A 72,089-nucleotide genomic window follows, 5' to 3' on the forward strand; every position below is an offset into this window, starting at 1 on the left:
CTTCATCCAAAATGTTTTGAGGAATAAGAAAATGACAAAATTACAGTAAAAATGTTTGTAAATAAGTAAAATATAAATAAGAACTTGGAACTGGATTTCCATACCACCAAAGACTGTGCAGGAGGCAAAACTCAATTTCAAGCACTTCTTGCTAACTTGACCTTCATCATAAATGTCCCCTCTTCTTGTAAAGGGCAGTTTTTAAAGACCCCATCTCCTACAGGTTTTCAAAGCAGGCCCCACCATGTGACACAGATGTGGATTAATAGCATCCTATCTAGAGAACTCATAGTGAATACTATTTGGTGTCAAAGTAGTAATTAAATACAGCAAAAAAGCAAATCAGGTCCTCTGAATGTTAATCTCATTATCGCCCTCTCAGAACTACTTGCCAAAAAGTTAACAGCCATTCAAGCTCTGCTGTTCAGCCAATCAGAATATTAAATTAATCAGTGTGGCCCTGACATAAATATTGCCAAGGAAGCTAATCCTTTGCTTTGAGCATATCAACAAGGACACAAGAAGGCTCTGGGGAAAATTGCAATATATTTTTTACTATTTAATTTTTTGTGTCTTTTTAGAAGTAAGATAATATGCCTCCATTCTTATTCCTTACTTTACTTCTTGACTCAAAAATAATTGACAAGTTCCTTTTTTAAAAAAAATTATATTTTTATTCATAAAAGGAGATATTATTACATAGATTTTGATATAAAGTGGAAAAAAATAAGGGTTAGAATCTTAAAGTGAAACAAGTGTCCACCTTCAGGAAATGTCCCATTCTTGCAAATAGGATTCATGGTGAATAAACATAATCTTTGAAAATAATGAATGCTAACCAAATTTCCTCTCTTTTCAAACTTCTGTATTTGATTTTATAGTCATCTATAACTACATTGTGTACCTGAGCAAGATGGAATAATGTCGGCATCTTCTAGCTCTTTGCTAATGAAACTCATTGTATTCTTGGAAAAAAAAAATATGCCCAAGTGAACAAAATATTCTTTGGCAGAGTCCCTCGCCCCACCTCTGCTATGATAGTCACAGCTATTTCATGGTCTTGTCAACAAGAATCACACCTGAAGGATAAGACCTGGATGCTCACTCTGCTTCGCACCCACGTGCTTAGTTCCATTTATTTAATCTACATTGACTCAATGTTGATTAGAATAGAATAGTTTTCAGTCTAGCAAGCCATGGAACCCTAAAATGAATGAATATTTTGCCTTCACGGAGTCTCTTTTCTGTGAGACTTGTACATGACTGCCCACAAGCCAGCATTTTAAGAATACCATATGGACAAATAATTGCTGCTTCCAGTCTGTAGTAAAAGCCTGAAAAAAAAAAAAACTGAAATAAAACCAGACCCATAACTCTTTGAGTCTATTACTATTCGTTGGCTAAATGTGCACATTTCTGTTAATTGTGATTCTGACGATAGAGAGGGCTTCTTTGAGGTGACAGACAAACAGCAGGGTATCATGAATATGTATGGTGCATCTGAGAAAATAAATGAACAGGGGCCAGCTACTCTGGTGACCCACTTAGATTGTCAGCGATGAGTGTGACAGTGAGGGTCTGTATTGCATGAATTTGCATGACAGAATTTCCTACCTATCAACTCATTTACTTCATGCATTTGGATTATTTTAAGCACTAAATTGTAGTGAGATAATTAATCACTAATTCACCAATACTGACATTAAAGAACAAGAGACACGTTATTGCTGATTACCACTTAAAACTAAAGCTCACAGGGTTACACCTCAGAAGGTGCGAAAGGAGTGTGTTTAACATGTGAATTCTCTTGGTTCCCATTGATCTGGGTGTTTTTCTGAAAACGATGAGATGAGTTGGTGCAATATCTTTCCTCAGCCTTCACCATTTTGCTTCAGTTCAGAACCTTATTTAATTTTTAAAAATGTCTGTTCATTTATAAATGAGACATATTAACTAAGTTTGAACCAACAGATAGAAATTGTCCTGATGGCTAAGATGAAAACATAGTTGGTAATTACCTAGTTATTTTAATTACTTAATTATTTTGGGTTAACATGGTTTGGGGCCTGAAGAATCGGCTTAATTTGTGTATATATTTCCAAGTATAGTATTTCTAGGGTTTAGTAATGCAAATTATTTTGTCACTAGATTTCTAGAACAATAATAATGAATATCTTATTTATTAATACATTTTCTATTTATAACTTTCTCTGACTATTAGTCAGCAGCTGTTGATCTGTAAAAACTGTGTCTTTTCTGATCTCTATCTGGCATCTGGCACCACTCCTGGAATATAGTAAGCATTCAACAAATATTGGTTCTCTCAACTGTATCGAGTTAAGAGAATTGGAATACAATATATTATTCAAACCAAACACCATCTATTTTTCTACAAAGAGTATGGATACAGAAGTAAAAGTTCGCATAGATATTGACTTTAGACAGTTTCATGATCACAGCCCCCAAGCAAATTACTTAATTTCTTGAAGCTTAATTTTTCTTATCTTCCAAATCTCTGAGATCTCTTCTCATCTATAGCATAATGAGACTAATATTTGCCCCAAAGGACAAATAATATATTAATAGTAAAATGCTGGCATAGTGATTGGCACACATTAAGTAATGACTACATAGTAGCTATTATTAGGAGATCAAGGTGTTGAAAAAACAAAAGAATTTGAAAAACATGTATGAGAGAAAAATGCTTGTCTTATGAAGTATAAGGAATGCAAGACAGGACAGCATCAACAATGACTTGATATCAAAGGTGCAGTGTAACACCAGAAAAATAGTGACTTTGCCAACCAAGGTGATGAGGAAAGGAAGAAGTTCTTGTAAAAGATGACGATATTTAGTTTGAGGTGGATATAATTCGTGGTGTTTAAAAAGAATGCAATTGGCAATGCCCATTAGACCGTTGGATGTATATGTGCAGTGTGAGAAAGAGTTCAAACCTAAAGATGCATATTTGAGAGACAGAAATAAAGGGAGAGCAGCTAGTTTAAAAGGTTAAACGAGAAGACTGGTGAGAAACGTGAGTCAGATTGAGGGAAAGCAGCAAGGATTTATAGGCGCTACCTTTGTGAACAGAATTGTATAGATTTTCTTTGGCTTCAGAGCAAGCCAGAGCAAAGAGAGGCAAGGAACTGAGTTTCTGTCTTTGAAAAATGCTTTATATCTATTTTAGCTAAGGCTACAATTTTAACTAAAACAAATGAAATGTGACATAGTGCACATGTCATAGCAATAAATATATGAGAATCTGAGGCTATATCGTATGGCTTAATAAATGTAATTCTTACGGAAGTGGTTTATAGCTGCAGCCAAGAAAATCCATGAAAACCTGTGCAGATACTATTTTTGGTAGATTGGATTAGTGTTCCCAGTCATCACTCCTTCTCTGCTCTGTGACCTTGTATTACACTACACTGGTGAAGTCTATTTCTCCATGCCGTTGATGTGGGTTTGTGGCTTATGCAGTATTAGCAGATGTTTTCTTGAATAGAAGCTTTAAAGATGCTTGATTGTTTTGGCTTGACCTCCCTAACACCTGCGGTCAGGCATTGGATGAGGATGCCCATGTAGCTGCTGGACCAAGAAAAACACAGGCATATGTAGCAGATTGAACCTAACACATAGCCTGGGACCAAGACCAGCCCACCTCAGGCAAGACCAGAAAAGCAACAGTAGAGCCACAGAGGCAGAGCAAGACAATGAACATTTGTTATGGTAAATCACAACGATTTTGAGGTTTGATACTATGCTGCAAAAAGTATTAATACAGTGTTAATTACATCAAGATAAAATGGGCAGTGTAATGATTGACTAAATGCTATGGAGAGGAGATACCTAAATTGCACTTCCATAAGCAACTTGGCAAATCAGGTTGCGACAACAAAATTACTGATGGGAAATACAGATTGTGCTGCTCCATTGTTAATGCAAGACATAATTTATATGTTATCTTAAAGAAAGTAAGAGACAATAACTTATATGCACAAATATTCTTCCTTTTCTTGGCTGTTTATGTCTTTTTTACATAAAAATCAAATACCCTGAAACGTTTCAAGGGAAGATATCAATTCTGCAGTTTACTTAGCCCATTTTTCGTTTTTGCCCCAAACTTTTCACAGTGCTCATTTTTTCAATATTGTTATTTGATTTTTCAGAATTTTTGTAAATTTCCTTTATCCAGAAAACTTTCCCACTTAGGTGTTCTTTCTGTGATAAAAAAGGAGAAGAAAGAGTTTTTAATTGTTATTATTATTTATTTTTAAAGAGATTCTCATGTTAGTTTTCTTTTATCTCCTATAGATAAAATTTATTTTCTGAAAGTTGTTGGTTGCCCCTCACTCTAGTTGTATGATGCAGTGACGTTCATTTAGGTCCAGTCAAATGGATCAAATATATTTCATGCCATTCTTCTTTCACTATAATAATAAAAGAAAAAATTCCATGCAAACATTGAAGGTAAAAAGAGAGAAAAACCTTGCACTTCAAGGCTGAAGATCAATTCTGTTTAAATTTAAAAGTGATGTTAAAAGTGTTTATCATGCTCTGATTCCTTTGCTGGAAATATCTTTCTTCCTCCCTCTCCCACCGCAACACACACACACAGTGACTCACTAATTGGCTGTCTGGTTAAATCTTATTCTTTAAAATTCCAACTTAAAATTCCAGCTAATGAGCGCTCCTGGACTACCTCCCACTCACACCTCTACTGAGTTGTATCTGTCCTGGTCTTTCCCTAGGAAAGAGTACATACCTCCACTTCATACTAATCATAATATATTAAAATGATGACTTATTCACATATTTCTTTGAAAGGAGCATTAAGTCAAAATTCAGAGATTACCCATCTTCAGGACATAGTGTCTAGAGTGTGCTTGAGTCCCAAAAATAGCCAACTCAACCCAATATTTAGGAATAAGGTGGCAGGCATATTGGTCTTGGCTCTACCATCAACTCACTGAAGGATACAGCAAATCCCTCCCTCCCATCTCTAAACGTTATTTTTTCTAATTTATTCTGTGAAACTTTAGAGGGCACCTTTTTGAGCAATGGGATTCAGTGTTCCAGTACAACATTCTGAGGCTGGCTAATCTAACCAAAAAATTATATTTTTATTTAAAAAACATAAAAACAAGACTTTCTTTTAAAGTATTGGGAGGAGCCCATATATGTATATATGTATGTGTGTGTATATATATATATATAAACATATGTGTGTGTGTGTGTGTGTGTATGTATGTATAAAGTTAAAGCCAGAGTAGAGCAGAAAAGCTTAAATGAAAACCAAGGCAGAAGATCCACATCCCTTCTAACTTGCCAGTGAGTGGTACTTCCATCGACTAGCAAGTCTTTTTGAAGTGCAGTATAAATGTGCTGTGATAAACTGCTGTTTACCTTCCAAATACGTTCTCCCTCCCATGCTACATATTTGTATACTGGTACTGTCCTTCCAGAGAGAAAACGTTTTAACACAAAGAAATGACCAGATACCAAGGATAGTTTACAGAGGTAATATAGGCAAAAATAATGGGCCATGAACAACCTAAGAAGATGCCATGACAGAGGAGGATTCAAGGGAACTGGGATGTGAACATACCAAAGACCACGTGAGAAAAGAAGACAGTTCTGTGAGGATGCCCAGTGACCACTTTTATCTGGAATGAGATATGCGGTGGATTTAAACTAAAAGGGGCCTCTTGCAGTGGTTCATGCCTGCAACCCCAGCACTTTGGGAGGCTGAGGGAGGCGGATCACTTTAGATCAGGAGTTCAAAACCAGGCTGGCCAACATGGTGAAACCCTGTCTCTATTAAAAATATAGACACCTGTAATCCCAGCTACTCAGGAGGCTGAGGCAGGAAAATCGCTCGAACCCTGGGAGGCAGAGGGTGCAGTGAGCTGAGATGGGTCCCCTGCACTCCAGCCTGGGCAACAGAGTGAGACTCCGTCTCAATAAATAAATAAATAAACTAATAGAGTAAGAGCAGTATCTATCAGAATGCCTACTTCTCAATATCTGAGACAGCCATTTCACACAGAAATATGTTCCATTCAATATTTCCCCTTTTTAGCTAAATTCTGGTCACAATGATGTCATACTTACCTGAAAGGTGAAACTTACCAAGCTGAACGCTCCTCTCTGCGCAATGCTGTGGGGTTGGAGAAGAAGTCAACTGGTTTAGGGAGGATCTCTTTTTATTGTCTTATGATTCCATATGCTTCTAATTTACTAAAGTAAAATATCTGATAACACTTGGAAAGCCATTGCAGAATCCACTGAGCCCCAGTGAGATGAAGGCTTTCTAAAGAGATGAAAGCATCCATCAGTATATCTCCATTTCATTAACCGTGACTGCGGGTGGTCTTGGAATGTTGTCAAGCTCTAGAAAACTGGCCAAGTTCAGGAAGAGTCCAGGAACAGTCATCAGAACAGAGAGTGCACGAGCTCTCCTCCTGTTCCTGACCCAGCAACTTCTTCCTTGGGGAATACAAGCCACAGATGGCCATGAGTCCACACATCCATGTGGAGGAGCACAGGGGAGTGCCTCGCTCCCATTTACAAATGGTGCTTTAAAAATCCTACTTGCTGTATTAAAAATTTATTTCAATTTTTTGGGGGTACGTGTGGTTTTTGGTTACATGGTAGAGTTCTTTAGTGGTGATATCTGAGATTTTGATGCACTTATCACCACAGCAGTATATGCTGCCCCCAATATGTACTCTTTTATCCCTCACCTCCCTCCCACACTTCCCCCCAAGTCCCCAAAGTCCATTGTATCATTTTTATGCCTTTGCATCCTCATAGCTTAGCTCCCACTTATATTTGGTTTTCCATTCCTGAGAGACTTCACTTAGAATAATGGCTTCCAGCTCCATCGAATCCATCCAAGTTGCTGCAAAGGCCATTATTTCATTTTGTTTTATGGCTGAGTAGTATCCCATAGTGTGTGTGTGTGTATATATATATATGACATATGTGTGTGTATGATATATATGTATCATATCATAAAATATATATAAATATATATATATATCACATGTTATTTATCCACTCAGTTGATGGGCATTTAGGTTGGTTCCATATTTTTCCAATTATGAATTTTGCTGCAATAAACATGTGTGCGCATGTGTCTTTATTCTAACAATACTTGAGTAGAGTATTTCTGGTCAAATACATTCTGTGGTGTGGAGTTTGAGGTAGGAGCTCTGTGAGACTGGCTTTTCCACACTGTGAGGCTGGCTTTTCCACACTGTGAGGCTGGCTTTTCCACACTGTGAGGCTGGCTCTTGCTCAGGGCACACTTCCCCCTCCCCTGAGGGCTGTCAAAGCACATGGGCTTCCTTCCCCCGCTGGGTGGTGATGAAAAATACCCCTCGTGTCAAAGGCACTTATAAAGCAAGTAATTAAGGTCATCTGCTCAAATCTCACCCACAATTTGTGTTCATAGAGAAATAAAAAATTTCTACCTAATATCAGCTGATTCACTTATATGTTTCATGACTAACAGCATCATGAAACATTAGAATTGGTAAGGTTCTAAGAAGCCATTCAGTTTAGGCTCCTCTCATGTAATACCGAAATCCTTTCTACAATATCACCAAGTGTTTTCCAGTCTCTGCCAGAATGCTTGCCCTCTTCCAAGACAGTTTCAGAAAAGCCCATCCTCATGTTTAAACACAAACGTTTCCCAGTGTTCGCGACCATTTCCACAGTCCTTAGGCTCATTCACAACAATTACTTAAAGAAGATAATGATGCATTCTGGGGTCTGCTTTTTCATAAGCTGAACATCCTCAAAGTTCTATGTTGTTCATATGGCATGTTGATTTTTCAAGGCACGTGGTTTTTAATCCCTATTTTTAATATCCTGTAATACTTTTTCAGATCTTCAACTTATTATGCCATCTATATTTGTGTGGGGGTGATTCAAGAGTTCACCATATGTTCTAAGGAACTTAAATAAACTATTGAGTCTATTGAACGTGGGTGTTTCTGTTAAGTTAAAGGGGAGGAAGTTGCAGCTGTTTCTACTCTGCACACTTTTCCTTGCTTTGAATTAGGATTGTAGAAACAGAAGTAGTATCATATCTTCTAATTTTTAGGTTTGGTTTTCCTCACCCTGTGATGTACAGAATTATTTTAAAGATTCTTTACGCACAATTTTAGGGCTTCTTTTTGTCTTGACCTGGTAACCCACTCCTCTCCAGGTGATGGTTATGGTATTACAGGCTTGGAAGAGATCTTAAAAGCTGGTCCAGCTGCCCTTTTCCAGACGAAATTGGTATGAAACATATACCTTAGTTGCTTTTAGAGTAGCCACAGCAAAATGGCTTCAAAAAATAGTTTCCTGGCATGTTATCTGTAGACTCAATCAACAAATTTCTCAAAAAATATATGATGCGCTGGAGGCAGGTCCTGTCAATTTGGGAGACCAGCTTGTCGATGTTAATTTTTAACTACTCGGAAATTTTGTAAGCCAGTTCATAAATAGTTGGTAGGTTGAAATCAGACATGATGGGAGCATTTATACCACAGAAAGCAGCAGATGCAACCGCTCAGGGCCTTTTTTCCTCCAGTGGGGAGCCAGGCTACCAACTCACCACTAGTCCTTGACATACCTTTCAGTAATTAGAAACATCATCTCTCTCCACTAAAAAATTCATTCGCCTACCCTGAGATATCCTTTGTAAGTAATGAATTCATATATTTCCGGGTACTAGATATTCTTTTCTATATATCGTCTTTGGGAAAATTAAGATAGTGATCATTTAAGTTGTGTTTTGTAGGGTTCAATTCTTTCCCAGAACCCTAGTTAAGCAAGGCTGATGGGTAGGTAGAACAGAGACAAGAAGCCAGTAGTGCTCAACATTGGTGCACATTAAACCATCTGGGGAACTAAAACAAACAAATAAACAAACAAAAAACAGACACCTATAAACCAATAAAATTATTTCTGGGGGTGGCTGTGGACATCCAAATTCCCTGGTAATTTGGAGGACGTCTGCCAAAAGCACTTTGGAAGTGACGGCAAACCTCGATATTTCCCCAAAAGATAAAGTGGGTGGGATGGATGTTGATTCAACACATGTTGAGCAAGCATTTGCCGTGTAGTCAGCATTACTGACCAATTTCTGCCACAGTTCTTTGCAGGAGATATGTCACTATTCCTATTTTATAGATGAGAAGCATGAGATTTGTGATAGTTAAATGATTTCTAAAAGGAAACATAGTAAATAATAGATCCTAGATGTGAGATCAAGCTGGGACTTAAAAAACTCTAAGGTCACTCTGGCGTTTATTATTTGTGGTCTCTCAATAGGATTGAAACTTCTCCCAAGATTTTGGAAATTTCATATAGGTTTGATCTTTCCAAGTGAAAAGCCCAGACTCCGTTAAGTATAGGGTGTAATCGAATGACACAGAAGCTATCACTCACGCCCTCCTGCGTGAGCCCAGAGTACATAGAAGCCACACGAGAAAAAACTGGTTCTGTGAAGTCCTCACAGAGGCTGTCAGTTTTCCAGGGGTGCCATGCTGAGCTTATGACATCCAGTCCTAACTGGCATGTGCCAAGAAGCTGGGGAAGGGGTGTCTCCAGGAGAGGAACCCCTCTGTTGTAGTGGACATTGTTTGTGAATTCAGATTCTGGCTGTCCTGGAGATTCCAAGTACTAACTTATATTGTTTAATAAACTTTTTTTTTTTTTTTTGCTTTAACTAGCTAAAGTGAATCATGTTCTTTCCAATTGAGTATTCTAAATAAAATATCAATAGTAATTCCTAAATATCATGTTTTTTCTCTCCCTCAACAATTTCTGAATAACTTTTTTCTTTTTTACCACCATAATTATGGTTTGCTTTTGTTTTTACCTAAAACTTTTTTTTTTTTTCAGACGGGGTCTTGCTCTGTCACCAGGTTGGAGTGCACTGGTGCAATCTCGGCTCACTGCAAGCTCCACCTCCCAGGTTCAAGTGATTCTCCTGCCTCGGCCTCCCGAGTCGCTGGGACTACAGGCGCCTGCCACCATGCCCGGCTAATTTTTTTGTACTTTTAGTAGAGACGGGGTTTCACCATGTTGGCCAGGCTGGCCTTGATGCCTTGACCTCGTGATCCACCCGCCTCGGCCTCCCAAAGTGCTGAGATTACAGGCGTGAGCCACTGCGTCCGGCCCCTAAAACCATTTTTAACCTCATGTTGCTTCACAGTAAGTTGAGAATACACTGTAAAATTTACTTTAGGATTTCTACAGTCCAGACAGGATTAGGGAAAGCAACATTTTTGGCCCTTAAACTTTTATTATTTTTTATCACAAGGTAGGGTAGTCTAAGACATAAGCCCTCTCTTTGTAAAACTGTGATGTAATCTTTTCATCCCTCTTTAACAGCTTATCATACAATGCTTTTAATTATTCATACAACTTATTCAACAAGAAGTTACCAAGAACCAGTTCCACTATGGACCCTGTGACAGATGTTCAGGTACAAAGAAGAGTCAAGGCAGCCCTCGTCTCCCTCACAACACAGCTCAGGTAAGGGTAAGAATTGCTCACGTCACAATGCCATGTGATCAGCATGTGTTAAGAAAGTGCTGTGGGCAACTGAAAGACATGGGAAGAAGTGAAATTTCTAAGGGAGAGTGAGAAGAAAGCAAAAGATAGGACCCCAGGCATAGCAAATATGTTGTGAGTAATAACAAGATGGTTGATGTTGAAGACAACATCAGAATAATGGGAGTGGCACGTTTTCTTCACCATCCTTTTATCTCTTTATCTGCATGAAGCCTCTGGTATGAACAGCATGCCTGGAGAACACCTAGTTCCCCCTGCTTTCTTGGCCATTTTGTTACACATCTGGTTATATGAAAGATACCTGTTCGCATCTTCAGCCTACCAGTATCTCAGGGTAATATCTCTTCCCTGCAATGTCTTTATTCTTATTTGTCTGATACTTCCCCAGTCATAATGACATTCCTCTATTTCTTGCCAAAGCTCATTTATACATCATAAAGTTTACTAGGTAAATTAGTTATATAAAATACCAAATGAAATCATACTTATTATTACAAGTTATTGTACAATTTTACAATTTTATAGTAGAATTGTCTTTGTTCAGTAATCTGATTTCTTTTTTTCCATAAGTTATTGGGTACAGGTGGTGTTTGATTACATGAGTAGGCTCTTTAGTGGTGATTTGTGAGATTTTGGTGCACCCATCACCCGAGCAGTATACACTGCACCATATTTATAGGTTTTACCCCTTGCACCCCCTCAAGCTTTCCCCACAGTCCCCAAAGTCCATTGTATCATTCTTATGCCTTTGCATCCCCATAGCTTAGCTCCCACGTATCAGTGAGAACATACAGTGTTTGGGTTTCCATTCCTGAGTTACTTCACTTAGAATAATAGTCTCCAATCTCATCCAGGTCATGGCAAATGCCATTAATTCATCCCTTTTTATGGCTGAGTAGTATTCCAATGTGAGTGTATGTGTGTGTATGCATATATATATATGTGTATATATATGTGTATATATATGTGTATATATGTATATATATATGTGTGTGTGTATATATATGTATGTGTATATATATATATATTACAGTTTCTTTATCCACTCATTGATTGATGGGCATTTTGGTTGATTCCACTATTTTGCAACTGCGAATTGTGCTGCTGTAAACATGTATGTGCAAGTATCTAGTAGTTCTACTACTAAGTATATAGTAGTTATACTTTTAGTTCTTTAGGGAATCTCCACACTGTTTTTCATAGTGCTGTACTAGCTTACATTCCCACCAGCAGTGTAGAAGTGCTCCCTGATCACTGCATCCATGCCAACATCTACTGTTTTTTGATTTTTTGATTATGCCCGTTCTTGCAGGAGTAAGGTGGTATTTCACTGTGGTTTTGATTTGCACTTCCCTGATCATTAGTGATGTTGAGCATTTTTTCATGTGTCTGTTGGCCATGTGTATATCTTTTTTTGAGAATTGTCTATTCATGTATTTAGCCCAATTTTTGACACGATTGTTTGTTTTTTTTCTTACTGATTTGTTTGCGTTCGTTGTAGATTCTGGATATTAGTCCTTTGTTAGATATATAGACTGTGAAGATTTTCTCCCACTCTGTGGGTTGTCTGTTTACTCTGCTGACTGTTCCTTTTGCTGTGTAAAAGCTCTTTAGTTTAATTAGGCCCCAGCTATTTGTCTTTGTTTTTATTGCATTTGCTTTTGGGTTCTTGGTCATAAAAATCCTTGCCTAAGCCAATGTCTAGAAGGGTTTTTCCATTGTTATCTTCTAGAATTTGTATAGGTTCAGGTTTTAGGTTTAAGTCCTTAATCCAGCTTTGAGTTGACTTGAGCTGAGAGATGAGGATCCTGTTCCATTCTCCTTGTAATCTAATTTCACAAAAGAGGAGCTGAAGCCCTTATTGGTAGAACTGATGTTGCATTTCAAAGTCAGCCTGAGTAGCTATCTAAATATCTTTTGCCTACATATCCTGCAGGATCGTTAGAATGAAGATGTGTAAAATGGAAGCTTCCACTTACTTACTATTAACTTGCACCTTTTCTTATTTTCCTAGCTTACTGCACCACATCCCATTCACTCAATCTTCCAGTTCAGAAACCTATAGTTTTCTGTGCATCTATTTCCATCCGTGTCCATGGACAATCATGGTGATGAATTTGTTTCTTCAACATCTTTTCAATAGGACCTTACCTATCCATTCCCCACCATTAGTGACTGTATTGGTCAGAGCTCTCAAGAGAGATAGAACCAATGAAAGATATAGATAGATAGATAGATAGATAGATAGATAGATAGATAGATAGACAGACAGACAGATAAATACATACATACATACATAGATGATGGATGGATAGCTAGATGATAGATAGCTAACTAGATAGATAGATAGATAGATAGATAGATAGATAGATAGATAATAAAAATTTGGCTCACATGATTAGGAGGACTGACAAGTCCCAAGAGCTACAGGGTGATTCAGTGAGCCGGGAGAGCTAATGTTGTAAGCTCCATTCCAAAGGCCAGCAGGCTCCAGACCTGGAAAAGCTGACTTTTCAGTTGGAGTCTGAGGCAGGAGAAAGCTGATGTCCCAGTTCAAAGCAGGATAGGAGGACTTCTTTCTTACTTGGGGGAGGATTGGCATTTTTGTCTTATTCAGGTCTTCAAATGACTAGATGTTTTCCACCCACATTAGAGAGCCAATCCGTTTTACATAATCTATCAAGTCAAATATTCACCTCACTCAAAAAAACTCTCACAGAAACACCCAGAATAATGTTTGTTTAAATGTCTGGGAAACCCATGACCCAGTGGAGTTGACACATGAAATTAACCACCAAAGTGACTTATTTTAGCCTCATTGTTTCTCACCTTATTATTGCAGTCAAACCTTAATTGGCCTCTCTGACATGCCCTTTCTTCCATTCTATCTAGACATAACCTGAGTAATCTTCCTGCATCACAGATTTGATCATGCACCTGTCCTGCTTGGCATCATTCAGTGGCTTCCCATGGCATTCTGTACGCAATAATTAGGAACTTAGCATGACATAAAACATTTCATGACTTGATCCTTCACTTCTTCCCCAGCTTCTTTTTCCTCATATCCTGAAGCATGCTACATTGCAACAGGGCAATGGCACTCACTAACTCGTCCATTCATTCTCCCAATTGTACATTGATCACTGTCTTGCATCACATATGTTTAATTTCTTGGGGAAAAGAATTTCTGCCTTGTGGGGTTGTGGGCTAATAAGAAAGGCAGCTGAGGAAGTAGATACTTAGGACAGAAATAGGTTTCCATGACAGAGCTCAGGATTCAGTAAGGTGCCTTTACAGTCCACAGGCAGGGCACCTAACACCATCTGCGAATGCAGAGAGTCTCAGCAGAGATGCCGTCCAAGCCAAAATTCAAGGATGGGCTTGATTTATGTGGTCAGTAGGGGATAATTCTAACACACATAAGTTCTATGGCTTTGAATAATTACCTACTTGATACAGTTTGAAAGTTTGTCCCCTCCAAATCTCATGTGGATATGTAATCCCAGTGTTGGAGGTGGAGCCTGGTGAGGGGTATTTGGGTCATAGGGGCAAATTCTTCATGAAGGGTTTGTTGCCCTCCCTGTAGTAATGAGTTCACACTGCATCTGGTTATTTAAAAGAGTCTGTCACCTCTGCCTCTCTCTGTTGCTCCCTCTCTCACCCTGTGATGCACTGACTTCCCTTAGTCTACTGTCATGATTGGAAGCTCCCTGAGGTCTCACCAGACACAGATTCCAGCGCCACGCTTCTTGTACAATCTGCAGAACCACGAGCAAAACAAACAAACAAACAAACAAAAACCAAAAAAAAAAAAAAAAAAAAAACCTGCTTTTCTTATAAATTACCCAGCCTTGGGTATTCCTTTACAGAAATGCAAATCGATGCTACCCTTCTCTTAAATCTTGGTTTTCTCATTGTAAAATTATCAGAATAGCAATTGCACTTGTCTTAAAGGCATTTTCTTAGATAAAGGTCAGTGATTAAACAAAATAACCACTTCCTGTTGTGTAGTAAGTTTTCAGCATCCACTGTCTTTTTTAGCAGCAGGAGCAGCAGCAGGGTATTAGTAGCAGCCACAGTTGAGCATCTCCATCTCTCTAAGCCACAATGTCTCCCAGTCCCACAGCACTGCACGCTCCTCCATGCCAATGTGCCTTTGCACACATTAACTTCTCTTCTTTCCTCCTTCCTCCATCTGGACAAATTCTTATTAATTCCTCATGAATCTATACCAACATCACCTTCCAAAAAGCTTTCATATGACCTCCTCTCTTCCAACATAGTTAGAAAACTTTCCCATGGCTCGCAGAGTCCACTGTGAATACCTTTCTCATGCAGTGTTTCACATGGTTCTGGGAAATTTGCAAGGGTCAGAACTAAATTTAATCTTTGAATCTTCAGAATAGGGCCTAGCGCAGCCCATAGTGTGGGTTTAGCAGGTATCTCTTGAATTAATTGGTGTTTGGTTCACTCTAAAGAGTTGATATCAACAATGCACGCTTAGAGGAAAGATATATACAAACATACACATTTACATGCTTATATAAAAATGTGTACCAAAATAGACACACACACACATTTGTTAGAGTATTTATTAGTTATCTAATATATGCAATCCATAAAACCAAACTAACACATTTTTCTAACAAACTTTAAAAGACTAAAAGTATTCAATACAAGTAAACTATCACCATAGGAATATTTAATGAATGTACATCAGGAAGATAAAAATTGATACCAAAGAAAAAGCTGCAATGTCAGAAGAAAATGGGAGTGAACCAAAAAAAAAAAGAAAGAAAAAGAAATGGCAAACATATGGGTAAATATAAACAAACTCTGACTTTACAAAATTAAAATGACAATTACTAATTTTGTGGATTAAAAACACAATGGAATTAAAATAGTGGGCAAGAATAACATTTAAGACACACAAATCAATACTATATAGAACGAATTATCTGAAAAAGCAATTAAATTAAAAAGCAATAATATAAAATAAACTCTAAAAACATGGCAAATTCAAAAATATGTTTTCAAATAATTCATGAGTCAAAGGAAATAATGGAAAATTTAAATAAGGAAAATACAGAGAATACTATATATCAAATTTGTGGGAAGTACTGAAGAAGTTCATAGTGGAAAATTTATAATTCTGGATGTTTTCATTGTAAAAGAAGGGCTGAAAATTGATGAGTTAAGACTCAAATTCAAGAGGTTTGGCTCGGAACAATAAGCTGAAATCAAATAAGTTTAACAAATTAAAAAGTAAAGTTATGCAATAACAAACATGAAGATGCATGTAGCCTTTACCTTATTAACTTCCCTCCAAACACATAACAAATAGAATTCCTCACAGGTATTTTCATGCCTTTCTCAAGCTGAACACCCAGCTGAATCTATATCCATATCTATACCTATATTCTGTTTAGATGACTTGATCCTATGTGTAGAAAATCCTATAGACTTCACCCAAACCCATTAGATCTAATAAATGAATGCAGTAAAGTAGAAGATACAAAACCAACATACAAAAATCAGTTGCATCCCTTTTCCTTTTTTTTTTTTTTTTTAAGACAGAGTCTCACTTTGTCACCTAGGCTGGAATGCAGTGGTACAATCTCAGCTCACTCCAACCTCTGCGTCCGGGGTTCAAGCGATTCTCCTGCCTCAGCCTCCCAACTAGCTGAGATTACAGCTGCCTGCCATCACGCACGGCTAGTTTTTGTATTTTTAATAGAGACGGGGTTTCGCCATGTTGACCAGGCTGGTCTTCAACTCCTGACCTCAAGTGATCTGCCCACCTTGGCCTCCCAAAGTGCTGGGATTACAGGCGTGAGCCACCTAGTTGCATTCCTTACACCCACAATAATCTATCTGAAGAAGAAATCAATAAAACAGTACCACATAGAATATCATCAAAAAGAATAAAATACTTATGAATATATTTAACCAAGAAAGTGAAAAATCTGTACACTAAAAACTATGAAATATTAATGAAAAAATTGAAAGATGAATGGATGAAAATATATTTCATATTTCCAGTTCTAGATCCCTGAGGAATCGCCACACTGACTTCCACAATGGTTGAACTAGTTTACAGTCCCACCAACAGTGTAAAAGTGTTCCTATTTCTTCACATCCTCTCCAGCACCTGTTGTTTCCTGACTTTTTAATGATTGCCATTCTAACTGGTGTGAGATGGTATCTCATTGTGGTTTTGATTTGCATTTCTCTGATGGCCAGTGATGGTGAGCATTTTTTCATGTGTTTTTTGGCTGCATAAATGTCTTCTTTTGAGAAGAGTCTGTTCATGTCCTTTGCCCACTTTTTGATGGGGTTGTTTGTTTTTTTCTTGTAAATTTGTTTGAGTTCTTTGTAGATTCTGGATATTAGCCCTTTGTCAGATGAGTAGGTTGCAAAACGCAGCCATCCCATTACTGGGTATATACCCAAAGGACTATAAATCTTGCTGCTATAAAGACACATGCACACGTATGTTTATTGCGGCATTATTCACAGTAGCAAAGACTTGGAACCAACCCAAATGTCCAACAATGATAGACTGGATTAAGAAAATGTGGCACATATACACCATGGAATACTATGCAGCCATAAAAAATGATGAGTTCATGTCCTTTGTAGGGACATGGATGAAATTGGAAATCATCATTCTCAGTAAACTATCGCAAGAACAAAAAACCAAACACCACATATTCTCACTCATAGGTGGGAATTGAACAATGAGATCACATGGACACAGGAAGGAGAATATCACACTCTGGGGACTGTTGTGGGGTGGGGGGAGGGGAGAGGGATAGCATTGGGAGATATACCTAATGCTAGATGACGAGTTAGTGGGTGCAGTGCACCAGCATGGCACATGTATACATATGTAACTAACCTGCACAATGTGCACATGTACCCTAAAACTTAAAGTATAATAATAAAAAATAAATAAATAAATAAATAAATAAATAAAATATATTTCATATTTATGAATTTTAATAATTAATATTATTAAAGTGCCTATACTACCCAAATAACACACAGATTCATTGTAATCTCTATCAAAATTTGAACAACATTCAACATTTTTTACAAAAGTAGAATTTTTTTTTTTTTGGAAATGGAGTTTTGCTCTTGTTGCCCAGGCTGGCATGCAATGGCATGATCTTGACTCACTACAACCTCCACCTCCCAGTTTCCTGCAATTCTCCTATCTCAGCCTCCTGAGCAGTTGGCGTTATAGGCATGCGCCACTATGCCCAGGTAATTTTTTGTATTTTCAGTAGAGACAGGATTTCTCCATGTTGGTCAGACAGGTCTCAAACTTCCAACCTCAGGTGATCCACCTGGCTTGGTCTCACAGGCATGAGCCACCACACCCTGCCAGAAAAGAAAATTTTTAACTGTATGTGGAATTACAAAATAACCGAAGAAATCCTGAGAAAGTAAAACAAAGTTGGAGACCTCCCATTTTCTAATTTCAAATTATATTTAAAAGCTATATTAACCAACACAGTATGGTACTGAAATAAAAACAAAAACATAGACCTATGGAACAGAGTAGAGAGCCCAGAAATAAACCCAAGAATATATAGTCAACTAATTTTTGACAAGCCTACCAAGAAGACACAACGGTGAAATGGCAGTCTCTTCAATAGATGCTATTGGGAAAACTGGAAACTGGATATCCATATGCAAAAGAATAAAATTAGACCCTTATTTTACACCATACACAAAAATCAACTCAAAGTGGAATAAAGACCTAAGCACAAGACCTGAAATCATAAAACTCCTGGAATAAAACATAAGGGAAAATCTCCTTAATTATGATTTTTGGGATATATCACCAAAAGCTCAGGCAGCAAAAATGAAAATAAATAAGTGGAACCACATCAAACTAAAAAGCTTCTCCAAAGCAAAGGAAAAAAATTGTAAACAAAAAGGCAGCCTATGGATTGAGAGAAAAATTTTGCAAATGATATATCTGATAAAGGCCTAATAACCAAAATATAAAAAGAATTCCCACAACTTCACAGGAAAAAACAACAACCTGATTAAAAAATGAACAAAGGATCCAAATAGACATTTTTCTAAAGAAGACATAAAAATGACCAACAGATATATGCAAAGGTGCTTAACATCTCTAATCACCAGAAAAATACAAATCAAAACCACAATGAGATACTAGCTCACACCTATTCAGATGACGGCCATCAAAAGATGAAAGCTAACAGGTTTTGGAGAGGGTGTAGAGAAAAGGAAGTCCTTTTACACTGTTGGTGGGAACGTAAATCGGTGCAGCCTTTATGGAAAACAGGATGGAGATATCCCAAAAAACTAAAAATAGAACTCTCACATGGTTCAGCCATTCGTCTTCTGGGTATACACTCAAAGGAAATAAAATCAGCACCTCATAAGATATCTGCATCCCCACATTCACTGCAGCATTACTCACAATAGCCAAGATATGGAAACAACCTAAGTGTACATCTATAGGTGAATAAATAAATCATGGTTTATATATACCATGGAATATTACACAGCCTTAAAAAGTAGATCCTCTCATTGCTACAACATTGATGGACCTGGAGGACATTGTGCTAAGTGAAATAAGCTAGTTATATACAAGAAAGTACTGTGTAATCTCACACATACATGACTTTTTTTAAAAAGTTGAACACAAAAAGTGGAGAATAAAAATAGTGATTACCAGGTGTGAGGAGGGGGAGAAAATGGGGTGATGTAGGTCATTGTGTACGGACTTGCAGCTATGTGGGATGAATAGGTCTAGAGGTCTGCTGTGGGGTATGTGAATTATAATTAACAATATTATTATATTGTGTGCTGAAAACTTGCTAAGGGAGTGAGATAATGGATGCATTAATTTGCCTGACAGTAGTGATCATTTCACTCTCTGCATATGTACCAAAATATCATACTATACACCTTAAACACATACAATAAAGAATGACCTAGAAAGGCAAAGATTATTTTAGAAATAAAACAAATAAAATATTTTATATACTTGTAAGTGTACAAAAATCTAATTATTATGTTACATTGTGTGTGTCTGTGTGTGTGTGTGTGTGTGTGTGTGTGTCTGTGTGTGACAGCTTTACTTAGCAGCACTTTAGATATTTTGAGGTCATCAAAGACCAGGAGCATCATTAATAACTTGGCTTCCCGTATCAGTCTTTGGTAATAAAAGCACATAGTCTGCTCATCAAGGGACATAATATTCCTGGTGGACTCTGAGGGACCCCACACTCTGGCCTCAGATGGGGCATGGTACCCATGTGGTTTCCCATTATAGGAGGGGCATGGCCAGAAGAAAGCTTCATGAGGAGGAAATGAGGCTGGATAAAAGAACAACTGTCTGACCCTGAAACTTAATAGAGACAAAAGGAATGTTCAGCCTTGACTTCAACCTATTAGCTGTCCTATATGCAGAAGCTGGAAGGGATGGTAGATACTCTGCGGGATTTCAAGGTCACAACTGGACTTAATAATACCAGTGACCATGGGGTTGTGATGAAACATGAGGGGACAGAGAAAGGGGTATTTCAGATCTATATGCTCAAGCTTCAAGACCCTGGAAAAATTACTTAGTCTGAGCCTCTGTTACCTCTTCTTCCTAAAAGAAAAATGACTTCTTATTTTGAAGGTTTGTTTGGAGACTTGCATGAGATTATCTATAAAGTTCTTAGCACAGACACTGGCCCAGAGCAATGTCCAATGTACCCTCCCTGAATCTCAGTAAGAACAACTTTATGAATTTAGTTTCTACCTGTACAACAGTGAAATCAACTCTTTGAAAGCTGGTAAGATTACTGTTAATAACCAGGCTCAAAATGCCTTTACGTCCAGGCCATTCTTAAAAGACTTTATAACCTTGTAAAAAAATCATTTAAATGCCTATATTTTATAGCAAGACCACATGGAAAAAATATTCAAACAAGAAAGATCTGTACTCTTCTCATCTCTTAAAATTTACTTTCTCCTTGGGAATCCCTTACTAACTACTGCTGTCATCAATGAAAAACAAGCTGAATTCAGTAAATAATGCTCTTTTGTTCAGCACTCCAGACCAGGGGTTCTCACCCTTGGTGCTATTGACATTTGAGGCTGGATAATTATTTGTTGTCCAACCCTCTAGATACCACCCATCCTTCTCTTCTAGACAGGACAAGAAAAAATGTTTCTAGACATTACTAATTTCTCCTCTTCCCCAGTTGAGAACCACTGCTCTAGCTTGGCAGAAACTCATACCTTTTCCCTTAATTCCCATCCAAGACTAGGTTGAAAATGTGAGATTTTACTAAAGATTTATTTAAAATGATAGAAGTCAAAAAGAGCAATGTGAGATTGAGTTAATACATTTTAAAATGCATACAGTTGATTCAATCTCATTTTGAGTTATCCTACAAGTTCAGGGAAGGAGTCAATCTCAACCTGCTCCATGGAGTAGAGGTCGTGTGTCCTCCATGCAGAGCACCCTCATGGACCTCAGACCCACTCCCAAACATCTGAGCAGGAACCAGAATGAGAGAGTGTTTCCTATTCCACTTGTTATCACTTTCAAATTTTCATCTCTTGATGAAGAGATTGACTGATCTTTGATGGTCAACATCAGGAACTTCTACCTGCTTCATAGAAATTCCACTTTATTCACCTTTTATTCCAGATTTCAGTGGGACAAATACTTGCAGACACAAAGGGATAGGCCAACATTCCTTTAAGAAACACAAAATGCTGCCTAAACAATGACAAGGCAAGGAGGGAGATTGTTTCCCTAGAGAATCTCAAACCCTATGCTGCTATCTTGGAAAAAAATAATACTGATAATAAAATGTAATTCAATTGAAATTTTAAAAACAATGGCTCATCTTTTTTGTCTTTCCAAAAGAGAATATAAAGGCATTTGAAGTTATATAGAGCACTGCTGGTATACAAACAAAGTAAATGCATCACGTCAAATGCCTTTTCTTTAATACAAAACTTTCACTATCTATCTAGAGGAAATAATTTTACCATTACTGTATATGCTAGCAATATGGTTTAGCAATTAAATTATTATAAAATGTCTTGAATCCTGCTGAGATAGTTAAAGTTCATGGATGTAGCCCTATCACAATATTGATCATTTGGAAATCTCAGTCTCACAAGGCCCTTCATTATTTCTATTCACCACATGGGAAAGATTATACTAATAAGTGGAGACTGATTTACTTCCTACAGAAAATACAAATTCTGTCTTTTCACTGCAGTTTTTTCTCAAATAGTTAATCATTTTAGAGACCCTGTTGTACTGTATTGCAAGTTGTATCTTTTAATTTTATTTCTCATATTATGCAGGAAATGGCCATTCTTTAATGAAACAACAAATATGAAAATGTATTAATCCTTTTATTGCATTTTAAAAATATAACATATTTAAGTTTGTGATAGCAAACATATTGAAGCCATTAGAAGCTAAATTACCCAAATGCCTTTCAAATAAACTGCTCGGAAGACTTTGATCCTGTTAGCTGACTGCTCAATGACAGCAAGACAGCTTACTCTTCTGATTGCTTTGAGGAAGTTTGTGCCATTCCCTCACATGCTCAGTTGCCTGGGAGCCAGATTGGGAGCAGAAGACAATTAAGAAGCCCAGTAAGAAATACTCAGGCTACTTTATAAACCCAACATTCAGTGAGACAAAAAAAAAAAAAAAAAAAGCTTTTGGATGGAGGCTTTAGTTTAGTGTGCTGAATCAGACAACTTCTCTTTATTATTGCCAAATCATTTTATTCCAAAAAAAAAAGTTCAGAAAAACATCGTGAATAACCTTAAAACCTAGATAACATAAATGTTCCTGGGGAAGGCAAGTCTAAGACACTCACTGATCTTCCCTTCCTGGTGTGCCCTTGCTCCTGCACTCCCTCAGGGTCCTCACGCTGGCTCTAAAATACCCAGGGCCCCCCATACCAATCCCCCAGAAACCTCATCCTAGGCAGCCCCTGAATCTTTCACTCCATTTCATCTTCCTGCTTCTCATCCCAACCAAAAAACTGTAGTCCTTTTCTTTCTGTCTCTCGGAATCCTCTTAGAATGTCTAGGACTACTCCAACAAATCATGTCAAACCCAAAGTTAATGACAATACTATATTAATCTGTAGGCTAAATTCACGATGAGGATTGCAAATCCTGAGGCAGGAGGGTAGAAAGAGATCACACTGAAGGGGCTCCATAAAGGACACCAGGTGGTAAACCTGCACCTGCCTCTGGGTAGCATATGGACATGGACAGTCGGCAAAGCCCACAACTAAAGCATGCAGCATGCCTGTGAGAGAGCTGTGAATCAACACAGCCTCACACGGCTGTAGTCAGGGCTGCAGTTTATCATTTGTCTGCAATATCATGTCATGAGATGCTCACTAACATTCTACAGAGAGTCAGAACAATGCTCTTCATAATGGAACTCACTTCCAGTGGGCACCGCATCACACGAGGATATTCAGTTGCTTGTCTTTTATGAAGCAAATGTAAACTGTGTTGGGGGGGAGTGACAGCAATGCTATAATTCAGCCGTCTGCTGTTTTATCACAGCTCTCAGTAGCTCTCTAATGAATATTTCTGTATGCATGTTTCTGACTGATAATCAAACTCAGAACAAGTCCTAATTGGGTTTTCCAGTGCATGGAAAAGTGCCTGTATTAGCTTTGCAGATGTCCCACTAATGTTAAATTAAAAGTACAAACCTAGAAAGCTAAAAGAAAAAGAAAAAAAAAAGTCTACTTTGATTGGGCCTTAAACATATACAGAGAACAGAATTTTATGGACATTCACATCTCCAGACAGCATTTAAATGTGGCCTGTCCAAAAAAGGAAAAGTCAGCAAAATGCCTGGCATGAGGGCCTCGTATTTGATGACTAGGAAGTTCCTTGCTGGAGCATTTCAACTTGTACATAGAGAGCTGGGAAGTTGAAAGATAATCAGAAATTTGAACGGAAAAAATCACTAGTTACATTTAACTGAAATATTGTGTAGCTGCATTAGTTGCTACTTTTTAAATCACTAATATTATCCGTCAACTTCTCACTCTCAGTAGCAGCCTCTACCTTCCACTACAGGACTTTAAAGGTGTTTAGAAACCCCTTTCTGAAAGGTATTTAGAAAACCTTAAATATTAAGGAAGAGAAAAATAAAAATTATCATCTCACCTTGGCCTTTATTGTGCCTTTTATATAAATTCGTGGTAATACCTATCATGCTTTTAATACATTTGTTTGCCTGCTTATCTTCTGTGGAAGAAAAGCAGGAAATAGTTTCATTGTCTTTATATTTCATTTTTAACGCATTGTCTGGCCAATAGCACCTCCTCACAAAATGTTTGCTAAAAATTGAGTTAACAATTAAATTAAAACATAAATTCACTTTTAGATTTATTAAATTTTATTAAATTTTTTAAAGTCTGATAACATTGATATGTCTGATTTGTTTATTAATATTGTCAATTCTCAGCCTAAGAGAATCTTCAATGACATGTTTCATGCTCTTTTTTATGAATGTGGAATTTGAAGTCCAGTGAACATGGAATATTTATGAACAGCCACACAGCATGGAACTAGAATTCCACATTTCTCCCTGACTGCCCAGTGCCTGTGAGGAGGATGAACCACGGGTCTGGTTCATTCTCTAGTTGGCAAGTCCATCAAAGCTGTAAGATGGGTCTATTATGTGGACATGTCCCAGTATCTGCGAACACCAAGATTGTAAGCTCGTGCTTCCCTTTCTAACTGAGGTCAGTCATAACAAGCCTGAAAAGTGGGGGAGGTCAGTATGGCAAACACACATACTCTTATTGTTTACTCAAAAAAAGTATTGAATTTGTTTACTTGGAAGACATTTCATTTGCTCTCTAAACCTTCCATTAACAAGAATCTTTATTTCACTATCTTAGTCCCTTTTGTGCTGCCACAACAGAATGTCACAGACTAATTAATAAAGAACAGAAGTCTATTCCTCCTGGCCCTGCAGGCTGGGCAGTGCAAGATCAAGGTGCTGGCACCCGGCAGGGGCCCTGTGCTGCATCGTCTCATGGTGGAGGACAAATGGGCAAACAAGCACTCAGTGAGCAAGTGCAGGCAAGAGGCAGCCAAACTCACTTTTATCAGGAATTGACTCCCGCAATAATATTGGTCCAGTGATGAGGCAGAGCCCTCAAAGCCTCATCTCCTCTTAAGGGTCCCACCTCTCAGCACTGTTGCACTGGAGATTAAGTTCCCCACACATGAACTGTGGCTGACACATTCAAACCATAGCATTCATCTTTACCCCAAACACTTGAAAAGCAAACACTGCTCAAGCAGACATCCAAGGCTCTCCTGTTCCAACTTCCCTGGTTGCCCTCCAATTTTATCCTTAGATATTTGCAGATCTTCAGCCAAACCAGAGGCAGAGACATTGTGTTTGTGGAACTCCTGCCAAGCCTCCTTGTCCTCTGAACCGCTGCTCACATCATGTCTGCTCTGCAAAGCCTCTGACCATGGCCTCAGCCCCCTCTCGAGAGGCTGTGTCCATTCTTTCCCACTAGTGACTCCTCACTCCAAGCAGGTTTTCTGGAACCTTAAGCTGAGCATAACCTCACTTGCTTCTGAGTATTCTTTTTTTTTTTAGATGGAGTCTCGCTCTGTTGCCCAGGCTGGAGTACAGTGGTGCAATCTCGGCTCACTGCGAGCTCCGCCTCCCGGGTTCATGCTGTGGTGGTGGTTTTGAATCACTCTTAGGATATTTTTCCTCTGGGATGCTTGCATTTTTTTTTTTAATTTGGGAATTTGTCTTCATCTTTGCCAATAAATTATAAAATCTTTACAGACTGGAAGAGTGTTATATATTTATCTATGCAGGAGTGATTATTTGAATTATTTAAAAAATGTTTTTACAAGAACACTGATCCACGTAAGACAGCTCCTGGCCAAACTGACCAAATGATGAGACCACAGAACCGAGTCCTGCCAGCTGACCCCAAACCTGCCCCTCAGCCTCAGAGGGTCTAGCACAGTATACTTCTACAGCAAATCATAGACTACATACAGGTATTTGTCATCAACTATATACAAGGCAATCTAATGTGGGTTGACATGGCTGCCAAAGATGAAAGATTATGTGGGACTCGCTCTGGTCTTTAACTGTGTCCTGATTTTATATTTTATAATTTATATCAGCACATGAGCTGGTGCCTGCTTTTCTATTTAAAAAATACTCCTAATGAAACAATGCCTTCTAATGTGCTTAAGGCCAGTGGAGGACAGGAAGGTCATGAGAGGATGATAAGCTAATGGAGACACTGTTCAGAAGGCCTGGACCCTGGGTCCACTCTGAGGGACGCTCCCATCATGTGGATGCTTCTTCATAGGCAAGGGCAGAGCTCCAAGGAGCACCTCCTCCTCACCTTCTGCACGTAGTGGGGGAGATCGCCGGTACCAACATCCTTGGAGTGGAGCTGAAGACTTTTTGAAGCTGTTCATGCCAGCTCATGGAGCTCTTCATGCCACACTGGCTGTTCATGCCAAGTGTGAGTCAGGCATTACTTGAGCTGCATCATCCAGGCCAGAGACATGCGGCTGAGGTGGGTCCAACCTATTCTCATTCAATGTGAAGATGTCAGCTTGCATTGCTCCTCCATGCCCACACACATAGCTAGGCCTCTGTTAAACACCGCACAAAAAGAGAGTCTAGAACTCTTTTGATAGGAACACATTACTTCACAAATAAACATAGTATTTTTTCTTGAATGGCAGACGAGGAAGGCAATAATACGGCAGTAAATAAGACACAGGAGAGTCGTGAGGGCGGTGGCTTGGTGGGAAGGATTCCCTGGACCCCATGCAGTTTGCCTTCCTGCCGAAGCTTGGAAAGTGACTTAGGTGGCAAGGGCCCTATGATGGTCAGCTCTGTGTGTCAATTTGACTGGACCATAGGATGCCCAGATAGCTGGTAAGACATTATTACTGAGGGTGCCTGTGAGGGTGTTTCTGGAAGAGATTGGTATTTTAATGAGTAAATGGAGTAAAGACCATTGACCTTGCCAATATAAGTAGGCATCATAAAATACATCAAGGGCTGGAATAGAATAAAAATGTGTAGAAGAGTAAATGCTCGCCCTGAGCTGGGACATCCATCTTCTCTTGCCCTTGGGCTTCAGTGTTCCTGGTTCTCAGAACTCTGGGTTTAGACAAGAACTCCACCACTGGCTTTCCTGGCCCTCCGGTTTGCAGATGGCAGATCATGGGACTTCTCAGCCTCCATAAGTGCACAAGTCCATCCCTTACAATAGATTTCTTTCTCTATAGCTCCATGTATTTGTACATCCTATTGATTTGCTTTTTATGGAGAGCTCTGACTAATGCAAACCCCTCTTAGCACTGTTTTCTTTAATTTGGGCAATGCACATTATACCCCAGTCCTAAGTTTCTATAACTGGAAATAGTTATCATATCTGGGTATCTTATAAAGCTTTCTGAATGATAAATTTAAATTTAAACAATTTTTATTATTGCTTCTTGCAGAAACAGAAAAATGCCTTGTCTTCATATCAAATAGTTTTAAAATGCTTTAAAAGGATATACATATATAATATGCCAGCCTTTATTAAATTTCTCCCTGTACTTTGTTGAATAGCAAGAATTTTAGAATGAAATAGTGTATATGAAAGTTAATTAAAACATCTTTTCTATTACATAGAATAGATGTCTTTATCCAGAATATTTATAAAATTTCTCAGTAAGAGGGACAAATTATATTCCAAATCACCCCCGCTTTGATCGTGGTTAGTTATTAGTAATTCATAGAACTGCTCTAATTCTTGTCAGCTTCAAGAGGGACTCCACAATGCATCCCAGTGTGAGATGCAGATTAAAAGCCTAAACCAGCTTCTCATTGATTTCTCTGTACTTAGAAGATGTATTTCCAGTTGCTTCATCAATGTCTTCAGTATCAAAATCTAACTATTCACTTCCAGCATTAATTTTAGATATAGATCACATCCTATATGCTGTGGTGTTCCTGAATATGCATGTCTTTGTCTGAAGTCAGAGGTGTTGGTCCCAGCTATCGTGCTGGCAAGAGCTTGGGTTACTGGAGTAAATCGGTTTGGAAGCTGCTTAACAGCCACGTTTCCCCCAGCTGAGAGCATTTTCTTATCAGCTTCTCCCACCCACATCTAATTCATACTGATCCATTTCAGGAGATAAACCTTGCATACATAGATCTACCCTGTGAATGAGACTCTTTGATGAAAGCATATTCAAATTTGCTAACATTACGTGCAAGAAAGAAAACCTGCAGAAAAGTTAGCTCAAAGAGGAACATAAGTCTCTAGAATGGCAGAGAGAAAATAACATATTGTCAGCAAAACATGGAGAAGGAGTTCATTTTCTGCCTGACGGATAGATTATACAGTGTTCTGTCTCTGATGAGAGCTTTGAGTACTGAAGGCACAAATCTACTCAGCCTTGGCAAGTGTCAGGAATCTTAGCTTTCTCAGTCCCATGACCACAAACTGCATACCCATCAGTAGCCAGTATTTCTCAATGCCTGCCCTTGCTGGTCATGAAAGACATGATTTCCCAAACTTACCACACCCTGGTGCACATAAACAAATTATAGTATTTTTATTAAGCACCAGGTCAGCAGGGGGAGCTGGCTGTCTCCAAGGACAGAGAAGTCAATACTTCAGGCATAACTTAATCTTTCCTTCTACATCCATGTGTAGAGACACACCAAATTATGAACTCTAGGGAGTATGACTTAATGAATTTGTGTAAAGCCAATATAGCTTCTGAGAAAATAACTTAAATCAAGTACCTGGGTTTCAGAAGTGCTTAAATGTTTCTTGATATAGGAGGATGGTAATTGCCCATCCTTAGCTTTTTCATCACAACTGCCCAAACTCATGTGATTGCATCAATGGGAAAGCTACGTCTGAACAACAAGTGCCAGCCCAAGACAGCCCTGCTGATACTTGGGGCAATCCCCTTTTCCCATTATTATCTCCTTGAGCAATGGACCACACCATGGTGCCTATTTCAGGTCTTTATCTTGCAACTGCCACAGAGTGAGGCTTATCTGTTCTAGGCAATGCACCGTATGAGACAGCAAATTAATGAAGGGGCTGAAATCTATTTGTTCTCCAGGCTGTGACCCTCATGTGTTCAACCTTTACTGTCTGCCCACCTTCGCTTGCTTGGACAGCTTCGTGGCAAGAGGTTCTCTTCACCACCAGCTATGATTCCTTCCACTTTCCCTCCAATCAACATCCTCTTCTGATCTCACAGGTAAGAGGGAAGGTAAAGTGCCTCAGGCAAGAAAACCATTCTGTCCGCTTCCTGCTGGAGGAATTTACGTTTCATCACAATGAAAAGAGAACTGGTAAGCAATACTTTTGCTGTTTGTTGGTTTAGAGAAAGATGACCAGTGACATTAGAAAATGAGAAATTGTAGCTGAGCTCTCACTTATGAGTGAGAACATACTCACTCATGATGTTTGGTTTTCCATTCCTAAGTTACTTCACTTAGGACAGGACCCACAAATGTCCTCTTGTATAGAAATGCAAATGATCCTGCTGCTTAACTTTGAACAATTCTCAAGCTTCATTGAAAAGATATGTCACTACATCTCCCCAGGAGGTCTCTGTAAAGTCCTTGGTGCTTATTACCTTGACCCAAAGTTCTGTCTTTTTGTTCTGGTTTCACCTTCAGGCCCAGAGGCCTCCTGAACTTTCACAGTGATAATTCAGCTTTTCTTCTGTTCCACTTTAAATGACTATGTTTAAGCTACATGCATGTTTCCATGCAGAATGGGTTCATATTTCAAAGCTGATCTTTGATATGGTTTGGCTGGGTCCCCACCCAAATCTTATCTTGAATTCCCAGGTGTTGTGGGAGGGACCTGGTGGGACATAATTGAATCATGGGGGCGGGTCTTTCCTTTGCTGTTCTCATGATAGTGAATAAGTCTCACGAGATCTGATGGTTGTAAAAATGGGAGTATCCTTGAACAAGCCCTCTTCTCTTGTCTGCTGCCAAGTGAGATGTGTCTTTTATCTTCTGCCGTGAATGTGAGGCATCCCCAGCCACGCGGAACTATAAAGGCATTAAACCTCTTTCTTTTGTAAATTGCCCAGTCTAGGGTATGTCTTTATCAGCAGCATAAGAACAGATTAGTACAATCTTTAATATAGAATCCTGGAAAGTGTTATTTGGGGTTCAGAAGGAAAATACTAACACTTAAAACACAAATTCATTTATGCATTTTGGAAATTCTCTAGTTGTAGACTCCGAATGGCAACACAAAATTTAACAATCCTTCATGCTTGACACCTGAACAATTTCCACTCTAGATGTGCACCCCAGGACTGTGTCTGGCTGCCTTATTTGTGCCGGCTCTCAGCCTGTTACAGCAGTGTCCTGTACCCTGCCCAGGATGCTCTCCAACATTAGAATGGTTTCCAGTTCCAAGCCGTGGAAAACAGAGCTTACAAATTCAAGTTGATTCACTGAATACAAGAAAATCCTCACCCTTTTGTACTCCCCCACCCTTAGGAATAAGAATTGGCAACTTTTATATATTTTAATCAGTTTTTGAAGTGTCATCTTCTCAAGGAAGTCTGAGAAGGAAATGTGGGTTCTCTGAACCTCAGTTTGAATCCATACTGTTACTGAAGTTAAAGGTAAATCAAAGTAAGACAAACCGAATTTAACTTCAGCATAACTTGACACATCTCTGAATTGGTAAATTCAAAGTACCAACGCCTCAAAATTAAACTCTGGTGCAGCCTAGCCTTCATGAACATCAGTGGCGTCAATGATTTGTTTTTTCTTTTGAAGAAAAAAAAAACACTTTATTAGAGACAAAATTTACTTTCCTAGGAAGTAGGGTACTTAATATATTTGAATATGTATTCCATGGGTATGCTATCACTTGCCGCTTAACTTAGCAACTTCCAAAACACCACAGCCTCGAAGCAGAATCCAAGGGGAAAAGACGGCAAAGGAAATCACAATGTATTGGAAATGAGGGAACAACTCCATGCTTGGCTGACTTTGACCAGAGTCAAGGAATTTTGGAATCTCAGAGCCAGACATGAAGATAATGAATCTTAGAAATCATTCAGTTTGGATGATGTGATCTTTTCAGCCCAAGAATCTGTTATCCTCTCATGCTCACAAACCCTCATGGCATGACAATGCTTACTTATGAAGCAAAAAGAACTTATTAAGTAATAATTTGGGTTTATAATTCTTTTTAAAGAGGAGATGGCTGTCAACTTGAGCTTCTTCTGAGCCTAAGGTGTATGTGGTGATGAGCCTTGGAGACTCAGTCCAGGGTCCAGATCCAGGAGAGCTCAGCTCTTGCCCGCTCCCCAGTAACCCTGTGCCCCCAGCACCGGCAGGAGCTGTGCCAGGCCCCAATCTTCAGTGAGTCACTTCACCTCTCTTGGCCTCAAACTCCCTATTTGTAAAATGGTGACTCTCATAATAATTCTATTTGATTTATATATAAAGTGCTTAATATATAGTAGAGGACCACCAGATATAGTGTTTCTGTCATTGAGCTACAAACATTCTAGGCAAAAGCAAAGATAACATGCTGTTTACTTCTCTTTGCAATCTTATTCTATTTCAGCTATTTCTCAGGCCTCTTGAAATATTGAAAATAGCATGAGAATGAACTTTATTTCACCTGCAAGCCCTTAGATTGCAAGGCTGGGAACAGATCTGATCTAATCTGATTCATCGGATGAGGAACATGAAACTCAAAGACAAATGAACCTCCCAAGCTACAAACTCCAGGATGCAGCCAGTGGGACCATAACCGAATGTGCTGGCTCCGGATCCGCAGCCCCGTCAGGAGCGATACAACAGCGGCCGTTATATTCCCTGTTTGTTTTTCAAATCAGGAATCATGCAGCCCCAGTGTCCTTAAAGATAACCAGAAAGAGGAAAGAAGGAAATGTTCACTCTAAGAAAATGTATTAAGCAATTTTGGCATTTAGTATGGAGTTTGGCACATTATGTCTGGAAACATAAATCATTCATGGCCCTGGAAATATTAAGCATTCAAGGGAGATGGTTTTAATATTACTTTCTTCTTTTTCGTCAGCCTTCTGAAGACTGTAGTGGGCAAAGGGTGGTTTACCCCAGTTAGACTCCACTCACCCAGGCTTTCTGGCAGATTTCATTCCAGCTGCTGCTCTGACTTCAGGCCCTAGGAATACGCATACAGCCCGGCACCCAGCCATCCCACCAAACAGACGCATTCATGTTTGGTCTCCTCTGATTCATGAGCTTCAGGCTGCTTTAATTTCCTGCGATTTCTTCATAAAACATTGAATATTCAATGCTCATTTTGATGTTGGGGTTTTGAGAGGTTTAGGGGTGGGGGTTTAGCTTGCTTTTCCTGGAGTTAATTTCTCCATTTGATGTGAGATTAATGGTCCTGTGGATGCTTGTGAGTAATCAGAGTTTACTAGAGAGAAGCACAGAGCTTTACAAGCCAGAAGGGCTTTCTTTGCCTCTATTTACTGTTTCCTGAGAAATCAACAACACCATATTGTGGAAAGCCAATTACCACCCTATACAAGGTTAAGCTTTTCATCCAGGACAGCTTAATTGTTGAGGTAAATATATCATTGAGAACTTCTGTCTTATAAGACCAAAGCATTTCGGAGCACCTCATATAGCATCAGAGACAAAAGACCTCAATAAAATTTTAATGAATCAATGAATGAATGAGATTTACCAAATAAAGTAGTTTCATTCTTTCTTTATTACCTAATTCAAAAAAAAAAATGATTTGAAGCAATGAGAAATGTATTGCCTTTAAAAAGGGGGAGGAGAAACACACAAAACAGATAAGGTATCAAGCTCTAGTCCCCTTCCTGAAAATAAAATACAGAATGAAGCACCCTGATGCCTGCAGCATGGAGGGAAACTCTTCCCATCTCTGCCTGGTCCAGGGTAGGGGCAGCAGGCTGCAGGTCCCCGAGATTAGCCTCAGAGCCACAGGATTTGGCGATCTGCTAGACCTTGCCTCCCGGTTGGGGTGATTCCCATGGCAAGCTCCTCAATGCCATGTTCCTGCGAAGTGCTGTTAGCCACGTTTCTGTGTAGATAAATCTACCTTAATGAGAAATGTCATCTTCAGAGTTGAAGTGAATCCATTTCAGCAAATGGATTTCTCTCCCTCAGAAGGGAAAATACTAAAATCCAGAATGCTGTTTTGTCCAAATGTTAACACTGAACCCGAAAATTGTCTCTCACCATCATATAGGTTACTTTGGAGGAACTGTTTGTGGTTAAATTAATCAAATTATGGATTCAACTGTGGCTGGGAGATCACAGCCTGATAGAAAAAGAAAAATTACAAGGTAGGCTGGGCATGGTGGCTTACGCCTGCAGTCCCAGCATTTTGGGAGGCTGAGACGGGAAGACTGCTTGAGTACAGGAGTTCAAGACCAGCCTGGGCAACATAGAGAAACCCTATCTCTATGAAATATTTAAAAACTAGCCAGGTGTGCTGGCATACACCTGTAGTCCCAGCTACCCATGAGGCTGAGGTGGGAAGATCACTTGAGCCCAGCAGATCCACCCTGGGTGACAGAGTGAGATCCTGTCTCAAATAAATCTTTAAAAATTAAAAAAAATAGGCAGTCTTTAGAAAAAGCTGCGTTTCTAAAACACATTACAACTTTTATGTAAGTGTGTGTTACATTGAACTCTACACTTCAAATAGATAATGTTGGGGAGATATTATTTTCTGACTTGGCAGATGGGAACCCAAGTCACAGAGGAGGAATCGCTAGCTCAACGCTTTACAACTCGGAGGCAACACAGTGTTGCTCCATGCACACAGACTCTGGAGTCCTAGAGAGCTAGCTTGTGAGTCCCGTTCTCTCTTTAGCTAACTTCATATCCCACATACCCTGACACAGGTTACCCAGTCTCTGAGATTCAGTTTCATCATAGTAATCATTATAATAATATCTAACTTTTGAGGTTGATTTGAGAATTCAGACAATGTATATAAAGCGCCTTTCACAACATGTGCATTTGATAAACAGATATTTTATTATTGCTATGCTCAAACTAGAATAACAATGTGAATCTCTATGTTCCAAACTTTATCTGTCTCCTAATCAGCAGGTTGTCTGCCTGTTAAATCGAACCTTCTCTAGGTTACCAATTCTAATTAGACATACTTGCATAGTTGGCTATGTAAGTAGAGCAAAAGCTGCCATTATATACGTGTGTGTATGGGAATGGTGAGGGTTATGTTTCATAGAGTTCCTTTTTACACCAGGCATTTTGCACACGTTAGATCGCTCAATCCCCACACAATCTTATATGATGAATATCATCATCTCTATACATAATTAAACTGAAGCTATGGCATTGCCAAACACCGCCAAGCCAGTAATAACCAAAGTCCATTAGTTAGGGACAATGTCTATCTTGTTCACAGATTCTATCATCAGTCATGCATTTAGCCTGGTACTTACTGAGTGCTCCATATTTATGGAAAAAAATTGATAAACTAAGATTCAAGTATTTATCTGACTCATCTTGCTGCCGTTATTAAAGACTGCCTCTTTCAGTAAACACTGGCTTCAGCAGTTCTCAGCCTGCTTGTATTTCATAATTACTGGGAGGTTTTCTATGGGGCTGGCAGGGGCGCTCCCCAGACCATTGGAATTAGAACCTCTATGGAATCAGCACTCGTGCATGTTCTCCTACAAGAGATGTTGATGACCCCCCACACCTGTATGAAGAAGGAAACTTCCTCTGGGGGAGTATCCAAATGGATCAGTGGAAGATTCAATATATCCAACTAGTAGTAAGCAGTTGGAAGTTTTATTACCCTTTTATTTTCAATCGTGAGAACCAGGTTTCTTAGTGTCACTTGAATGCTGATAAAACTATTATCTTAGACAGACTTTCTACAACATTATAATTTTTCTTAAGTTTAATAATAAGTAAGAATTATTATTTGTCTTCCTGGGAGGCAATGCCTTTCTTTTTCACCTCTGCTGCTCTTTGGTTTTAATTGAACAGAGTCAATAAGTTACATTAATTATGAGTTTCTCCCCTTTGGAATCACTGAATAAACACGCAAAAACAAGGACATGTTTGTCCTTGATTAATTATAAACAATAAAATTTCTCCAAATCCAGAGCTGCGCAGCATTTGCCTGGGGAAAGCTGACAACCTCAGAGAAGCAGAAATCAGCTCAAGGGCAAGTGCTTTGAAAGGGGTAAGTCTCTATAGAGTTTTAAGATGGGCGTCTACCACAGGTTCCCAAATGCAGGTGCAAAACCTCTGCCCTGGTGTTCTCACCTCTAAGCAGCCGTCTGGATTCCAGAATCTCCTGAGGAAAGAGGCACCACCTGTCCTGAAATTTAAGGGCATTTCTAAAGTCATATAAGATTTCACCTGGGCAAGGAACAAAGAAAACAAGGACATTATTTTAGCTCAAACACTGTGGACCTCCAAAGATGTGGCTCTTTGGAAATATTAAATATTTGGAAATATTAATATTTGGAAATATTAAATATTTGGAAATATTAAAACCTATAGTAAGAAATTACAAATTCAGCAGTATTACAAAAATAGTCATGTTTTCTCAAATTCTAAAATCTGCTACTGTTGGCTCAAGTATTTTTATGCAATAAGAATCATATTGCATGCATAAAGATAATGATAACAAATTACCTCCATCAAGTTCTACACTTAGATATTAAAAATCAGATGTTAGTTCTCACTCTGCTAATAAGTTATGTGATCTTGAAAAAAATCACCATTTCTGTATCTCATATAAAATTGCTGTATATTTCCAATGATTTATTCTACCACTAGTAAAGAACAATTCTGTAAGTACTATAAAATAATCTACTCTAATTAGTCCAGAAAAGGAAAAGAAATCCCTAATGCTATGGGAAATTTGAATATCAAGGCCATAAGAACACATACAAATACACACATGCGCGCGCGCACACACACACACACACACACACACACACACACACACTAAAAGTAAACAAATCTAACTCAAAATGAGAGCAAAAGTTACATTCCAAACAGGCTTCATTCGAGTAATTCTTCTTTTAACTCCAAGGAGACCACAAGTTGCCCTTTTGTGCATACGTACATCATTCACAGCACACATGACAGCTTAAGAAAGATGATTTTTCTCTCCTTCAGCAATCTATTTTAAAAGATATCTTATTATTGCAAACACACATTTAGTTATTATTATAGCTTTGTAAAAATCAGATTCTTTATCTAGGCAACATAGCAAAAATATAGCTCTATTCCAGTGGCAGTGCAAATATATTTTAAAATCTTTTCCTTTATAAAAGCAATGAGAAAAATAGGGGGAAAAGTCAATATCAACTTTTTTAGATGTGTGGAATTTAACAAAAAAATTACCAAAAACCAAAAGGTCTTTAGTCAAGAAAAATCCTGTGTTTCTTCAAATACTTTTCTGTTTTTTGTTTGTTTGCTTGTTTTGGTTTGTTTTTCCCCTGTCCTCTCTTTCTGGGACTCTCATTGTGTGTGCTATTGTTCTGTATAGAATTTTAGGTTGATGGGATTTTCCTTCCCCCACTTTACAGGTGCTGCCCCACCGTTTTTCCTCATACATTGTTTCTAATAAGAAACCTGCTGTCATCTTGACTTTGTTTTGTTTCTACTGCAACTTTGTTGCTCTCATTTTTTTAAACATTAACTTTACTATTTTTTTAATTATTATACTTTAAGTTCTGGGTTACATGTGCAGAATGTGCAGCTTTGTTGCATAGGTACACACGTGCTATAGTGGTTTGCTGTACCCATCAACGTATCACCTACATTAGGTATTTCTCCTAATGCTAGCCCTCCCCTAGCAAGACACATACACATGTATGTTTATTGCGGCACTATTCTCAATGGCGAAGACTTGATACTAACCCAAATGTCCATCGATGATACACTGGATAAAGAAAATGTGGCACATATATACCATGGAATACTATGCAGCCATAAAAAAGGATGAGTTCATATCCTTTGCAGGGACATGAATGAAGCTGGAAACCATCATACTTCAGCAAACTCTCACAAGAACAGAAAACCAAACACCGCATGTTCCTCTCATTTTTTACGATGATAGTTTTCTCACCAATTTTGAGCAAATTGATGATAACGTGCCCCAGTGTGGTTTTCTTTCTAAGTCTTATCCTGAGGTAACTTGAATTACTTAGCTCTGTGGGTAGACAATTGTCATAAATTTGGAAATATTCTGTCACCAACTATTCAAATATATTTTTCTGTCTTTCTCCTCTCGCCTCTTCTTCAGTGGCACCAATTATGTATCTATTAGGCTACTTGGAGTTTGCCCAAAGCTCACAGGTACAAATTTCATTTTTTTATCTTTTTCTTTTCATTTTAGATAATGTCTTTGTCCATGTTTTCACATTCTCTAGCTTTTTTGTCTGAAATGTCTAATCTACCAGCAATCTCAGCCAATGTATTTTTTGTTTCAAACATTGTAATTTTTCTCTCTAGATATTCAATTTTGTTCTTTTTATAACTCCTATCTCAACTTTTTAAAAGTGTGGAATATAATTGTAATAACTCTAGTGTCTCTGCCACCTAATTTTAACATCTGGGTCAGTCCTGGGTCCTGCTTCATTTATTTCTTCATTATGTGTCATACTGTCTCTCTCCTTTGCATGCCTGGTAATTTTTGATTAAATATCAAAGGTTAAGTAACTTTCATGTACACAATTTATATATGACAGAGCTAGAATCTGTGCCAGAATGTAATGTACTTGGTCTTTTTCTTAAACCACTACTGCCTCTGAATTGGGGTGGAGTGAAGTGAGGTCGGGGAAAGAATGTGTAATAACTCCCTTCAAGCTAGAATATTTTGTTAACTGGCTTTGGTAACAAAAACAGTATTTTATTGTAGCGTTATATCATTTATTCTCTTTTTCAGGGCAAAGCAAAGGTCTCTGGTGCAGCAATTAGCTATATTTTCTAAATGTGTATCATAATTTGAAACATGGGATAAACATTAGGGAGTAATAATATTAATGTCTGACTTTTCAGAATACCATGAATAAAAATTCGAAAGCATGGGAGACAACAGATGGATCCACATCACTAGAAAAGATATATTTTTTACATTTACCATACAAAGTAAAATGTATCTTAATAGTAAGAAAATGAATGGCCATTAAGATTATAGATTCTGGGCAATTTCTCAGAATTTTCATTATCTGATTTATTCCTGTATGAAAGTGGTGAGTGATAATTACTGGGATACAGCCAAAACATTCATCACCTATAAAATTTTGGCTTTAAGTTTTGTTTCTTATCAGAAATGAGATTCTAAAAAATCTCAACCGCTTTTTCTAAAAATTATTCCTGTGAAGTTTATGCCCTTCATGAAGAATGATATTGCAGAGCTCAGCACTGCAATTCAGTTCCACTGCCCTGAATTTGAGGTAACAAAATGCTACTAGGACAACTGTGGAATTCTTCACATGTTCTCCTAAATTTGTTTCCAGTGTGTATTAATTTGAAAAAGAAATAGTTATTTCAATATTCAGTGGGAAAAAACATGGGTTTAGGAGTTGAAAAAAATAGTTTGCAGTCTCAGCTTTGTCACATTTTGATTTTGCGCAAAATACCTCTATTATGAGTATTTCCTTCTCTGTACAATGAGGGAAATAATACTGTAACAGAATGGTTTCAGCTCCTTCCACCCACCACCACCACCATCTGTGTGTTTTCCCTCATTTTAGATTCCCTTGACATGGCAAACTCTCTATGAAACATCTATCCTTCACAGCTGCATACTATAACAAGACTATTTCTTTGTGTGTCTTTCATTTACTAATAAAGGAATGTATTTCCTGGAAAGTGTTAAACAACAAACCATCACATCTTCTTGTCCAGAAATCGATCACTTGCCCTTCTCTGAACCAATTACGGTAGATGTGGGATGGCACACCATTTGCCAAACAGCGGATCCCTGAGGTACATGAGGTACTCTTTTAAATTCTTCCTTGAAGAACCTTTATAGCATTTAAATAAAATATAAATAAAATACTTAATACAGAACCTGGAACATGAAAAGGGCTCAATAATTTCTAGAGATCTACTAGACAGCATCATGCCTATAGCTGACCATATTGTCTTTTTCTCCTTAAAATTTCTAAGAGGACAGATCTTATGTTTAGTGTTCTCACCAGTGTAATAATAATAATGGGAAGAATATAGTACTCCTCCTTTTTCTGCAGTTTCACTTCCTGCAGCTTCAGCTAGCCGTGGTCAACTATGATATGAAAATATTAAATGAAAAATTCCAAAAATGAACCATTTGTAAGTTTTAAATTACATGCCGTTCTGAGTAGCATGATGAAAACTCGTTCCATCCCCCTGTGTTCTACCTGGGACATGAGTCGTCCCTTTGTCCAGCATACCCATGCTGCATATGCTATCCACCGTCCGCCATTGACTTTGTCCACTCCTGACATCCAACCGTCAACATCGACATGGTTCAGTGATCCAGGACCACCCAAAGCAGATGATCCTCCTTCCGATATACGGTCAAAAGGTCAGTCGTAGCCTAACGCTGCATCACAATGCCTACATCATTCACTTCTCTTCATCTCCTCACATCATCACAAGAAGGGCAAGTACAGTACAATAAGACACTTTGAGTGAGAGAGAGGGAAAAAGAGAGATCACATTCACATAACTTTTATATCGGTTTATTGTTAGAATTGTTCTATTTTATTTTTATTATTAGCTATTTTTGTTAATATCTTACTGTGCCTAATCAATAAATTAAACTTCATTATAGAAATGTATGTAGTTGAAACAAAAGGCATATATAAGGCACTATTCATAGTTTCAGGCATCCACTGAGGGTCTTAGAATGTATTCCCCATGGATAAAGGGAAACTACCGTAATTGTGGGCATGAGCGGAAACTGTGGGAAATGAATGATATTTTTATGGCTTTGATGGTGGTGATGGCTTCACAATTATATACTTATGCTCAACCTCATTGAGCTGTATCAGTTAAATATCTATAGCTTTTTATATATCAATCATACCGCCATAAAGTGGTTTGAAAATAGATAAATAGTAGTTACCATTATCATAATATGAGTATCAGTAAACATTTTCTGAAGCAATATGTGACTATGGGAAGGACCATTTGTTTTTGAAAGCTGGATCATCTCCAAAAGGCTACTAGCCACTGGAATCATAAAGTAGAAGAGCTATGCAAAATTAGATTTAAAATATCTATTTGGCCAGGTGTGGTGGCTGAGACTTATAATCCCAGCACTTTGGGAGGCCGAGGCAGGTGGATCACTTGAGGTCAGGAGTTCAAGACCAACCTGGTCAACATTGTGAAGCCCCGTCTCTACTAGAACTACAAAATTATCCAGGCCTGGTGGTGGCACATGCCTGTAATCCCAGATACTTGGGAGGCTAAGGCAGGAAAATGGTTTGAACCTGGGAGGTGGAGGTTGCAGTGAGCCAAGGTTGCACCATTGCACTCCAGCCTGGGCAAGAGAGCAAAACTCCATCTCAAAAAAAAAAAAAAATTATTAAACATGGAACATATGTGTAAGAGAGAGAGAGAGAGAGTGTGTGTGTGTGTGTATGTGTGTGTGTGTGTGTGTGTGTCTTCCTATTTGATGTGGAGGGAAGGCAAACTTAGACTAAAAGTGTAGAGCTTGGGGAATGATGGTGCAGAGCCAGGAAGGCCAGGCTAACAAAGGACATATCCAAAAGCAATTTAATAAAAAGATATTGTACACCAGCCATGTGCCTACTTTATGCTATGTCCCGTGAAGAAGACAGAAGTAAATATGATAGTTATGAGTTAAATGGATAAGCAGAAGAAAAAAAAAAAACACAAACCGATGTATTATAAGGAGGTTAAAGATTGTGAAATGGAAACTAAAAGGTTCTCTGGAAATATATAGCTGCAACTGTATTTAATATTTTGGGTCACAATAGGAAAATACTTTCAAATGAAATGGAATTTCAGTAGGACCTGTGGACAGAAGTAGTATTTCTGAGAGGATGAAGAGCCTTACAAGAAGAGGGAATCACATATACAAAGGCCCCAAGTTAAGGGAGATGAAACATGTTTACAAAATAAGCGCACACTGCCAGGAGACAGACACAAGATCACTTGGAAGAAGAGGTCAAGACCATTATCTGGAGAACTGCTGGAGAGCTGTGTTGAAGATTTAGACTTTCCTCAAAGGCCAGTGGAAAGCCTTGATAGGATTTTTAAGCAGAAAGTGATATATTTATATATCAAAATGCAAAAGTGCTTACTCACATTATAAACACAAAAATGGGTACAAGTGGGGCAGAAGATACAGAGGAAACAAGTAGGTGTGTGTGCTAACATGTAGGTATGATTGATTATAGGATTATATTTTTGACGCTGAAATGGCAATCAGGAGGGAGTAAAGGAGTTGGGCTGACTTAAAAGGTAGAAATAAAAGTACTTCATTATTTATTCAATATTAAAGTGAGGGAGATATAAAAGACAAATATGACTCTGGTTTCTTGCATCTATAATTGGGAGAAAGGTGCACCATTTACTTATATAGGGAGAAATGTCAAAGAAAAGTTTGGAAAAGTGGAGATCAATAAAAGACATCACCTATTCAAAAGAGTCAGTCATTTTGTTACGCACTTTACATGAATTATTTCAATTACTTTTGTCACACCATAATAAGATAAAATCAGTTAGCTTTCTAATTCTACAGGTTTTAATAAATAACCTGAAGCTTAGATTCTAAAACCTTGTTTAAGGTCACAGAGGTGTTAAATAATATAGATTAGATAAACATCTTAAGCTAAATCTGTCTGAATTCAAAGAGATTTACAAGAGTTTTTGCTCTTAACCACTGTAGTGCATCTCTTCTTCTTTCAAGCATATTATATAAATGGAATTGTACATAAGTCCTTTTGTAGATTGACTTTATTTGCTCAATATAATTTCAAGAAAATACATCCAAGTTATCACCAGTATCAGTAGTCTGTTTCTTTTTATGTTGAGTAGCATTCCATTGTATGGACATACCACAGTTTGTTTAACCATCCACGCATTGAAGGACATCTATGTTGTTTCCAATTTCTATTTTAATAAAGCTGCTAGAAACATCCATGTACAGGTTTTTATGTGAACAAAAGTTTTCATTTTTTAGATAAATGCCCAGGAGTGCTATTGCTGAACTGTACAGTAGTTGTATGTTTAGTTTTGTTTAAAAAGCAAAAAAACCAACAACAAACAAACAAAACCTCTCTCATATCCACATAGTGATACCTCATTGTTGTTTTAATTTGCATTTCTGTAATGACTAATAAGACTACACATCTTTTCATGTGCTTATTATCATATATAGATCATCTTCAGTGAAATGGCCCATTTTTTTGTCTTTTTCTCTTTTTCTAATTAGATTGTACTTTTATTTTAGGGCTGAATTTTGAGTTTTTTTTATGTATTGTAGATTATAGCCCTCTGTCAGCTATGTAGTTTGCAAATATTTTCTGCCAAACTGTAGCATGTCCTTAAAAACTTTTAACAGGCCAGGTGTGGTGGCTCACCCCTATAATCTTAGCAGTTTGGGAGGCTGAGGCAGGCAGATCACATGCGGCCAGGTGTTCAAGAGCAGCCTGGCCAACGTGATGAAACCCTGTCTCTACTAAAAATACAAAAATTAACCAGGTGTGATGTCGCATGCCTGTAATCCTAGCTATTTGGGAGGCTCAGGCAGAAGAGTCGCTTGAACCCAGAATGTGGAGATGGCAATGAGCTAAGATCGCACCGCTGCACTCCAGCCTGGGCAACAGAGCATGACTCAGTCTCAAAAAAAAAAAAGAAAAAAAAAAGAAGAAGAAGACAAAGAAAGAAAGAAAGAAGGAAGGAAGGAAGGAAGGAAGGAAGGAAGGAAGGAAGGAAGGAAGGAAGGAAGGAAAGAAAGAAAGAAAGAAAGAAAGAAAGAAAGAAAGAAAGAAAGAAAGAAAGAAAACTTTTAACAGAGTATGTTGTAGAGTGTAAGTTCTTAATCTCAATGAAGTTTAGTATATCAAATTTTTTCTTTTATGGATTGTCCCTTCTATTGTCAAGTCAATATAATACAGCCACTCCTTATTTGTTGTTGTTTAGTATTTTCATGACATATATATCTCCAACCTTTCTATCTGCAATATTTGAAATATTAGGCATTACATTATATACACATTAGAGTCTACTGGTATCAACATTTTACCAGTTTGAGTTGAGTGCAGAATAATTACTGCATTTTCCATCTCTTTATTCTTTCCTATGTATAGTATAATTTTCTTAATGTTTTCTCAACATACATTTAAAAATATATCAGTGTTATAATTTTTTCTTCAATCGTTAAACACCATTCAGAAAATAAAAGAGAGGAAGAAAAGCTTATTGTATTTACCATATGTTTGCTTACTATGTTCTTTTCTTCTGATGTTTCTATACGCCTTTTTAAAATAATTTCTTTTTAAGGAACTTTTTTTTAGCCATTCTTTTAAGGTAGGTTGGTTGGCAAAAAAAAAGATTCTCTTAGTTTTGCTTTATCTACAAAAGTATTAATTTCTCCTTCATTTCTGAAGGATACTTCTGCTGTGTATAGGACGCTGGGTTGACTATTATTTTCTTTTAGTGTTTGCATAATGCTCTGCCACTTCATTCTGACTTTCATGGTTTTTGTAGAATTTTACTGTCATTCAAATTGTTTTTCCTTTTATAGGTAGTATTATTTTTGTCATAATGTTTTCAAATGTTTTGATTTCAAATCAAAACATTTTAGATTTTAGATTTCAAATGTTTGACTATGATATGTCTTGATGTGTATTTCTTTGGTTTTCCCTATTTGGGGTTCCCTCACCTGCTTGTATCTATAGGTTTATATCTTTGACAAATTTGACAATTTTGCAGCTGTTATTTTTACCAAGTATGTTTTCAGCCCTGCTATCTTTCTTCTCTTTTCTCAGGACTCTGACAAAATGAAGGTTGTATTTTTGTAGAGTTCTACACATCTTTGAGGCTCTGTTCAATTTTTTCTAAGTCTCTTTTCTCCCTGTTTCAGATTCGGTAATTTCAATTAATTTACCTTAAAGTTCATTGATTTGTTCCTCTCTTCAGTCCATTGTATAATTGAGGTGTTTTTGTTTTGTTTCATTTTTACATCAGTAATTGTGATTTTTGGAGTATAGAATTCCCATTTACTCCTTCTTTATATCTTCTATTGCTTTTATGACACTTTCTATTTTTTTCACGTTTCAAGTGTGTTTTTCACTGCTTATTAAAACAAGGTTACGCCAGCTACTTCACTGCTTGTTAAAATATTTTTATGCCAGCTACTTCAAAATGTTTGTCAGATAATTCTAATATCTCTGTTTGATTTTCCTCTTGCTAGGCTACCTTATATCTAGTTCTTTAGGAGAAAGCTCTTCTTGGGCTTTTTTCTGTACCTATTGGTATTTTCAGGTTATTGACTTCTTCAGATTTAGGTCTGAGATGTATAAAGCAAATTGATAATCCAGGGAATTGACCACCATGTTACCATTTGAGCCCATAGTTTTCTAGCCACTGAGTTTGCTTCTCTTCCCCTTTCAGATTCTTCTTATGTTTTATTTATACATATACATATAAAATATATATTTCATATATATGGAATATAATTGATTATATTGATATATAATAAATTACAGTATATAATCAATAATAAGCATTGATTATATATCAGTTATATATGTATACTATATATACAATATACGTGTGTATAGATGCAATTATATATATACACAATCTATATGTGTATATATATACAATCTATACGTGTGTATATATATACACAAATTATATATATGCTACGGTTGTGTGTATGTATATTTATGTATAGATACGCATGTATGTATAATTTCCAGGAGAGGTTTCTAAGAGTTTTTTTCAGTTGAATATTTTTCTGTTTTTTTATTACCTAAAAATATTTTTATTTTGCCTTCATTGATGAAGGTTATTTTTGCCTCAGAGTAACATTACAAGTTGGCAGTTAATTTTAGCCTACTGAAGATATTATGTAACTATTTTCTGGTTTTCACTGTTTAGAAAATTTTTTTTTGGTCTAACTCTACCTGCCTTGAAGGTAATCTGTCTTTCCCTCTGACCACTTTTAAACTTTTCTCGTTATCTTCGGTTTCCTGACATTTCACTATGGTAATTCTAAGAGTGGATTTTTAAAAATTCATTTTAGTAGGGATTTGGGAGTCTTATTTAATGAGTAATTTTCAGTCTTTTACTTTATTAAAAAATGATTAGCCAATATTTCTTTCAGCATAACCTCTGCCACTTTATGTCTCTACTATCATTTGAGGTTTCAATTAAATCTGTGTTAGACCTTCTCACTTATCCTGTACATTCTTTACTCTCTCTTCTATATTTTTGGTATTTATGTGCCACTGTGATTTATTCTGAAAATTTCCTCTCACCTGCATTGCAGACATCATCTTTAACCATGTCTGAACTGGTGTTAAATTGCTTGTTGAGTCCTTAACTTCGTGTATTACATATTTTTAAATAATTCTAGGTGTATTTTTAAATTCTTTATGAAATGTTCCCTAACCTTTAAAAACATTTATTTTTGCCTGCCAGTATTTTCAAGTGTATCTTTTATTTAGTTAAGCACAGCAAATGCACTTGTTTTTTACCCTGTAGCTAATCACTATTATATCAAATCTTAATGGGATGTTTCTTTTGTCTTTTGTTTTTCTAACTCTTTGTCATAGTGTACTGTTTCCTTGCATACTAGTTATCTTTGTTTTGTGCTGTAATTCCATTTTCAAAATTACGTGCAGGCATAATTTGTGAGCTAGAATAATTTCACTTTTCTCCAGAGAGTATATCTAGTTGCATCTAGCAGATAACTGAGTGTACTTCTGGTCTGGAACCATCTTAATTTGAGTGCAGACTTAAACTCCCCTGGACATTTATCTCTGCCTGGTTGATGATTTGACTCAGGTGTGGTTCCTCTCACCTGTAAAGTGAATTGAGATTATCAGAGAAGTGGTATTTGGAGATCCATGATTTTCACACTTGATCTACTTGCTATTCTACATTTCCAAAAATGCAGCTCACTTTCACAGCTCTTTCTTCCTGCTCTCCAAATGCCCTCAAGACCTAAGTACATTTGAGTTTTAAACTTGTATTTCTGGGTTATTGGCCTTTTCTCACTTTTTGGCCCTGTAAATCCTTACTATTTGATTAACCCTTAGATATATTGTTACAAATGTTTTTTATTTTAATTTCATCCTCTTGTAGGAAGATCAGTCTGAACAATCTATCCCACTATTCTCAGACACAGATGTCTTGGTGGCTCTGTAATTCCTACTCCACTCTGAAGTCCTAATTCAGGTCTTCGTAATTTTCCCACCAGATATGTTAAAATGGCTTCATAATTTATTCTCTTTCAGACAATCTGTCCTTTTATTAAGCATGCATTATGATTTAGGGACTATATTACAATTGTTGACCATCTCACTGCTACCCTGAGGTAGGAACTATCTTCATTTCGAAAATGATAAAGATCATTCTTGGAGATGCTATTACTTTTCTGAAGTAATATCAGTGGACCACGGGCTAGGATCTTGATTGTCTGACCATGTATCCCTGTCCCTGCCTTCATCGTTCAATGACTTTGATTGCCGCTCTGCTGTGACCAAGTTTATCCATCTGCGGCACGTGGTGAGAGCTGGGAGACAGGACCGTGCCTTTCTTCTCTCTGCCTGGGTCACCAGAAATGATCCTCCCACAGACTAGGAGATTAGAGAAGATGCAGTGGATAATCATGAGAATATATGGCACGTAGATACCTGCATGTCCTCATGTTCACACTCATGACTCTGCTCTGCATCTGAACTCTGGATCTAACCCTGACTCCTAGTCAGACAGAGTAGGAAGAACTGTGACTGCCAGTTCTAGACAAGAAGAAACTGTGGGTCACAGGGAACACACCACTCCCAGACACCTGAATGTACACAGCATGCACAGTATAGACATCTTTCCTACTCAGATAGTGGCATAGATGCTTTCTTTTCCCAGCAAGTTTCAGTCATTTCAAGGTTGTCTCATAAACTGTCATGAGAAATAGCACATTTGGGGTTAAGCATCAAAAAACAACACACCCATCATTTTTATTGAGGCTTATTTCATTTCAGAGAACTTTTTCCAAATTTGATTATATAAGCCTATTTTCTCTTCTGCTTCCTATGTAGGTCAAGTTGGTATTTTCTTTCAATGCATAGGGAAATAATTATAATGAGTGAGGGCACTAAGGGAAAAAAATCCTACATTTTTGTGTTGCAAAGCAGCTAAAAATGTTCACTACTAGTACAGGGAAGACAACACTTGATATGGTTTGGCTGTGTTCCCACCCAAATCTCATCTTGAATTGTAGTTCCCATAATCCCCATGTGTCACAAGAGGGACCTGGTGGGAGGTAATTGAATTATGGGGGTGGGGACCCTCATGGTATTCTCATGATAGTGAGTGAGTTCTCATGAGATCTGATAGTTTTATAAGGGGCTTTTCCCCTTTTTGCTTGAAACTTCTCCTTCCTTTCACCATGTGAAGAAGGACATGTTTGCTTCCCCTTCCACCATGATTGTAAGTTTCCTGAGACCTCTCCAGCCATGCTTAACTGTGAGTCAATTAAGTGTCTTTCCTCTATAAGCTACCCACTCTCCGGTATGTTTTCATTAACAGTGTGAGAATGAACTAATACACCAGCTCAGCTCTCCTGGGTGGTCTGATGACCTGGTGAGTGTCCTCTGGATGGGTCTGGGAGTCTTTCTTCATGGCATCTCTTTTGTTCTCAGTGCCTCTCCTCACAATCTTGACCATACATGTCTTTGTTGCACAATGTGAAAAATGAACTCAACTTTCCCAAGTGGGCATTGGTACAGTTCCTCTTTTCTGTTAACATCTCAAACAGAAATACCAGGAATAAGAAAATCTGGAGGGTTTTGGACTCTTGAATGGGGACTTGATCTCCAAAAGTACAGATAGGCATTCACTAGCTCCAGGGATAATCAAGTTCACAGAGAGTTGGTTTCTGGACCATGAATGTTTGTGAAGGGTGAGTTTTATAGTTACAAAGGATTTAAGCTATTGATGAAGGATTAATTCTCAAGGGAATGATTAATGCTTAAGTAAATCCATTCCTTAAAGCAAATCATGTCTGCACATTCTTTTACTCTAGGAAGTCTTGGAACTCCATCCATCAAGGCAGACAAATGTATGAAAAGTGAACTTCTTTGCTAGCTTACCCAAGGTCAGTTTTCTATGAATATGATATAGATTTGTCAGTACAGGAAGAAGATGCCTTCAGCAATGGAAAATTTGATGGAAAGGTGTTAATTTTAAAATCCAACGATTTAGTCTGGGGAGCTTGCCCACTGAGTTACAAATGGGACCCAGTAAGTTGGGGAGCTGTCTCTCTTTCCCTATTACACAGTGTGTGTGTAACATTAAGAGGTATCAGACAATGTTGATTCTATACTCACAAGAAGGGAGGTGAGCGATGAAGTTAAAAGTCTTTTGGTATAGTCCATGTTTATGAGAACAATTGGACCATTCTCTTCACACGTTTTTCAGGAGCATTTGTTGAGCACTGCACTGGACAGAACACTTGACATTTTAAACCACACTCCCACCCCTCTTTAACAAAATCTGTTTTAAAAAGAACCATGAACTTTCTATATTTAAACATTGCTAGAAGAAAATATCAATGGCTTACACTTTTACTAATATTTTAATTTCAGACATAGAGGTCTATGCCCATGATGGGCACCAGTAAATTTTAGGATTTTGCTGTAATTCTTTACTTATCTGTGCTGATAAATGTGTCCATCTACCAGTGTGGAAAGTATTTTCCAGGTGTGATCGTGCATAAGTTTCCTGACTATGAAATGAAGAAAGCTCCTCGAAGGCAGGGGCTATGGCTTTGTCAGTTTTGTATCTCATTGTCTAGAACATTTGAAAGCATTTTAAAAAAATTATTATTCAGAGAATAAATGGTTGGCTAATTGAATGACTGGCTCACTAAGTAAATGAAAAGCAACTATTTATCCAAATGCATTATATCATAAAGCCCCATGCTGTGCCCTCTCATTCATTCTCATTATTAATCAACATTGGAAAAGGCAGCCTTATTTACAGATGAAGAAACAAGCCCACTACAGATTACAGGTAAATGTGATTGTCAAGAGCTCTCTCTCCTGGCCACATGCCATTATTAGAGATAAGCGGGGACAGGCAGACATCTACAACAACATTACAGCTGCCCTCATGGAGTTCTGAGGCCATGTGGTTAAGGGCCTCATCTCTCATGCTTACTGGGTTTGAAAACCCTTTTCTTCACTTCCTCTCAAATTCTCAATCTCTTATAGCCATTTATTTTTTCTCTGTAAAATGGGGAAAGTGATGTTGGGAGATTAAGTGAGATACTGCATGTGATGTGTTTAGTGTAATGTCCCCTAAACTTTAGCTTTCCATGCAACATTTGCAAGGAACAATAAGGCATGCAGAGCAGGAGTGCAGAATTGGGCCTGGCCAAGAAGAAGGAGGTAATATTCATTTTTTGTCTGCTACACAACCATCTCCTACAGCAAGGAGATGTCCATCTGTTAGATCTCTAGTAAATCACACACAGAGAGACACACAGATATGAAACCAAGTCAAGGGCCAGTAACAGGACCCCAGAGACAAAGATTCAGTAAGCAGCCTATCAGGGCATGCAGGGGAAGGAAAGAAGATGATGGAATAAAAGGGAGAAAATTCATCAACAGGGTGTGTCCCTGCCTCTAAAATCTGCATTGGGAGCCTCTGCTGAAGGAGCAACCTGAGAAACTTCACCCAGCCAATGATGGCACAACACACTGGGAGTCAGAATCCAGGCTGCCTGCCCAGGAATAATGCAAGGACAGGGACCAGCACAGCCCAGGATGGATGGTCTGAGTGGCAGATACTAAAGCAGAGACAGGCAGAGCTGGGACTGGGGCTTCTGCTGGGGAAGAGACTCCCTGATCCAGTCGCCTAGAGGCAATAATTGAGATACTGAGTCAGAGAAAAACTGCTAGACTTATTAATAGACAGGGTTTAGGACATTAAGATTACAGAGTGCTTCCGCAAAAATGTTAATTTTCTATGTTTAGCAAATCACATAAACACAAAGACACACATATATGAAGAAATCACATAAATTTGTGAAAAACTAGATGCAACCTATGATTGAGTGACAAGCAAGTGACATTAGAATATTAGGCACCATTAAATATATCTCTACAAAGAATCTTCAGAATGTGGGAAAACTGTTGTTGTATAATATTAAGTGAATAAAAATAGAAAAATTATGTACATAGAATCTCATATATACCCATATATACTCGTGTATACATGTATACACACACACACATATATATATAACATGTATGTATACAATTATTTTTCCACTATGCATTGAACACAGACCCCTTTAATAAAATAATACTCTAAAATAATTGAAAAATCTACAAAAGATATCTAAGCCCAGACACGGAGGGGCATGAGGGGGACATTTGTCCAGGGTTCCTTCTGTGCTATGTATGTGTGGGCACACTTTCATATCAAGCCCACACTCAGTAGTTAGAAGAAACAACACACCCTCTAAGAGCAGGGCAGGAATCGGGTTGAATCAACCCATGAGGTACATGGTCGCCGCTCCTGCTGACAGCTGATTTCCTTGTTTCTTGTGACAGAATGGAAGGCCATGCCTTTTGGGCACCCCAGTCCCGCCCTTTGCCCTGTCCACCCTCTCTTTCCATCTTACCCAGCTAAGTCCTAGGGCCCCAGGTCCTGGTTAGAAATGGTTTCAGTGCAGTTGGGCAGGGAGAGGTCTGCAAGGCCTCCAGCCTGTGCAACCTCAGTCATTGCAATTGATGGCAAGATGTCTCCATCATTTGATTGTTTTTCCTTTGGCTTTTTTTTTTCTGTAGAAATTTGTTGTCTAGTTACTCTAATGAAGTTATGGAAGTATTTGCTGATATTGAGAGGCAGGGCCTTGGCACTGATTTCAAAGTACAGTGTACAGGATATTGTGACTGAGGTCTTTTTTTCCTTGTTTCTTATTTTCCCCAAGTGTATCCAATCAAATCGAATTGAACTTATGTCAGGAATGAGTCCCTGCCTTCAGTGCCTTGGATGAGCTGGCAGAAGCAGTCCACGTGCTGGAAGCTGGCCTTGTCAGTGACCAAACAGCAAGAAGCAGTGACCCATCCTCACATCTTGTGCCACGTGTCACGGAACTCCTGCCTGGTTATGTTCAGAGCTGGCGCAGAAGCTACTGGGGACTTGACCTGGTAAGAACACCCCAGTGACAGCCCCAAGGAGTTGCTGGAAGCCGAGTGTGGATGCACCTGCAGGAGACTGGGAATCCGCAAGTACTGAAGGTGTTGGGCACCCCTTTCCAGGCTGCCTTCCCAAGAATCTCTGCAGGCTCTTCTGTTAAGGAGCTGAGAAAGAGCTATATATTTTATTTTTAATTAGAAATATTTTTTTACAGCATGTGTGTGATGCTGTGTGAGTGTGTAGATATTTTTCTTACTTCATTTTTTCTGTATTCTTCAAACTGTCCATAATGGTATAAATTCAACAATAGATAAAAAATAAGTTTATGACATGTGGAATAAGACTCACATGTTACCATTTCCTCACTCAAAGCCCATAGGTTTACTACAATTTCCCTAAATAGAAAAAAAAGATAGTTTTGCCTCAAAGTTGGCTTATTTGGAATTAAAGTTCATTAATTTCTTGTTATTTCTTGTCTTTAAGTCACCTGTGATGTCTTTATTTCCAACCAAATCTCATCCTGAACTTTTTAAAGTAGTCCTATCAGTGTATGTGAAATGAGACCATTACGTGAAAGCCGTTGTTCGTGTGCATATGTGTGGTGGGGAAGTAGAGCCTGGGTGAAGAAGAAAGGCAGTCCCGCAGAGACAGGCTCACCGTGAGCAGGGCTTTCCCTCCATACAACCAGAGCCAAGGGTCATCAACGAGTGACCACTACAAAAAGCAAAGAGCTTCCTGATCTTTAGCTCCAAAAGTCCCTTTTCTGTAGGAAGAGCCGTCACTGGCTCAATGTGAACTAGTGTTTGCCACTTGGTCAACCAATTCCCATGAAGCCGTTGGACCAGGCTGCATCCCTCACACAGACTGAGGCCATGTTCCTGCCATACCATACAGGCTGCTTGTTGGATGCAGCACCCCTGCCTACATAGTGCTTGCTCACACCCTCATTAGGTCTTAAAATGTGGTCGTTTGCAAGGATTGTTTTTATTGTTGTCCCTTAGCCAGATTCTCTGGGCTGTATTTCACATAAGTCTCTGTGTGCAGAAGCAGCCTTTGCTTGTTTTGCCCTGTGTACTGTGTAACTAAGAGAATGGCCCACAAATTTCAGCCAGAAAAAAAAAAAATTGGCCAATTAAGACCACTTGATTGAAATGGTTCAATTATGAGAAAACCATATTGTAAGTTCACACGGAAAAAAGATTCCATATAAAATGCCCTCTGGTTGAACATTCCACTAAAACATGTTTGAAGCAAGTAATAAATAAACAGAAACTCTACTTCAAAAAACTAGAAATAGGAATTAGAAGGAAACAGATAAATGACCCCTTTGTAGAAATGATGCTTTCTCCCCTTTTACATTGACTAATTGACAACTATAAGGATCTCTTTTTTCCCCCTTTCCAGAGGGAAGAAAAGATTTGAGTTGGCTCCAATCCCATTAGCACAACTAGCTGGAGATAAGCCATCTGTCACTGCTGCTGCTGGCTTCAACTGCCACTCTAATTGACAATGAACCCAGAGACCTGTAATAATTGTGGCTGCTCAGTGACTTCGACAGGTAATGCCTTCCTTTTAGAATCCATCAAGCCCCATCTGTGCCTGCTTGGTGCTTCTCTCCCGGGATGCTGCTCTCTGGGAGCCTGCAGAGCTCTGCCCAGACCAAGGGCTCGCCTCATTAGGGAGGCTTTGCTGGGGCCCAGGGACGGCAGGCCCACAGTGAAATTGAAAACCTCCTACAACTTGTTGTAAGATTTCAATCCTATCGTCAGCCATTGGCAACATCTGTCATTCAGCCCAACCTGTTTTGGGGAGATTTGCACCAACTGCTTTTGCTTGTCATACTTAAAAAAAAATACTTATTTCCATGATTTTGTTGTTATTGTTACTGTTGTTGCTTGTTTGGACCAGTGGTTTTGGTAAATTTACTTTAGGGTTTTTTTTTTTCTTTTTAATATCTGGCTTCCTTTAAGGCAAAGAACAGCATGCACATCTGAGATGGCCTGGAAATAATGGTGAGGTCAGTAAAGATGGTGTAGGCTACAGTGTATTTCATCAGCTGGAATTGCATGCTGACTTGCAGTGTGGGCAAATACTGCAGAACACAACCTGAATCTCACACACTGGGCTTCATTCCAAGAGCTATTTCTTTTACAATTGATTTTACAGCTTGAAAACAGTCCCATTTTCTTGGGAAGTGGCACTGTTGTCCCCAGGACTCAGCAATTATAGTCCTGCTGACATTTCCTTCCAAGCTTCTTGGTGAGACAGGAGTGACATGGTGTGAAGGTCTGTGCCAGGACTCCCATCGTCTGTGACAATGGTGAGCATCCCTGATGGCCGAAGGACTGCTGTAGTTGGCCTGTGGCTTCTGGATCCTGGTGGGAGAGCCCACTGCCATGCCTTCATTTATTCCAGCTGCCTTCATATGGAAGAAAAAACAAAATCAAAAACCAACAAAATCTGATTGCCCGTAATGTCTCCTGAGACTACGCTTTGTTCTGTGTGCCTGAAACATTTATTAACAAAGATCCCAACCTGCAGGTTCTCTACTTGTGTCACTGCAGAGAAATTTTAGGAGAAGGATGTCTCAGGGGGCCCTCAGGCTGGCAGGCTCCCCAGGTGAGTACATGAAAACAAAGAAACTAAAAGCCAACGGTGGGTTTTGGGCCATGGTTCTCCAGTAGTACCCATGATAACATACCTGGGAAGCCTGTAAGAGGCACAGTGTCAGCCTCACCTGGACCTATTCAGAGACCCTGGGAGCAGGCACAAGAGAATTGTGCCCTTCCCAAGCTCCCTGGGTATGTCCCATGCAGCTAAGATCTACAGAGGAGGTTTTGGAATCAGGGCTATAAGACATACAGGTTAGAGGTTCAAAAGAAGAAAGCCTAAGGGAGCCGGGGAGGAGAGCAGAGAGGCTGGTGGGCAGGGTCCCACATGCTCTGTACACAGAGGAAGGGGAATTGGAGCTGAGCATTGGTGCGAGATACGACCTACCTGAGGTTAGGGATGCCGTGGTGTTCTAGTCTAAGCCAATTGACCAGGTGGAAACCAGCCTGATGGACAGAGAATAATTAAGGAAGACAGTGTTCTCAGAGCCAAATAAATGAGCAGGGGAGAAACAGGGAATCAGCTCTTAGGAAGTCAGGAGCAGATTCTGTAAGGCGCGCTGTAGACCTTTACAAAGATTTTGACATTTTTCTGAATTCAACCTGGGGGAATATATCAAGTTCCTACATTATTACAAAGGAGACTTTTTGAAGACCTCAAAATTTAGCAAAACAAGCAAACAGAAAATGGAAAACAGCTGTCATAGAAGCTGATTAGATACATTAGGTCAAGCTTAATGTGAACATGAGAAAAACGTAGCTCACGTCTGAGTAAAGGAAAGATTTTGGTTTGGCTATTTTTATTTTTAAAAAATAATAGGAAGGAGAAGTAAAATTTTAGACTTAGAAAAACCCTTTGAGGTTATATGGTAAACTTTGTATTTCTTATTGATGTGTTTGTTGTTTGTTTGTAATCAATATTCAGGAAACTGACATGATTTATTTAAGGTCAAACATCAAATTGAGCTTGGCCAGAAACCAGCGCTCCTGGTTAGAGACGTCTCTTTCCAGCAAAGCTGGCTCTGCTCTTTGCTTATTTTTTTTTTCAGTTGCAAATAATCTGTAAATTAAGCTCACAATCAATCTTTGCACCAGTGAAAGCTCTTCATCTTCTTTCATCTTGCCATTTTGCAGTGCTACATCCAGATGCCAAGCTCTGGCCTCAAAGGCCAGATTCCAGCATTTAGGATGGAGAGACAACCCTGATGATCTCCTCTTTCCATGAGAACACAATTCCTCAAAATTGTCTTTTCTAAGTCTTTGATAAGTTAACTGTCAAAATCTTGGAGCTGAAACACCATCTCTGACCATTTGGGGATAATTTCCTCTTTATTACTCCTCTTTTAGGTTGTACCCCCTTATTTCATGCTACTTACTTCTCACTCCAGGGTATTCCCACTCTTGTGGTATGTTCAAGTTACAATCTTCTCCCGCAGCCAGAGGTAGAGTCAAGCTGAGAGTTGCTCTGGTCCTGACAATGTGTTTTCTCTCCTTTAAGCCAATTCTTCCATCTCCTTAATCATTAACTTTATAGTTTGAACCTTTTCCAATTTGTCCACATTTTCAGAAAAGCAAAAGCAATACAGTACTCTAAAAATAAACCAAGCTTTCTGTGTCTTAAACTTTGTGTAATCTGCACAATTAAAAATTGATGTTTGTAGTTTTATTGTCTCCTGCTCTCTCTGATGCCTACATTCCTTAGACCCTTTTACCTTTTTACTTGTATGCACGCATACATTTAAATTACTTATCTATTCATGTAACAGGAATGCCTGAACACAGCTTATATAAACAACTCTTTCTCAGGACAGTCTTTCAGGGGATGAAAGCAAGACACATTTTTCTACTGGCTCCAGCCTCTCACTGGTCAAACATCTGCCTCGTGGGTGTTCATGCTTCATGATGGAAGTGTGAAGTGGACGTTGTCCAGTTGTGCCTGTGTGACATTGGTCTGAGCAAGAGCTGGGACAAATGGCTACAGCTTGCAGATGGACGAGCCTGAGGGGGTACAAACCATCTCATGCAGGTATAGTGCAGCCTGAGGGAGGAAACAGAGACAAAACATTAAGTACTTCCATAGATACATGCACGAAGTAGTATGAGAAAACCTCAAGGAGACACCGAATTCAGTCTTGAGGGGTCAAGGAGGAGTTCCCTGTTGAAGCCAAATTTAGATAGTGATGTGTATGAGCCTGCATAGGTAAAGAGGAGAGAAAGATGGAAAGAAAGATGAGGGAGGTCAGGAGAGACAACGGGACTCTGCAAGGAAGCGGCTGTTCAAGGGCCCGAGGCACCAGAGGCTATGCAATGTTTAGTATTTTTTTCATGGCTTGAAAATCTTCATGATATCAATAAAGGATTCCCAGATGGATCAAGTCAATTGTCCTTTCTGGTTCCCAAGTTTTACTTGACCTCATTAAGCATGCCAATTCTTATTTAACTCGTAAGCATCACTGTAGTGAACATTTTTCTTAATGTATTTAGTCCCTGAGATCAAAGGTATAATTAACGGTTCTTTCCTGTTTCTCTGCCTTCTGATCTATAAAATGAAAAATAACCCAATTCTAAAAGGTAGAACTGGTTCTCCAGGTGAGAAACCGACCTCTTTTCAGCCTCTTAATCCCCCTACAGAGCATGTAACCTGGCCGTGTCTCAGCTTCAGGTGGGAGAAACTTGGGAAGACCCTTAACTGCCGTTTCCTGGGCTTGCTCCTGCTGGTGCATTTTCCTGTGCTGCTTCTTATGCCCAGTGCCTTCATGCACCTGTCCTTCCATCACTTGTCCATACCTCTCAGGTAACAAGTTTAATAATTTCAGCCATCATTACATCTTAAGGTGAAGGCATTCAAACTCAAATTTGTTTCTATTTCCAGCAATTTCAAGCACCAGTAAGAAGAAGCAGTGTCACCCAGGTGAAAGTCTGAATCACCCCACCTCAGGCTGACCACAGGAAAACAGAGAATGGCAATGGATCTATTTTGGGTGCTTCCTGAATGAAGTATATGGGCCAGCTGTAAGCTTTTTCTTAATTTAATTATCATTTTCCACACATATTCATTTGCAAACTCCTCTTCTAAACCCAAATCTCCTTTGTTTCTCAGCACTGGTTGACTTTTTAAAGCGGATGTCTTTGAAATGCACTAATGTCCAAAGATAAATGTGTTGCCTCAAGCACCACTTCAGGGTTGTCAGCCCCAGGTACAATTTGCCCTTTCACTGAAGAATCAATGACCACTTACATTTGTTTACCATTTTAAATTTGTGTGCAAGTCTGTATAAATATGGCTTCAGGTTGTATTGTTGCCTATTTTCACAAGATAGAAATATTGTGAATATATTCCCATACTTTTAATATTCTTTATTATAATATTAATGATTATATAATTCCATATTCTATCACATGCCTACATTATAATTTATTTAAATAATTCCTTATTGTGCTTCATTCCATTCAGTTTGTTTTCAATGCTTCATGGGTGCACTGAACATTTTAGCATATAAATATTTGCCTTTATATCTGAATAATTGTTTACAAAATAACTTTAACAATTCATGTTGTGATACAAATTTCCTAGGATGAGTCATCAGGAAGATCATTAAGGAAGATTTTAATATAAGAAGACTTTATTGGATATCTGTGATTTGCAGAACACTGTTGAGAAACAAACAACACACAGAATGCAAGCTTGCCTTTAAAAATGTGTATCCTAATTAGGGAAATAATTATGTTTCCATGTATATCATATGTACACACACACATACACATAGGTATGTATGATCATCTCATGTATGTCATATATGTGTATTTGTGTGTATAGATATACTTTTTTTTGTTAGAACAACTACATCAATGTGAACCAAAAAACTCACAATGGCAGAAGAGGCCTCTGAGTCTGTTTCTTATCTATTTCTGAGCATCACTAGGCACCTCTCTCCTGTGTAATTCATATGACAACAACGTACACTATGACATGTGTTTATTTTACCAAATGTTGTTCTTTCATTTGTCTTGAATACGCTGAATTCCCCTGCTCACCTGAACAACTGTATTCATCTCCCAAAACCTGTCTCTTGATTCTGGGTAAAGATTTTGCTTATTGAGTCACTTCAGGTTAGTGTCCAGTCTTTTGGATTCTGATATAGTGTGGGTGTGTCCCCACCCAAATCTCATCTTGAATCGTAGTTCCCATAATTCCCATGTGTTGCGGAAGGGACTTCCTGGAAGGTAATCAAATCACGGGGGTGGGTCTTTCCCGTGCTGTTCTTGCGATAGTGAATAAGTCTCACAAGATCTGATGCTTTTATAAAGGGTAGTTCCCTTGCACACGCTTTCTTGCCTGCCACCATGTAAATTGTGCCCTTGTTCCTCCTTCATCTCCTGCCATGATTGTGAGGCCTCCCCAGCCACGTGCAACTGTGAGTCCATTAAATCTCTTTCCTTTATAAATTACCCAGTCTCAGGTATGTCTTCATTAGCAGCATGAGAACAGACTAACACAGATTCCCTCAGCCACACTGGAAGAAGAAGTGTCTTGGGCCACACATAAAATACACTAACAAGGCCAGGAGTGGTGAGTGATACCTGTAATCCTAGCACTTTGGGAGGCTGAGGCAGGTGGATCACTTAAGGTCAGGAGTTCAAGGCTGGCCTGGCCAACATGGTGAAACTTCTGTCTCTATACTAAAAATACAAAAATTAGCCAGGCATGGTGGTACGTGCCTATAATGCCAGCTACTCGGGAGGCTGAAGCAGGAGAATCACTTGAATCCAGGAGGCAGAGGTTGCAGTGAGCTGAAATTATACCACTGTACTCCAGCCTGGGCTACAGAATGGGACTCCGTCTCAAAAAGTAAATAAATACATAAATAAAATAAAATATGCTAACACAAATGATAGCCAAAAAAAAAAAATGAGCTAAAAAAAAAAAAGTGCCTGCATAAATCTCATGATGTTTTAAGAAAGTGTACGAATTTGTGTTGGGCCACATTCAAAGCTGTCCTGGGCCACATGTGGCCAAGGGCCTCAGGTTGGGGAAGCTTGAAGGGATTTTAATGTTAATGAGTGTGGATAAATTCAGCAGGGATCAATAAATTTGAATGGAAAAGAATACTTTTTTAATGTTAACTAGCTTCCAAAGTGAAATTTAGCAGTAATTATAGCCAACAGAATACAGGAGTGTACAGGATCTGGAGACACGGTCCACAGTATGGATAAGAGATATTTTTATACCATGTTAAAACTGTTACACATATCCAAGATAATATTTCCATCTTCAAAATGTTTGTGGTTATTTAAGCTGCTACTAAATTTCATTCATGAATTATATGATTCCTTACTTTAAAATCTCATGTTACTAATTTTTTAAAAAATATTTTGATACTGGTATTTTAATATAATATAATTGGTTTCCTTGGAGATCCTATTATGTGTATGTGTGTGTGTGTGTTTGTGTGTGTGTGTGTGTGTGTGTGTCTATCCTAAGAAACTCAAGTTTCCCAGTTGCCTTTGTAAATCCAAGGCACACAAGGCTACAAGCACCTGGACCCTAACTAGCCTTGCTTACGCCGCCGCCTCCTGTATCCCTTTCTCGTGGTGACAGGCCTCTAGTGCTACCCAGAGTGAGCTTTGGCTTTACTGCGGCTGTGACTGGCCTCCCTGTCAGATTTTAATATTCTTAAGGGCAGAGAGACATCTCCATTTTGTATCTCTGGCTCACAGTTCAGAGTGAAACATGAATTAATCATTTAATAAATGTTTATTGAACTAAGCCAAATGGAAGCAAATCTTCAGGAAAGGCTTTGAAGTGAGATGGGATTTATCATGGGCCTTGAAAACAGGCAGGATTTGCATTGGCACGGAGCACAGAAAGCAAGCTGGAAATTGCTCTGTGAAGACTCTAGTGATGGCATGAATGAGGTCGAGGGGGATGGGCTGGGCTAACAATGTGCGTCCTCCAATCCTGTAATTTTGGCCAAGGGTGGTAAAAGGAAATTGGCCTGTTGTGAATGCCCATGAGTATGGATGGGCACCTCAGTCCCCACATTAGCAGCTAACTTCAAAATCCTTTTCAGCTTTGTATCTTTTTGAAAGGACAAATAAGTAATGTCAGTAATAGATTTTTAAAAATCAGAAAATTGCCCATAATTTTCACCTACAAAAGCACCACTGAAATAGGCTCTATGAATAATTGTTGTCATGAAAATTGTTAGTCTTAAGCAATTATTGGGGAAAAGCTGAGTTAAGATATTGAAACAAGATTCTATATACTGAAAGTCTCTAAGTCTTTACACTAAGGTTTATTGTACCATGAGAGGGAAAATGTGCACGGCCTCACTCAAGTTTACTTGGATTTTGGGAACATTTTTATCCCTGGGCATCTCTCCAAGCTAGTGTCTCTTAGAATATATTTTAGGCAATGTCTGCCTTTACCTACATTTTTCCCTATTTCAACATGCAAAATCTAGAGGTGTGTATTTATAGAATGGTGATCATTGCGGAGCCTTGGAAAATGAGAACAGGTTAAAAGCACTCTGAGCTGTCTCTACTCAATTTACATCATGCGAGTGTAGTTTCTCACTAAGGTCTCCTATCAATACTTCCTAACATGTCTTATAGAAATTTTCAAATGAAATTTTGGAAATGAAATGGCTAACAATTGGGAAAATATCGTAGCCATTGCTTGCAGAAGAGTATCTGACTTCTGGTTCTTCATAGGTTATTAGTGAGGGAGGATCACAGCTCACCTCAATGGAGGCAGTAGCAAGATTTTGTTGGAGGTCCCCCATCAGGATTACTTGATCTTTAAAGAGATGCAGATGGGAAGGAAAAGGTGAGCTTTGAGTACAAAGCACAGAGATCAGATTGCTGGTTATTAAGAAGATTATCTTCTAACTCCCCCTTTTCCTGGAATATAATTATAAGTTACTTACCAAATAATTGTTATTGTTGTTTTAACATGGCAATCACGTTATTTGCCATATGTGAAAAAGAATATTTAAAATGCTTTTTAAAACTATGTATGTAAAAGAATGTTTAAATTGTTTTAAAAATATGTTATATCTACCTTGGCACCATCCTTGCTGTTGAGAAATGACTTTTACCTGCTTACTTAGAAGGAAATGTCAGAAGTAGAAGTACATTTGAATATGATTATTTGAAAGCTTCATCCATTTTTCAAAGAATGTATACAGTAACACTAAATAGAAAGCATAGTTTATCAACTCTTCACTAAGAACAGTCTAGCAAGTATATCAGAGTGGCTGTGGTTCCAGTTGGACTAACCTAATCATTTATGAAAAGGTGATAATAAGCTTGGACCAAGAGCACCCAACAGAAATAGATTTAAGAGATTTTAATAGCTTTCATTAAAAAAAATCCAAATTAGCCTTCAGGTCCATAGCAAATGTTGTCCTTACCCCTATATTTGTATTAACAAAAACAGAAACAAAATCAAGGAAAGCAGGACAGCCATACCCTAGCTACTATCCATATGGCTCACACTTTGATTCCTCCCGCGACCCCCAACCACACACATGCAGATGCTGAGAGGCCTGGGATTTACACATTTTACCCCAACTCTCTTAGACTTACTCACTCTCCACCTCATTCTCTTCCACCTTCTTCCTCAGTACTCTTTCTACCATTTATGCTTTCTCTTAACTCCGTTTGAATGAATATATGATTCTGTTTCCTCCAGGCCTGTGCTCCATGCTCCACTCTGATCTAAGGCTCAGCATTGCAGAGAAATCTCTAATGCATCTGGGGTTTGATTCTGGCTTCTCTGCTAAGCAGCCATGTGACTTCAAACAATTCTCTCCAACTCACCGAATTTCACTTTCATGACCCCTGAAGTTGGGACAATAAGTACCTTCGAGGATTGTTGTGGAATTCAATGAAATGATTTCTAGCTGCTTGATAAATGGGATCTGTTCTATTATTACCCCTCCCCCACCTCTGGCTTTTTCATTTGCTCCCCAGTGTGTCGATCACCTTCCTGCCTGTGAACACAGCCGTATCTTCTGGAGTCTTCAACCAGCCACGCCCACCCAGCCACTCTCTACCATCTCATCAGCTCCCAGCTTACTCACCACGCACTAAGCGGAGCCTTCTCTGGCCCTCTGACAATTTATATCCTTAGGTTATCTTCTTAGGCCTCCATGCACCTCTTGTCGATTTTTTTCACAGAAGTCCTTTCTCATTTAATCCCACTGTGCTGCAAATTCCACGACCAGAGGCTCTATACACTCTCTTTCTCTCGTCCCCATTGCCAAGCAGTGCCTCGTAGATGGTAAGCACACACAATTGGTTAAATAAAGGAATATTTCATAGATCTGTAGTTCCATGAACAACCTTGTGAGGAACGTCCTTCCCAACCCAACTCCCGGAAAGAAATCTCCATAGCCTCCCTGAGCCATCCCTTCCACTGGATGGTCATGAAACAGGGAAAGCTCCTATGTCCCCCTCATAGGGCATGCGATGGGGGTGTGACTCACTTCTTCGGTGCCTCACTGCTCAAACCCGTAAGGGGAGCAGGCAGACGGGCAGGTGGTGGGGAGCGCAGGCTCTGACCCCACGGCAGAATCTAGAGGTGAGTATTTACAGCTCCTGGAGCCCCAGTGGGCGTGTCACAGTGTGCTCTTTTCATTTTGTTGTCTGTAGGAGGCTTGTATCAACCAGCTCAGTTGGACCCTCCGGCTCACTGCAAGGACAGACGGCTTTCTGTATCCCGGGGTTCTTGCCTTGGTGTACTGGAAAAATCAGATCACACGTGGGCTTGGAGAACGGACGCGAAGTTTTATTGAATGGCGAAAGCAGCTCTCTCAGCAGATGGATGGGAACCAGAAGAGAGGTGGCCTCCCCTGGAGACTGTTTCCACTGAGCAGCCCGACTCCTCTCCCGGTTGTCCCGCCATAGACGGCCTGCCGGCGTCTGCTGGCGTCTCCCGGTGTGTTCCTCCACCCCTCTGCGTCTCGCAACCGCCAGCCGCTGGCGTGTCTGCCCGCTAGGCTCTCAGAGTGTCTATAGGCACGGGATGGGAGCACGACAGGCCAGGCTGGTCTGGAAAATGCAACATTTGGGCATGAAAACAGACATGCCTGTTCTCACCTAGGTCCGTGGACACAGGCCTGGGGTGGAGCCCTTGCCAGGGACCGCCCCACCTTCTCCTCCCAGCACTTCCCTGCCCCCTTCCTGTATCAGTCAGGAGCTGCGGTGCTCTGTTAGAATCCAGTGTTGAGTGGAGTTATTTATGTGGAAAGAAAAAAACAGGAGTATTTACAGGATATAGCCAGTCTTCTAGTGGATGAACTACATATAGAAACAAAGTTAGAAAAGTGGCGCAAATCAGATTTTCCTTTAGTAGCTGTATTAGTCAGCGTTCTCCGGAGGATATGTGTATATATGTATACATGGTGTATATCCCTCAATAGGATCTATGTATATATGACAGGGAATTTATTAGGGATAACTGGCACACATGATTACACAGTGAAGTCCCATGATGGACCCTGTGTAAGCTGGGGAAGAGAGAAGTGGTAGTGGCTCAGTCCGAGTCTGAAAGCCTCAGAACCAGGGAACCCAACAGTGCAGGCTTCATTCTGTGGCCAAAAGCTCAAGAGGCCAGCAAGCCACGGGTGCACGTCCCAGAGTCCAAAGCCGAAGAACCTAGAGTCTGATGCCCATGGGCAGGAGGATCAGACCGAAGCATCCAGCCTGGGAGAAAGATGAAAGACTCGGACAGAGCTGCTCATCTCACCTTCCTCTGCCGGCTTTGTCCCAGCCACACTGGCGGCCGATTGGATGGTGCCCACCCACAATGAGGGTGGGGCTTCCTCTCCCAGTCCAATGACTCAAATATCCATCTCCTCTGGCAATACCCTCCCCGACACACTGATCTAGGCATCCTTCATTCCAATCAAGTTGACACCTAATACTAACCATCATAATAGCTGTGGTGGCAAACTGGGCTGTTCGTAACAGTGGATCAAGGTGGACCTGTCTAAAACAGGGGAGCTCAAGAAAGAAATGGATTAGTTATGGAATGACGAAAGTCCACACATTTTAAGACAGTCTTATGTCAAAATAGGGTAGAGAAGCAAAGCTGGCCAGACATCAACAGAAGCCAAAGGAGTTGAAGGTCAAATAATAACAGTCACTTAGGCCAGAAAGCCCAGATGCACACACCTGGGGGGAAAATAGTCACTCTAAAACTTACACAGAGGATGTCACAGCAAGGGTTTCCCCTTGTCTTCTGGCCAGGACCACATATATCCTTTCCCAGCTTGGTGTCTCATAAGCCTGAACACTTGAGGTTGGCAATGAAGTTGCAAATTCCTACTTAAAAAAGTTTCTGATGGCTACAACATGATTTTCTCTGTAGTTTCTCGGATCATTTCCTTTGCTTAGATTCAACACTTTTCGTGGATAAGAATACAGAAACTCAGAGAGGTTAAATGATTTACTTTAAACACTGTTTATAACTTCAACACATATAATATTTATTGAGTGCATACTAGATATGTCAGGTATGATTCTAGATCTTGGAGATGCAGTGATAAACACAACAAACTCTCTTGCATTTAAACTACCAATTTATCTCAGAGCTGTTGAGTGGCAGAGTGAAATTCAGTTGAGGTCTCTGGCGTCAGACCACCTGGGCATTTTCTACACACAGTTTCATTGTATATCTTTCTGTAATTCCTTAAACAGGTAGTTTTCTTAGTATTTGTTTTTGTAAGTCTTTATTTCTGCAGGTATTCTGGAGTATTCAAGTGGAAAAATATTTATTCTCTCCATATGAAATTATCAAGATTCATGTTTAGAAGGTTGATAGAGTCTGAGTTTGCTCTGTTCCCCCAACCGCAGGCATCGTTTCACTGGTATATTTAAAATCGCGTTAACTGTAATGTGAGTCAAATTGTGTTTCTCAGAGCAAAAGAACTTTCAGGGAGGTGTTGTTTAAATGCTATAATAGCAAGAGTGTATCTTAATATTTTCATAAAGCCCTATTAATGGAAAATAATAATTTGTCTCTGTAATGGATGCCTAAGCTAGCTGAAATTTTTATTAAGAAGTCCCTCAGTCCTGCTGAAAAAATATCCAATTAATTCTTCTGGATATTAAAAAAAACTTTGAGTAAAAATTAGTTTTTTTGAATTGCCAATGAATGATAATTATCAGTTGTTCCCAGCACCCAAATGCTGACTCAAGGGCTAGGTCACTATCTTGTTGAGATTAGCTGAGCATTTAAAAGATTATTGACTGAACGCTGGAACCAAGCCTTAGGTAAAAATGGGTCTTTGAAAATGTAGAATCCAGGCCATCGATTAAAGAACCCACTAGAAATAAAATTAAGGTTCTGCTTGGTCTACTGATTTTTGACCAGACCTATGTGAAGTCCTGATAGGTCTGTCCTAAGATCTCACCATAGAAAAAAGATACTCTTGGGCATACTCTGCCCTGTTTATATAAGAGTTTATATTAAATTGACTCTTTTTCTGTAGTAGAACCGGGGATAATTCTCAAGTGTCTGTGCAATAATATTACAGATATCTAATGTGTAACTAGGTAAAGTTAGTCAAAACCAGCACATTTAAGTGAGTCAATCTGATTTTAGTCTACTTATTAATAAAAACTAACTACAAGTGGTCGACAAGATCAATATTGTGTCTGAAATATCCTTAAGGTTGAAACTGGCATCAAAAAATATGTAGCATTTATATAACTTAGGTAGCCCTGACTGTTAGCAAATGATAGAAATTAAAATAAACTAACATTCCAGACATTTAGTAGTAACTCATTTTGTTAGAGCAGTGTCCATTGTGTCTGTTGCTATGTAAGAGAAACCATTAGAAAAATCCATTTCTTAAGATTTCTTTGATCCAAGAACATTAATTATTTAACAAATATTTTAATACATGGAAGCTTGGATTTATTCATTTGCCTAGCCTGAGAAATAATAATTTTTATTGGATGTATTCACTGCATAATATATTAGAGATTTTTTTCACATTAAAAATGTTTCATAACTTAGAATTGACTTTGACCCCAATTTAACCTAATTAATTTAATATAATTGCCTCAGATGAGAGTGAAGTTATTTGCTTTCTGGAACACCAGTAGGAAATGATAGAACTGAGTCTAAGAACACAGACTGAGCATGACATCACAGGGTAAGGTGAGCCAGAGGGCTGGGTGACACGATGTTTCCTCGTCCTCTGGTATCCCACTGGTTGGGAGGAGCGGGGAGGACAGGGAAGCCAGGGGACAGCAGAGACCACAGAAGCATTCTCCCTGTTGCTGCTCCAGTGACTGGCACAAGACGCTGAAATCCAAGGTCAGGGGCAGCCTTCTGGGTGTTTCCCAGAGGAAAAGACCAGAAATCACTCAATCTGGAAGCTGAAGACGGCATTCAATTTTTGTCACAGGCCATGGATCCCAGTCAGGAAGAGGAATGGAGATGGCAACTAGGAATGAATGGTCAGAGGCAAATGGACTAGAGACAGTCTCTTCCTGTGTCTACTTCAAAAATCACGTTGTTTTCACTCAAAAATGCCCCTAAAGCAGCCCAAACTGCCCACTTCTTTGTGACAGGTGTATGTGGATGTGTGTGGGTATGTGTGTCTGTAGGGCAGGAGTAATAGTAGCTTAATAAAAGCAGACAGTTACAAAAAGGCAGGGTAAAAATTCATTTCCTTTAGAGAAAAGATATTTTCCTTTAAGTATTAAATATGTATTTTCTATTCCCATCTCTGGAGTGCATATTGTCTATGAAGTTATTAGACTCAATAATGTGATGTGTTGCCAGGAGTGGGTCTCAGGGTGAATCTATATTTTATGATATAGAAAAATATGCCATTTTAATTATCTTTATATCAGGTTTGAGAGTTGTGACATTTGTCTGAAATAACAATATATTTAAGTACATTCTTTATAGCTGGAAGAGATTCTAGTTTTCTCAGAGACCAAGAATGCATGCGTAATACAAAATAAAAGCAAAGAGAATCCTTCTAAGATGAACCAATATATTAACATAATGTATTTCTATGCAAATGGTTACCAAAAATAGAGCAATTATTTTTAAGTAATGCTTCCAAGTAACCAAATCTAGTTACGGGTGCTCAGTGGAATGATGAAATCCACGAAGGGTCTTTGATCCTGCTGATGTGCTGTGATCCTCCCAGGCTCTGTTGTCACCCAAACAGCTGCCACTGAAATTGTGGAGATCCTGCATCTCCCAGCACCTGAGTTCATTCCAGAGCTAATGAAAGAGATGGGCTGTGCCCTCCTCCTTCTGAGTCAATAAGCAGCCGATGACAATGTGCAAGGAGCAAAGGCATTGAGGCTAATTCAAGGGGAGACCCAGCATCCTGATTGGAGCAGGGCAGGATCTGGTGATGGGGGGCCCAGGACTTCCTGAATGTGAGGAGCAGTTTCTCCACTCCCTCCCCTCAGATATCTTCCAAGTTGGCAAGGATGGGACTGGCCTTAGCCAGGGTGGGGCAAGGTTGTATTTTCTAAGTTGAGTGCCCATAGCAATTCTAGCAAATGTGGCCTTCTTGAACCACCTTTTTAAAGCTCCGTCAAGATGGCTCCTGTTCTTGCCACAGTGCGTGCGGGCATGGGTGCTACAGAATCACTGCCCGTTAGAACCCAGGGATCACCGGGATTCTCTAAGCTTGATTGCTGTTTGAGATGTGAGAACACTCAGGCTCAGAGGGGCATGGCCTCTTCGTGAGGCCATGGACGACCAGACACAGCCAATATCTCTACCCTGGCCTCTTTCCACTGTCCATGTTGCCCCCCATGTGGATACTTTTGTGCACAAACAATGGCGATTGCCCACACTTATGAAGTGTTATAAAGGTGGCCTCCTTTGCAGTTCTGAGGGCATGAGGTCAATTAACTCATGGAAACCCTCAGCTGTCCATGATGCCTTCACAGTGCTGCCCCCACATTACAGAGCAGCCTTGGCTACTGCAGGCGGAAAATAAGCAGGGATAAGAGTTAAACAGTTACGTCGAGAGCTCTGCCCAAGTCTTCTCTTTTAGGATATATTATTCTTTGCCTTGCCCTGCTAGTCATGGGAGGATCGAGGCCATGCCCTACTCAGGTTTGAGGGGCTTCTGGAGCACAACCCACTGCACCACTGCCCACAGGCTTCTGTTGTAGCCCACAACACACTCACATCGTGACGTGATGATAATGTGAAAACATATGAAAATCAGAGGGAAAAATGAAAAAATAAGAAAGGTTAGGAGCAAGGAAGGGTAAAAGAGAATCCAGATATGCATAGAGCCTGCACAGGGATGAAAATCTCACTTCAAATGTGCCTCTCAGTTTCCTTAAAGCCCAATATGTCGTGGTTAATCTCATTAATCATTAACTAATAACTGTATTAGTCACCACAGAGGCAGGATCTTCCTGTGTAGCAACATTACAACATAGATGTATGCATCCTGTCTTCCTCACAGGATTTCTCACACAGTATCTTCACCATCATTATTCATTATCATTATCACCACTGTTATTAATATTATGGTTGTATGTAAATCTCTTGTGACATTTCCATTGGCTGTATTAATTAATTTACTCAATGAATGTTTATCGAGCTTTTACTATGTTCCAAGATTGGTGTACACAGAGATCAATAAGACACAGTCCCCGCCATGAGAAGTCTATTGGATAAAATAGCTACATAAACCAAATATGTGTAAAATAACATGGATGGACAATGATGGAAGTATGTATTCTATAACTCCTGGGGAGGCAGGGTGTGTAGGGAAACACTTCATAGAAGTGAAAAACTGAATCTAGGTTTTGTTTTTGTTTGTTTGTTTATTGAGATAGAGTCTCACGCTGTCACCCAGGCTGGAGTGCAGTGGCACGATCTTGGTTCACTGCAACCTCCACCTCCTGGGTTCGAGCCATTCTCCTGCCTCAGCCTCCCTAGTAGCTGGGACTAGTGGCATGTGCCACCATGCCCAGCTAATATTTGGATTTTTAGTAGAGACGGATTTAGTAATATTTGGATTTAGTAATCCTTCCACCTCAGCCTCCCAAAATGCTGGGATTACAAGTGTGAGCCACTGTGCCCAGCCTGAATCTAGTTTCAAAGGCTTATTAGAAGTGGGTTGTTGGCCAGGCATGGTGGCTCATGCCTGTAATCCCAGCACTTAGGGAGACCAAGGCAGATGGATCAATTGAGGCCAAGAGTCAAGATCAACCTGGCCAACATGGCAAAACCCCAACTCTACCAAAAAAATACAAAAATTAGCTGGGTGTGGTCATGAACCTGTAGTCCCAGCTACTCAGGAGCCCGAGGCATGAGAATCACTTGAACCCGTGGGGTGGAGGTTGTAGTGAGCTGAGATCATGCCAATGCACTCCAGGCTGAGGGACAGAGTGAGGCACTATCTCAAAAAACAAAACAAAACAAAAGAAGTGGATTGTTTTGAAAAGTAAATGGGAAAACATCCAGGAAGCAGGGACTTAGAGCTGAGAAATAGCAGAATGTGTGAGAAGAATTACACAGTCCCTAGCTCAGTGTTTCTGGACCATTAAAATGAGGCAGAGGAGTACCTGTTGTCATTGCTGTGACACACACAGGGCCGGATCATGGAGAGTCTCTCATTCCACACTAACTTTGACCTAATCTTTTGATAATGAGGTGCTAGTGAGGGCCTTAAGGTTTTGTGGTACTTGCTTTCAGATGTACCTGCCCATTTTGCTAAAGCGGAGCCCCCAGTTACTGAACACGGAGGCACCATGCAGCATGAGATCTTGATGTGGCCTGTACCCCCTTGTGTGATGTGAGAGACCCTCAGGCTGGGTCTGACATCCCCACCAGCAAAGAGCCTCTGTGTCCAGCCTGCAGATCTTTGGCCCAAGCAAATGTTGCCATCATGGGAATAACTCCCGGATTTCCAAAGGCTCTATCAGTCACTGCGTGGGAGCCAATTCTGCCCGGAGATGCTGCCTCCAGGAGGCAAGTTATTACAACGCAAGCCAGATATGAATATTTAACCTATCTGATGCTAAATGATTTAACAGGTGCCTCTGCAGTGTCTGAGGAAATGTGTTCCTTCAGGGCCTAATAAAAATAGGCATTGTTTCCACGTTAGTGTGTAAGAATAGAAATAAAGACTTCTATTCAAACTAGGTTAGTGTCATTTGCATCAGGGATAAGACTCAGCAGAATCTGGAAAGGAATTGAAAATTATCATCAAAATAAACCCAAACAAGAACAAGCACAACCTCCCCACCACCACCCACCCCACGCAGCCAGTTAGCACTCAAAGTGTTAACACTTACGCTGAGGTGCTGAAATCACCTATTACCGTAGAGTTCATGGCCCAGATGTTCCTGAGGAGGACAATTTACAGGATTCCTTTTAGTGCATGGTATATTAGCATCCCATTTTAATGAATTCCATAAATAAAAGATGATGAAATGCCAGTGTTTTGCAAACTGTGTAAGGTTAGCTTTATCTTACAATCTGGCTGCAAGATTCCCATAGCCAGTTTGCTTTTCCTTCCTTGGCTTTATGTTCTGAAATAATATACTTGCATTTAGTCATATAAGAACAGTGTGCCCTTTCATTATAAAAATGATAGTATTGAATCTATTTTTTTCACATGTCCTAAGTTTCATCTGTCATGCCAGAGAAATCGATTGGCTCAGGTAATGGAAGCTTCTTCAGGTTTCTAAGATATAATGCACTATTTCCTTACTTTAGTTAGTTGTACTCCAGGTAACTGATCACAGGAAACTACCATCAGAATAATCAACTCTATGAAAAAAAAAAGTGTCTTTGTACCTTTCTAGGGAAGCATTCAGTTAAGTGATTTTTATTATAGATGCATACTTAGTCACGTTAACTTGAATATTTGAAAATTGTTTACAAATAGAAAGAAATTTAATTATACAAATGATTGGAGAATGGCACGGTACCTTAGTTGTTCATAGCTTTAGGAATTTCATAAATCTGGACCACAAGTGATCAGTGTCTTCAGGACAGGGCCTCACGTTAAGCTGCCCTAATAATAGGTAGATCTTGTGGTAGGCAACTTCTGAAAATGTCCCCAGAGACTCTGCACTATGTAGGATCCCCTCCCATTTGAGGGTGGGTTGGACCTGGTGACTCCCTTCTAATGGCTCGAATATAGGTTCTGGGAAGTCACTTCTGAGGTGGAACTGGCACCTCGCTTGCTCTCTCTCCTGCCAGCTCTCATGCTGTGAGCTGCAATTATGCAGAGACCCATCTATCACGGAGCAGAGGCCTCAGTCCAACAGCCCAAGAGAACCTGGATGTGGCCAACAAACAAGAAGAGAGCTTAGAAGCAGAGCTGGCCCTAGTCAGACCTGCAGAGCCTGCAGCCCCAGCGGACGCTGATTCCAGCCCAAGAGACCCCGCCACCATGTGCCACATTGTCTGACCACAGAAACCATGAGATAATAAATGTGGTTTGGTTTAAGCCACTGATTTGTTCCATTGCAATTGATAATTTAGTCATTAAAAATTGTTCTGAAGATCTTCCAAACACACTGTTTGAAGGTCATCCTGAAAAATACATTTCATTAGCAATACACATAATGAGGACAGAAAAAGCTTATATAAGGAAGGTTGAAGAGGTTGGCTCAGAAGGAGAGAGTAAAAGGGTGGTTCCAGGGGTTGAGCTGGGTTGGGGTAGGTATTCATCAAACCATTAGTTGGATAGAAGGAATAAGTTCAGGGGGTCTACTGTGTAGCACTGTGACCATAGTTAATAACAATATATTGTATTCTTGAAAATAGCTAAAAGAGTAGATTTTGTGTTTCTACCACAAAATAATGGTAAGTATGCAAGGTTATGCATATACTACTTAGCTTAACTTAGCCATTCCACAATGTATACCTATTTTAAAACATCATTAGCCAGGTGTGGTGGCGTATGCCTGTAATCCCAGCTACTTGGGAGGCTGAGGCAGGAGAATCACTCCAACCTGGCAGGGGAAGGTCGCAGTGAGCCAAGATTGCACCACTGCACTCCAGCCTGGGCAACAGGGTGAAACTCTATCAGAAGGAAGGAAGGAAAGAAAGGAAGGAGGGAAGGGAAGGGAAGGGAAAGGGGAAGGGGAAAGGGAAGGGGAAGGGGAAAGGGAAGGGGAAGGGGAAAGGGAAGGGGAAGGGAAGGAAAGGAAACATCATGTTGTACATGATATACGCAATTATTTCTCAAGTAAAAATAAAGTAACTATATAAAGCTAGATTAGAGGACTTTATGTGTTCAATAAAATAGACATGCTAAAATAGAATTGAAAAGTTTAAGATCCTAGACTCTAGATTGGGGGTCTGCAAATTATGTCCCTTGGTCCAAATCTGGTCCATCACTCTGTTTTTATAAATAAAGTTGTATTGAAACACAGCCATGACCATTTATTAACAT

At 39.2% G+C, this 72,089-nt stretch overlaps 1 long non-coding RNA gene across 1 annotated transcript, besides 1 other annotated feature; it reads left to right on the forward strand.

Moving 5' to 3' along the window:
• Positions 1-10,637: 10,637 nt before the first annotated feature.
• LOC105373398 (uncharacterized) lies at positions 10,638-28,990 on the forward strand. The gene is made up of 3 exons (XR_001739179.1): positions 10,638-10,692; positions 10,791-10,912; positions 28,762-28,990. It is a non-coding gene; the product is annotated as an uncharacterized LOC105373398 (long non-coding RNA).
• Positions 62,115-62,629: an enhancer, noted in NCBI's record as "H3K4me1 hESC enhancer chr2:5465348-5465862 (GRCh37/hg19 assembly coordinates)". NCBI's record gives its function as "activates a minimal SCP1, AML or CMV promoter by ChIP-STARR-seq in naive H9 embryonic stem cells {active_cell/tissue: H9 hESC(naive)}" and the evidence as "EXISTENCE:reporter gene assay evidence [ECO:0000049][PMID:30033119]".

The sequence above is a fragment of the Homo sapiens genome, chromosome 2, assembly GCF_000001405.40.
Source record: "Homo sapiens chromosome 2, GRCh38.p14 Primary Assembly".
Classification (NCBI taxonomy): Eukaryota; Metazoa; Chordata; class Mammalia; order Primates; family Hominidae; genus Homo; species Homo sapiens.